The following is a 72,089-nucleotide window of genomic DNA, read 5'->3' as shown; positions in this document are numbered from 1 at the left end:
TAGCATAGGTTGATCTCAAAACCTGTCTCACATACAGTGTTACCTCTTGGCTTGACAATTCCAATCTTCAATAATTGCAGTAACTAATGCATGCCTTCTCCAGATTCTAAATCCCGATAACCTGGTATAACTGCTATAACTACCATAATAACGCTTAGATTAAGTGTTGTCTAGAAACACATCAAGAGGTGTTCCTTATCTTGGCCCCATGGATTTAGAGAGGAAAATATTGTTTCACTGCAGAGTCTTCTTACAAAGTTCGTCTGCCTGAAAACAGTTCCCCTTCTCTTTGGTTTTATTTATTTACTTATGCATTTCCTTTACAAAACTCATCCCTTAGTTGTTTTCTGCCAGTGGGAATGAAAGACCATCACAGATGGAGAAAAACCTGACTACACGTTTAATATCCATCAGCATAGTGCTGCCATGTATCTTATTGATCACACATAAGAAGATGGAGCAGCGACTTCTGAAATACACGCTAGACCCACTCAATAAAAATGGAATAAAAATGGAAGTTTCTACAGTATTTGAGGTTGTCCAGACAAATTATAATTAATTCCTGATCAATAATGAAATAGTTTGTTAGTCCATATAGTGAGTAGGCTTCCTGTTTGCTTCTGCAAAAATGTAGAATACCTTGACAGGCAGAAAAATCTTCTGAAGAGACGTTTTGGAATCGAAACAGGTGCTAACATCTGCCTTTAATGTGCATAGAAGGAAAGTGAATTCAAATTGATTGTCTTAGAATTTCTGATTGGGCAACCTAAAGTGTGCCTGAACTGATTTGGAAAGAGAACAACATATTCAGCAATTAAAAAGTGGATGGCTCTGTCAAGACCCAGCCAATTGCAAACAAACTTCGAAGTTCTCTTGTTTTCCACTATTTTCTTTCCAACTTGGAAAGCTCTTGGTACACCAGTGGACTTGTTGGAAGATAAGTAACATGAAGATTCTAAGGAGGAAAAGACCAAAGCCTAGCCATAATAGTGACTTGTTAAAAGCTAGATGCTTACTTAAAACATTCCACAGGTATGCGATGGGGACTGCTGCTACACCCCGCTCAAAGTTTAATGCTTAACCACACTACGGTCCAGTGCTTTCAGTTCTGTCCTGCCCTGCAGCATGTACCCAAGCCTCTTATAAGTTAATGGGTCATTCATCACACTGGGCTGTTCTTAACTCACTCGCCTCTCTAGAATTCAGGATTTGCTGCCAACATTTGCACTTTTCCATAAAACTAATATAGCATTATTAGAACTTGGTGTACTGAAAATATCCAGCAATCAAAATTCCTCATTTCAACCTTTCAATCCAAGAATTTATCCTTTTGGATTAGTATGCTGTGTGTAGTTCTATTCATCAATTTTAACTGTTTTCCACTACCAAAAATGTAGAGATGGTGACTCAAAATAAATCAAAGTATTAGATGAGTAAGGAAAAAAATGATCTTTGCATGAAGACTTGTTTAGTTCCAGTGATTTTTCATAACCTATCCAATTTAATTCTCTCAACAGCCCTGAGAGGTAGGCATTATTGTCCTCACTTTACAGATAATGAAACTGAGTATCAGAGAAGTTACTTGCCCCAATTTACATTTATTAAATAAATATATAAGCATTATACACTATGTATCACATCAGGATTCAAATCCAGGAACACCCAAACTGGAACTTGCCCACTAAAGGCATATTGCCTTCCTAAAACCAACTGATGCCATTATTGAAACCACTAATGAATATTTTTCCTGTCATATGAGTAATCTAGTTAAGTAGACATTACTGACAGTGCTCACTCTTAAGAAATTGTACAAGATGAGTGGTTCCAAACCTGGCTAATCACCAGAATGATCTGGAAAGCACTTAAAAAGAGATTTCAGGCTTTATTTCAAATCTACTGAATCAGAATCTCTGGGGATGGGCCCAGGAGTCTTTATAAATGCAGAGCTCTCAAGGCAATTATCATAATCCCCCACTTGGGTAACCATTGACACGAAAATAGTGATGAAAAATCAACACTGCGAATACACTATATTTTTTTCAGTGTATTGTGACATACTTTATTTTGTTCCAACTTGGTATACACCTGCTGGGCAGAATGTGGGGTAGATATTTTTATCCTCCTTAGATGAAAGTAGAAACCAAGTTCTATGGGGAAGGAAAATTCGAAATATCCTCTTTCACCTTCTTAGGTGAAAATGAACTACCTAGGGAAAACCAAACTGGGTTTAGATATACAGCATTAAGAATGTAAATGTCACTTGTTAGATTTCCCTCCTTCACTTGTTAGGTTTCCCTCCCTCCTCTTCTTTCTCTTGGAGAACTGGATGGACAGTGTTAGGAGCTGAATTGTATCCCCACAAAATTCATGTGTTGACAACCTTGCCTCCAGTATCTCAGAATGTGACCTTATTTGGAAATAGACTTGTTACAGATGTACTTAACACGAGATCATACTGGAATAGGGAGGGCCCCTAACCAAATATGAATGATGTTCTTATAAAAAGAGGAGATTTGGACAGACACACACAAGGAGAACACCATGTGTGGATGAAGACAGAGATGGGGTCATCTCTGTCTACAGGTCAGTTAATGCCAAGATTACCAGCAACCCACCAGAAACTAGGGGAGAGGCATGGAAAAGATTCTTCCTCACAGCCTCAGATGGAACCAAATCTGCTGACACCTTGAGCTCAGACTTTAACCTCCAGAAATGAGAGTCAATATGTTGCCATTCTTTAAACTATCCAGCTCATAGTAAAACAACTGCAGAAAATGGACACAGATAGGAGACACTTCCCCCTAGATGATCAGATTACTAGTTACGATTTATGTTAGAGGAAAAAGAATTAGCAAATAAGTTCATTTATCAACAGGTTTCTGAAAGGCAATAGTGATAGTCATAGGTCTTTGGAGTTACAAGCATCTCTACAGTAAATTAACTCAGAGAAACAGCTTGCTCAATGCAAGTTGTTTTTTTTTTTTTTTTTTGGTGTACTGGAACAAGAAATACTAACAAAAGAAAGAAAACATGGAAGAAAATCCTCACACATCTTACCCTTAGCTTTTTTCTACCTACTATTTAGTATAAATACATCATTTGTATGTCTCCAATTGTGATTAAGGGAGTTGTATAATATAGATAACCAGAACCAAAACTTTATTCCACCTATTCCAATGTTATGTCCTGGAATTCTCAGGCTTCTGAGATGAAGGTGCTTCCTATTTGTTCCCATCGTCTAATCTGAGATATAGAAGTAGCTACATCTCAACTGTATGGTAAACATCATATGATGGGTCCCAAAGTCCATGGAGACGTTTCCAAAAGAATGTTGCCTAGAGATGAAAATTATTTAATTAGTAAATTGACCCTAACATGTCTTCGTCTTTCAAACAAAAATATTTCTGGGTAAGAGCATGAGGGGTTTGTGAGGCATTTACTGAGTTCTCTCTCTCAGATAGCTCTGTATGGCCTCCTTGCAAACACATGCCCAGTTTTTCTTGACAAGTTCTTTGGACTGATTCCTCTCCAAATAATAAGCATACTTTCCAATATTTAATAAAAGAATTATAAAATTCTAAAATATAATTATAAAATTATAAAGCCAACATTTAATGCATATTTTGATCATTGACATTATGTAACCTGTCTTGGGGACACATCTCATGGGTGATTTTTATGATGCAATGATAAGCTATGTGACCAACAAAAAATACCTGCAGGCCAGGCATGGTGGTTGATGCCTGTGATCCCACACTTTGGGTGGCAAAGGCAAGAGGATTGCTTGAGCCCAGAAGTTCAAGACCAGCCTAGGCAACATGACGAGAGCCCAGCTCTACAAAAAATTTAAAAATTAGCCAGGTGTGTTAGCATTTGCCTGTGGTCCCAGCTACTTAGGAGGCTGAGTCAGGAGGATTGCTTAAGCCTGTGAAGTCGAGACTACAGTGAGCTGTGTTCACACCACAACATTGCAGCCTCGGCAACAGAGTGGGCCCCTGTCTCAGAAACAAAACAACAACAAATCTTCTTCAAGTACACAAAGATTATGTCAGCATATATATGTGTATCTTCTCTCAGTTTGAGATATAATAGCCAAGCTGTATTTTAAAAGAACCTAACATGTATTTCTTAATCAAAAAAACATAGCCCATCCAATTCAGTGTTTGGCTTCAAATAGTTGTACTAGGGAAGGTTGTATTGGGGCCTGAGAGCTTGGCTTGAAGTCTGAGGTTGTCTCCATTACACTACACTATGGTTACATTTGTCTCCACCCAAACTCATGTTGAAATTTGGTTTCCAATGTGGCAGAGTTGGGAGATGGGGCCTAGTAGGAAGTGTTTAGATCATGGCGGCAGATCCCTCACCAATAGCTTGGTGCTGTTCTGATGGCAGCAAGTGAGGTCTCAGTCTCCCAAGACTGGATTAGTTCTCATGGGAATGCTCCTGCAAGAGAGGGTTGTTATGAAGCCAGGATGCTCCTCTGGTTCTGCCTCTTCACTGATAACTGCTTCTCCTTTGACCTACCAGCAGGTTATGAGGAAGCCCAAAAGCCCTCAACAGAAGCCAAGCAGATGCCAGAACCATGCTTCTTGAATTTCCCAGTGTTCAGAAACGTGAACCAAATAATCCTCTTTGCTTTATAAAATATCCAGGTTTAAGTATTCCATTATAGCAACACTAAATGGATTAAGACATACAACTAGAACCCAAAGTACATTGACAGTATTTCATGCTTGATATTTATTTGTTTAATAAGCTCAACACTAAATTAGGAGAACATGTAGAGGAAAAATCCAAAGGAATAATTTGGAATTATGCCACAGATTTAACACACAGTTCACTGAACGTAGTAAAACTTTCCCATGGCGGAACATAGGCTGTGTGTATGCAAGTGCAGTTAAATCAAACAGAACTACATTTTTTGGACGTGGCTGATTCACTGCTGCTTATCTACAAAGCCACAGGATGGCAACAGAGAAATTCCTGTTGTGTAACTATTGTCCAAATGGTCTTATGGAAAAAAAATGTGACCAGATGTTTTGGTTCCAGTCCAATTTGCCTGTGATCTGGGCACATTTACGCATTAGGATAGCCCATATTCATGATGGCTACGAGTACATACACCTTTCATGACCTGAAAGGTGTATCTTTTCAGCCTCAGCTCCCACACTACTGTAACTCCTCCCCTCCTTCAGACTATGACCTTTAAAAAAAATAAAAATAGAAGCAAATAATCACTGGATACCTACCATGCACGAGAAGCTGTACTGTGTCCTACAGTTATAACAGGGATAGAAACAGATCACTTCTCCATAGAGCTTACATTCTAATGAAGGAACAGTTACTAGACAAGAAAAGGTATAGTGTGTATGGCAGGGATGACCTTCTGTCCACCAAATTTCCAGAGTGGGGTTGTCCCTGGCAGGCAGTGACCCCGACAGGGACTGAATTTTCCAGTTTCCACTGCAACCAGCTGTGTCCATATGACTAATTCTTACCAATGCAATGTGAGTAGAAGTGATGTGTCACTTACAGGACAGGGTTTTGTAAGAGCTTGATGTGTCTCCACCATTCACTATTCTTTCTCTGGTTTCTGCTAGACACAGAGTACACCAAAGCCCTGAAGGCAGAGCCTCAAGATGGAAGGACCTGAGTGTCTGATCCTTCAGGTTGGAAGGAAAACCAACTCCAATTAGGAACATTAGCATTGAACTGTAAGGAAGCATGTAAAATATCTACAATGTATTCAACTGCAAAAATGTTGGAGCTAATGTTTGCAAGTTCCATCACTAACCTAACACAGTATGTCACGTGGCCATAGGCACCATGGAGAAAAATAATGCATAGCTGAGTAATGGCAAATGTGATGGTGGGGAGAGCTGCTAATCTAAACGAAGTGGTCAAGGAAGACCTCACTGATCCATTAACATGAGTAGAGACTGGAAGGAAGGAAGAAAGCAGGCAATGTGAAACTCTTGGGTAAAACTTTGCAGAAAGAAGGAACAGTGAGCCTATGGGTCCCAAGAAGGAAACATACCCACTATGTTTAAGGAACCTCAAAGAGGCCAGGGCACCTGGAGTGCAGTGAACAATGAGAAGGCTGGTAGGAGATGAGGTCAGAGAGCAAACAGGGGTCCCATCGCCCAGTACCTTCTAGGCCATGGTAACATCTTTAGGTGTTGTTCTGAATGAGATGGAATTTTGGTGGGGGGTTTTGAGCAGAAGAGTGACAAAATATTCTTATTTACATTGTAAGATTACCATCATATTGAGTTGAGACTATGCTGTGCAGGTGTGGAGACGCAAGAGCAGAAGTAGTTAGGAGGCTGTTATAACGATCCAAGAAGCAGAACTGGTGGCTCGGACTAGGGTGTTGGTCATAGAGATGACAAAAATGGTCAGATTTGGGGCATTTACTGAGTATGAAGTTGACAGGATTTGGTGATGGATTAGAAGTGAGGGTGAGAAAATGTGAGAAACAGGCTTGAGGTAACAATAAGCAGTTCTAAGTTTGAGGTACCTTTCAGAGATCCAAATGGAAACATCGGGGAGGCAGATTGTTTAGCCTGGAGTTCAGTGAAGAGATCCAGGCTGGAAAAGGAAGGGGGGAAAGGAAGTAATCAGTGTATTACAACATTTAAATCCATGAGGCTAGGTAAGATCATCTAAGAAATAAATATGCACACAGAAAACAAAGGTCTAGGGACTAAGCGCTGAGGCCTCTGTCATCATTTAGAGGTTGGTGAGAAGAGGAGGATGGAGCAAAGGAAACTGAGGAAGAGCAGCCCATGAAAAAGAAGAAATGCTGGGAGAATTTTGGTCTCCAAAGGAAATAAAGTATTTCAAGGAAGGAGAATGATCAATATCAAACATTGTTTTAATAGGTAAGAAAATGTAGATTGGATCTCCTATGAGATTTAACAACATCCAGGTCTTGGTTAATGATAAGACAAATTTCAGGGAGGTGATTAAGGGAAATAACAGATTAGAATAGGTTTAAAAGAATGGAAATAAACGCAACTAAAATTGACAGACACATCTTTAATGAAGTTTTGCTATAAAGGAGAGTAAGGTAACAAAGATATCTATAGGTATGTGGGGTCAAGAGTGCTGATTTTTAAGATGGGAGATATTGCAATATATTTCAGGATGATGAAAACGATTTCATAGAGGGAGAAATTAACGATGGAAGAAAGAACCAGAAAAAAAAAAAAAAAAAAAAAAACTACTGGAGCCATGTCCTTGAAGAGGGGAAAGACAGCATGCACAGGTAAAGTAGTTTTTGATAGGAGCAGGGAGAGCTCATGCGTAGCAGTGGGAGGGAACGTAGAGTCTGCGGGCTCAGATACAGGCTTGTGGAAAGATGCAGTGTGAGGGAGTGCAGAGTCTCTTGGGGCTGCTTCTATTTTCTCATTGACATCAGAGGCTAAGTTTTCATATAAGAGTGAGGATGGTGTTTTGAGGAGAGAGTAGAAAGTGTCGAATGGTTTAGGAGCACAGGGGCTAGGAAAGTGTCGTAGGATGGCCTGGCTCCCCTGAGAGCTCTCTTGCGTCTACTGGTCCCAAATAAGACCAGGGCACTTGGATACGTCCCCTTGTCCAGCCAAAGGCAGCTGCTCAAGCATATGGTGGAGCAGACAAAGTTCCAGCAAATCAGAGTTGCGGGTTATTGAGTCTTTAAGATAAAGTTAGAGAAGGGTGGGGACATTGAGGGTCTTTACCAGAAAATGATGTTAATGATGACTCATGGGATTTAATTTGAGCAACTCAGGTTACAAAGGGAGTGAGACGCAGTGGAAGGCTGGAGGGTTTGAGGAATTCCTGGCCGTGGCATGGTAAAAGAATTATTCAAGTCAAGGTACTAGAGGCCATAATCTGGACGCATGTGATCTGGGCTGGAGGGAGGGTGGTCTGGCAGTGAGGCAGCCACATCAGATGACTGACTACTCCCTGAAGCTCAGGGCATTTCAAACTTACTTTGAAATTTGCTCTTGCTATTCCTTTCTTTGGAATAATTTTGAATCTCTTCTTTGGTTCTTACTCATTCCTCAAGCCCTAGGTCAGATGGTACCCTCTCGTGCAGCCTCCCCTGATCCTCCAAATCAAAATTAATTGCCTTCTCTACTGTGCTCACATAATGTGTTTTACTCACTTTTAGTATGAAACTCATCACATTGTATCACCATCTATTTACTAGTCCTGCTCTCCACAGCTCACGATCTTGAAGAGGATGAGAGAACATTCCACCCACCTCCCGGCACATTCCCAGTGCATGGCCGAGAGGCTGGCTCATAGCTGACTCATCACCACCCCTCCCCAGGGGTTGTAGCCTCTCCTGCCCCTCTTTAATCCATTTTCCAGACTGCAGTGAAAGTGATTTCCTGAAAAGTGTAAATTAGATCATGTTATCCCTCTGCGTTGAACTCTTAATAGACTTTCCAATTGCTCTTCTGATGAAGACCAAATTCTTTCCACGGGATACATGGCCCTGCATGATTCGGCTTGCACTTGCCTCTCTGGCTTCGCTGCATACCAGTCTCCCTCTGTGCTTTCCTCTCCAGCTACCCTGACCTCCTAGGACTTCCAAAGTGCAGTGCTTTCCCTGAAACCAGGTCTTGTCGAGTGTCCTCCCTGCAAACAGTTTTCTCAAGTGCATTTCCCTCTGTCTGGTGCTCTTCTTCCTCTTCAGATAGCAAATCAGATACTGCCTCCTCAGGGATGCTTTCGCTGCGCCCCACGCTGGGTGCAGATGCTTTATTACACAGGCGGGAAGGACCCCAGCCTTTGTCACACCTCTTAGTAGCTTGTATAATTACACGGTCGCGTGTGTGATTATTTAGATTCATGCTTGCTCCAATGCTAGTCTAGGAGCCCTGTGAGGACGATGACCACAGGGCTTTGGTCTTTACTGAATTCCCAGCATCCAACGCAGTGCCTGACTCATGAAAGCACTTCATAAATATTTTCTCACTGAATGTATTAAATTAATAAATAGATGGGTCTAATGTTTTACTTAATATTCTGTAAAATATAACAAATTTGGTTCCCCAAGTACTTACAGTTCCTGTACCAAAAAAGAATGCAATCAAACACACACACACACACACACACACACACACTCGCGGCTTAATGAGTTTTCACACAGGTCTTTAAAAAACATAACCAGACATGTCAGACTGTAATTTATAACTTACAAGGTAAGCCTAATTATTAAAATGAAGATGACATATTTGTGGCTAAACCAAGTGCCATCCCACGTGAATGTGACTTATCCGGAAACCTAGTTGCTCCACATATTTCAGAGCACACCTCAGGGCCTGAATCAATGCTTATTTGGCTGGTGCCATGGCTCATGCCTGCAATCCCAGCACTTTGGGAGGCCAAGGCGGGCAGATCACCTGAGGTCAGGAGGTCGAGACCAGCTTGGCCAACATGGTGAAACCCCATCTCTACTAAAAATACAAAAATTAGCTGGGCATAGTGGCAGGTGCCTGTAATCTCAGCTACTTCGGAGGCTGAGGCAGGAGAATCACCTGAGCCCAGGAGGCAGAGGTTGCAGTGAGTGGAGATCACGCCACTGCACTCCAGCCTGGGCAACAAGAGGGAGACTCCATCTCACAAAAAAAAAAAAAAAAAAAAAAAAAAAAATCTCATTAGAGTTCCTCAGCATAAAAGATGGCCAATAAAATGAATGGCAAGTCTATTTTGGGAGTGGAGTCAATGAACAGTCATTCCCGAAGCCTATCCCATAAAGTGAAAGGTGGGCTCTACTTGTCACTTTCCATATCTTAATAGAATTTTCCAGACTAAAAACACTAGCATGGTAAGAAAAAATATATTGTCTCTTTAGGGAAAATACTCATTTGGTCACTTTCTCTCTCCTATACACCAGAAGTATACATAGACATTTTAAGTGTGCAAAATAGTCAAAATAACAGTCTTACATAATATATTTATTTGTCAATTTTTAGTTGTTTTTTAATCAAGAAAGGCAATACAAATACAAAAATCCCATATTTTTTTCTATTTACAAAAACATTTTCTACCAACTACTTTGAAGAAATGTTCTAACTTTTATAATAGACATTTTTAACTAAAGTAAAAATAGTCTAATGAACCTCCTTTACCTGCCACTGTCAACATTCAGTAACTGTCAACATTCCGCCAGTATTCCTTCATTGGAAGAAATTTAAGAAGGGTGGAACACAGGTCAAATTCAAGGAGCTGGTCAGCAGAATTGCCCAAAACAATCTCCTCACCATTCTTCTTCATCTGTTCCGCTAGCCCTTCTCTGACCCAACTAGAGATCAACTGGTTTTTATGAACCAGATGGACTGCGCTTAGAACCATCATCATGGCAAATAGAAGAGGGCTTCTCATAACTTTGGTTAGGAATCTCCAAAGTCATCTTACTCTTTAGCACAAGACACATATCAGAAGCATCTTGGGATGACTCTGACATCAATACATTCAAGATCAATTTTAGTAATTGACGTACTACTCAGAGTCTGATACAGACATACTGGTGACTCATAATTTCTTTTTTTGCCCAGGCTACTTTATCCATACACATAAAATGTAGTTCAGTTGCAGCTGTTAAAATTTACAAATATACATCAATTTTGTGATGCTGTGTTTGAACTGATATTGGTAATGTTACTGTTTTTATGTTCATGGTCGGTCTAATCATTTTTATATTTTGGCTCATGTTAGAAATTACTCAACTTTGGCTAATATCCTGATTTTTCCATAATTTTTGGTCAAGCATATTAAACATTTGGCTTGACTAAGGGAAGACAGAAATGGACACAAGAAACACTAAGCCTTAGAGTAACGCAAGAAATAGACCTTCTGCATTGTTCCAGGAGAAAAGAGAAGACATTAGAACTTACATTGAATTTGGTCTAGTAACCTCAATAAAAGGGGTTACTCTGCTCTGAACTTGCAGTCTGCAGCACCCGTGGCTGGACTTTCCACCCTGAATTCAGCCCCTTAATGACTGAGCTTGCTGGCAGGCACCCAGTCTCTCAGCTGAAGGTTACACCTCAGACTCTACACTCTCCTAGCTCCCTAATTTCTCATTTTGGTTAAGTATACCTGCAGAGATGACTTGCACTGACTCCCACTTACACGTACCCTGATTCGGGGCTACATCCACTTTTCTTAATATACACACGATTATCCCTTAAACCACTTTAAGTTGCCAACCAAAATTTTTCTTATGTAAATTCCTACTCCTAACACAACTAAACCTTTATCACCTTTAAAGTCCTCCAGATAAGTCCATCTCGTAAACTCCTTAGTCTTAGATAACCTAGGAATGAGAATGTCCTGGGTCCTAATGAGAGTATCTCAACTTCTGCTCATTTGTTCATTCAACAAATGGTAACATGTTTAAGGCACTAGAAGTTGCTATCAACCCACATACTTACGGCCCTGCAGAAGGAGAGTCTTTGACACAGAAGGATGATACCTTGACAGGTGTTAGCTCTTTTCCACCTGACTTTCCATTAATGACATGCCATAAACCTCCCCTTGACACCTAGCTCCAGCATACGTCTTGCAACTGTCTGAGTGAATCTTTGATAACATTGCTTTGTCCGGGAAGGTAACCTCACAAATAGGCTGTTCTTATTTCCACACATCTCAAATTCATCAAGTATGAAGCTTCAGAAATGACACCTGATGTGGCAGATGTTCCTCTAAGCCTCCCCATGGATGGCATAAACCCTCACCCCCAACCCTTCAATCTCTCAGAGGTTCTAACACCTGCTTAATGCTAGTGAACTCAGGCATGTTCTTCATCTCTGAACCTCAAGAGGCAAATACGCTTTCCAATGCACATGGGAGAGGCAGGGGATGATGAATGAAGCAGCCAGCGCAGAGCTCCCACTGAGAGGCAGAGGTGCCCTGAGGCTGCTTTCCTGACAATAACCCCAGGTCTAGTGGGACTGGAGCCCCAACAAAAACCAAGGGCAGATCCCAGAAGAAAACCATTCTTTATCCTCTTCTCAAGATTGGGACGAACACTCTGTTCACACTAATTCTGCATCTGGAATTTGGGCCTAGACATGCCACAAAGCCTTCTCCTCTTTCATGGCTCTGCTTCTCTCCAGACAACAGCGGCAACTATCTCAGAAACTCTGGCAGTCCCTGTTAAGGGAGAGACCCAGGAAACAAGGCAAGTTTCTGGTTTTCTGGAGCTTCCAAGTACTTGCTGAAATCTTCTCTACCACCTTAAAAGCTTTAGCTGGCTTAGGAAAGCCTTACCAAGTACACAGAGATTTCTTGGATCATTTTCAATTACTAAGGGAAGGTACCAATTGTTAAAGAAAATGAAAAATGCCCACAATGACTGTTAAGTCTTTTCATTCCCTACTCTAGGTAATTTGCTCTGATTATTCCAAAAAGACAAGATGACACACTAGGGAAGCAGAAAGATAAAAGGGGAAAATCTGTTCCCTGCTGAGGCCATATCAGAGCTCAACTCGTGTTTGGAAGCAAAGGCAAATTTTTTTCCCCACACTAATGAAGTCTTGTTAACTATGAACCTGGGGCTGAACTGATCTAGTGAGAGGAGTTATTTCTGGGGTGCTGGAGGAGGTTTAGTGGGGGATTGGTACATTCAGAGATTATTATCATTCTTTTCTTCTTAAAGCAAGAGAACTTAAATATTTACTAAAAACTATTCTCACTGGGGTATAGAAAGGAACTGGAAGAACAAAATTGAAGTCCATCATGTCTTTCAGAGAGAAATATATATGACCCATATTTGTAAGAGAGAGAACTAAGCCTTGCTTCTTTTTCCCCCCGATTTTGCCAGTTCTCTTTGTCAGCAACTCTCTTGCCCTATTGGGATAACGTTTTAACTGTGGTATGTAGGTTAGAAGCATGCTATTTGTTTACAAGGAATAAATGGTTGTTACAATGACTGTCAAAAGCAGCAAACAAATCACCTTCAGGACTGGCCACGAAAAGCAGTAAGTCTTTCTATGTGTTGAAACAATCTGGGCTCCACTAACAGTAAACACAAGGCAGAGACATGGATCTGGGTGTGTCCTCTGGGTTGTGGGCAGGGATTGACACAGTTACAGAATTTGATCCACCCCATATTCTTGCCTTGGAGTTTAATTTCCATATAACTGAAAACATCTGAAGCAAACACAGAGAGAAGCACTGCTGGACAGACCCGTAATACAAGAGTAGGCAAAAAAAAAAAAAAAAAAAAAAGAGTAGCTCAAACTCAACAGCTAGGTGTTTGATGTCATTCAATGATTCAGTTATGATTTAAGCAAGCTTCGGTGTCAAATATGGTAACCTGCATGAGAGAATGCAGTGTAGAGCTGACCTCAAGCACAAGGACATAGTTCTAGAACTACAGACCCTGAAAAAAATTGATCATGGAAAAAAATAGAATTTTTCCCCTGGAGAAGCTTATGTTTAGATATCAGATACGTAAAAGACTGATCTATATGTATAGCCTCTAAGAGTCTTTCCAGCTCTACCATTTACTGTGTACATAAACAGGAAATGCTGAGGCCCAGCAGGCATACCAATGCATACAGGTGTACTGTTATTCATTTGATTCTTACTCCATATGCTTTACAGAGTCTAATTATCTAAATGAGATTTGGTCAAATAAAAATTGTCATTTCTGTACAAAGAGTATATGTTTACATAAAAGGCAATACATATATCTAAAGTTTTCATTAAAATGGAAAAATAAAAAAAGTAATTGGAGAGATTTTAGAAAGCACCTGGTCCAGGATTTCTTTGTTTTCCAAATAAGGAAACTCAGGGAATCTCAGAGGTCTGTTCCTTCCAGGCCTTATTCCAAGGAGGGGCAGATCTGGAACTAGAGCCCAGGCTTTCAGCTGTCGAGCCTCTGTGGTCCAGGGCTTGGGTTGAGGGGTAGGGGTAGGGCAATAAATCTCATTCGCCAAATAAGGAAACAGCGTCATCTAGTGGCAATTTATCAGAGTATTGCAGACATGCTGTTATTCCACAGACACAGGGGGATGAGAAACATCTCTCTCTCCTATCTCTGCTGTCCCTAATTTCCCAAGACAACATTTCTGGACCATTTTCTCTTCCCCGTGTTTCCAAAGCCCAAGACTCTCCCAGTGGGGACCCCTCCTACAACCCATCACCCCACAGCCTATTTCCGTCTCTTCTCTGCCAAACTTTCCAACACATCCCCAGGAATCAATCATCTGCCTTAATCAACAGCCATTGGGGCTGTTGGCCGTTGAGTGTTTCTCGGTTCACATTTTCAGCAAAATAACCCTGTTAACCATGGCTTCAGGCCTTTACCCATTGGTGTAGCAAATCAATTCCATCATCTCTAATGAAGATCCAGATACTGCTTTTCATTCAGCCACACTGAGATGATCCTTGTTTTTCCCCTGCTACCATCAAGTTAGGACACTTGGGTTGCTTTTGAAATAATTCATCAGGGTATTTCCCAGGACAGTTCCGTGACCAATCATGTGGACAAGCTTCAGTCAAATATATCTATTTACTCACCTTTCTCCTTCTCAATCATGTGCCAATCCCACTATGTTCAAAGGGCCAGACATTCCCCCACCCTCAGGACCTTAACTTAGGAGGTATTAAATAGAAAACAAAATATGTTTTATTAAATATTAAATATATTTTTTATTAAACATATGTTTTACTAAATATTAAACTTAGGAGGTATTAAATAGAAAACAAAATATGTAACAAGTAATTGTCCCATATGATAAACATTCCATTATAAGAAAGCACAAAGGGAAGGGGGAAATTCATTCTGCTGAGGTTAGAAAAAGCTGCACACAAGAGGAAATACTAGATTTGAGTTTTGAAGGAGATAGATGGGCCTTTGGTTTCTAAAGAAATGGGTGTGGCATGCTAGGCGGGGAGAATAGCAAGGGCGAAGGTCAGGAGTCCGGAGAGCACAGCTTGTGATAAAGGATGAGGGCCCAAGAAGATGGGTGGGAAGTGATGTGGAAGGCAGTTCAGGACTGGAACAAAAAGATGCTTAGATGCCATCCCAGAAAACTTGCATATTAGATGCAATTAGACACCGTCAAATTTCGGGCCACAGCAAAAAGACTCTGTCTGAAGTCTCCAGGTAGTAAACTACTTTATTCTTCTCAGTCATTTTGAAGCTACTTTCTACATAAAATTGTCCCCTCCTTTCACGGCTTGTGAAACAGAGGCCCTGAAAATGAATTATTTGTCAATGCAGGGAAAAGAACTTAGATCTGTTGCCTCCCAGCTCATTTCTTTGTAGTGAAGAGTTAGCTAAGAGCATGAAATGCTTATTAGAAGAATTAAAAAATTTTAAATTAGAAAACCTTGTAGGTCTTCCTCTGAATTTTGTTCCTGTAAAAATCCTTTGAAAGTATTAAATATATGTAATTGTCTTTTAATCATATTCCCCTCATCCAATCTGGGCCTGCTATACAAATGAGAAAATAATCCAACAGGCATTCTATTTGAAAGCACTGCTATAAGAAAAAATTTTCAGACTAAAAGAGATAAAAGAGGCAAATGTAAACCACCATTGGCTGAAGAATAAAACATCAGAAAAGAGAAAGATTTGTAAAGATGTCTAGGAAATTGATTCCATTGGTTTCATGAGGACATCAGTCACACTGATTCACATTTTCAGCAAAATAACCCTGTTAACCATGGCTTACCGAAACTCCAAGGGTTCAGTCTAGGTCTTGCTGCTGGCTGCACAGAAAGCCAATTACTGAGACAATGAGTACTGCCAAGGAAGAAGGCTTTAATTGGGTGCTACATCCTAGAAGATGGGGGTTCAGTCTCAAATCCATTTCCCTGGCCAGGCATGGTGCCTCATGCCTGTAATCTCAACTTTCAGGGGCTGAGGCAGGTGGATCACCTGAGGTCAGGAGTTCAAGACCAGTCTGGCCAACATGGTAAACCCCACCTCTACTAAAACTGCAGAAATTAACAGTTTTAGTAGAGCAAACCTCTGTAGTCCCAGCTACTCGGAAGGCTGAGGCAGGAGAATCGCTTGAACCTGGGAGGCAGAAGTTGTAGTAAGCTGACATCGTGACACTGCACTCCAGCCTGGGTGACAGAGCAACACTCCACCTCAAAAAAAAAAAAAAAAATCCATCTCCCTCACCAACTAAAACAAGGGCTTATATAGCAGGGAAGAAATGTAGCAATGTGTAAGAAAACAGGAACTAGGAAGGGGCAAAGAAGAAATCATGATGTATGGGGGTCAGGCATCTCATTGTCTGGATCTGGTGACCTGGTGAGTTTCAGTTCTTTGATACTTTTTTGGGGGGAGGTCTGAAGGTCCTTTCCTAAGGATGGAACTCAGATAAAACAAATATTAGTTTCAAGCTTTAAGACTAGAAGGCCCAATTTCTATGTTTATCGAAAATAACTGTCTATGAGACCACTGGGTCAGTTTTGATGCCAGAAAAAGTTAGTAAGTAAATGTCATTAAAAGACAATCATGGCAACCAATTCTAACTTGGCCATTTAGAAGCCAGCTTTCTAAGTCAGGTGCAGGGGCTCATACTTGTAATCCCAACACTTTGGGAAGCCAAGGCAAGGGGGATTACTTGAAGCTAGATTTCAAGACCAGCCTGGGCAACAAAAGGAGACCCCATCTCCACAAAAGTAAAAAATAAAAATAAATCATCCAGGCATGGTGGCACACGCCTGTATCCCCAGTTACTCAGGAGGCTGAGGTGGGAGGATGGCCTGAGCCCAGAAGTTCAAGGCTACAGTGAACTATGATCATGCCACTATATTCCAGCCTGGACGACAGAACCAGGCTCAGTCTCTAAAAAATGAAAGAGGGGAAAAAAAGAAAACAAAAGAAGGAGAGGTGAGAGGGGAAAGACGAGGGGAGGGGAAAATCTTTCTGTTTCTGAAATTGGTCAGTGTTTTATTCCTGCTTTGCTTATACAAGCAGATTATCTACTTGCTAAAATCTTGACTCAAAAGGCAACCCTGCCACTCCAGCTCTTGTTTCTCTTATTAGCTATATTTATTCAAGTGTCAGGTCTTGCAGAGCTCTACTCCATTTTTCAGGTCTTGGCAATAGATAATACAATATATGTGTCTGGGATGACATTTTTCTCCAAATGAATGCCAGATATTTCACACAGAGCTAAAACTAAAATCATATGATGTGGTGCACTGGCCAATGCGGCTACTGTAGTATTTTATGTCAAGGCTAGCATTCCGTTCATCATTCATCACGTGAACACCCAGTGGGATAGGGAACAAAATGAACTGTCATGCTTCTGAAGCTGCCAGGCCACCAAGGACAACCAAACTTACACAGCTTCTCCTTGGCCCAGCTCAGGAGTCAAATCGTAGCTATGGGCATGTCCTTTCCAAATTCTCCTCCCAGAAAAGTAGTAGCCCAGGCTGACCACAGGGAGGTGGGAATGACCTGAGGTTCGGCTGCCTCCCCAGCTTTCTGCTCCCATGTAGCCAGCTCCCCTGGCACTCTGCCCTCCTCTGAGTCACCCCTGGAGGCTCTACTGCTCTCAGAAGCCCGCATTATATATCCAACATCCACACTGGACCTCCATCTGTTGTCAACAGAGCCAGATGACCATGGAACCCACAATCTGGAGAACCTGGTCTCCATACCTGGGCTTCTGAGAGAGAGTGTTGGTTCTATGGTTTCAACTGCTCAACAAATAAAAAATGAAAACTCTACACATTCAGAAAAGAGGGTGGGTCTGAGTGAACTGAGATTGTGGGTCTGCTAAGAGCCCTGGCCCAGATGCAAGTACATTACATGGCAGAGCTGCTGGCCCTCAGGTGGGCTGTGACAAGGTGGGAGCCGTTACCAGGGAAGATTGTTTCACATTCATCAGAGCCACCTTTGGGGAGAAACATGCATGGGAAACAAGTTTAACTGAACAATTGTAAGAAGTCAGAACATAAATGGAGACCTACCATGAGCCTGGCACTGTGCTAGGCAATGATCATGGTCCCACTCTTATAAAACTTGCAGGTGACACAGCAAAAAAAAAAAAAAATTAGAATAATGAACCAGTCTAGAGTCCAGCTCAGAAAGGCGCTCTTAGAGGAAGCAGTATTTAAATAGAGACTAAGAAAAAAAGAGGTAGAAGGAACCACAATTCTGAAGGCACAAGAACAAAGGGATGAATCCCAGAAAGCATTGGACATCTTTGACTGACCTAGGCAGGGCTGCTGTTATTGAAGAGCTGAGATTCCATCTGCCATTATGCCATTATACAGGCTGCTGAACTGTACAAAATATGGTACCAAAACCTCATTCAAGTTTGGCCAGTACATGTCTCAGGAGCATCTTAGAAGGGGTATTATGATATCTTAGGTATCTGCAAACTATGGCTCACCACCAGAATTTGTAAATAAGTTTTATGGAAACACAGACATGGTCATTCATTTACATATTCTCTATGGCTGCTTTTATACTACAATGTCAGAATTGAGTAGCTGAGAGAGAGAAAGTATGGCCCGTAAGGCCTATAATATTTACTATCTGGCTCTGTATAGAAAAAGTTTGCCATCTGTATTAGTCCATTTTTACATTGCTATAAAGATACTACCCAAGACTGGGTAATTCATAAACAATGGAGTTTTAACTGACTCACAGTTCCACATGGCTTGGAGAGGCCTCAGGAAACTTACAATTGTGGCGGAAAGGGAAGCAGGCACCTTCCTCACCAAGTGGCAGGAGAGAGAGAGACAATGTGTGAAAGAGGAACTGTCAAACACTTAAACCATGAGATCTCATGAAAATTCATGCACTGTCATGAGAACAGCATGGGAAAGCCATCAGATCTCATGAAAATTCATGCACTGTCATGAGAACAGCATGGGAAAACCATCAGATCTCATGAAAATTCATGCACTGTCATGAGAACAGCATGGGAAAACCACTCCCATGATCCAATCACCTCCCACCTGCTCCCTCCCTCAAAATGGGGGATTATGAGGATTACAATTTGAAATGAGATTTGGGTGGGGACACAGAGCCAAACTGTATCACCATCCCCTGCCGCAGCTGATAGAGCCTGTAGGAACTGAGTTCATGAAATGTCAGGATAGGGTTCTTGAGTAGATCGCAGCCAGGCCAACTAGTAGTCCTCATGCCAAACATTAGATACTTAAGACAGTCAAGGACAAGAAACTTCACAGGGTCACATGCTAGCTCTTGAGAGATGGAGAGCCTGATGAACCCTTCCATCAGGTGGCATCCACATATTTCTGGAGAGCACCAATATCAGGCTCAGAAAATTATATCCACCTATCAGGGAAGAACCCACTGCTCTAGCATGATTTCACAACAGCACTCCAATAAATGGGTCCATTTTTCTTTCTCTACAACTGAAAATGCCTTCCTACAATGGACAAGCTTGACTGGCGTCTGTGGCATGATGGCTACAGTGAAGGTGGAAGCTAGTGGAGACAGAGGCATTGCTTCCAACAGAGGCTGAGGGAATGGCTCTCCAGAAGATAGCTGCATGGTAGGATAATTCAGCCTGCAGCAGGGGCAGCTGGAGATAAAACACAGTGACATGGTTTTCCTCAAGCGGGAGGTAATGAGGTCCATGCCCCCCAGGAAATAGAAGTGGAGTCCGACTGACCACACTTTGGTCCATGATGCAACCCAACATCTCCAAGTCTAGCATTTCAGCACAATGGCAACCAACTCTTCATGAGACTGAGAGCTGGGGTGCCACGCAGGCAGGAGCAATGAGGTAGGAGAGCATCCCAAAACTAGGCACTGATAACGGGAACTTTACCCAGTAGAGGCTGGCCACCCAACATGGCAATGGGCCCATATTGTGGGTGTCAGAAGGTTGTGGGCACTTACAGGCAAAAAGAGAATCCCCCTGTGAGAGGAGAAAAAACAGAAAATCATCATGTCTGGAGAGGGCAGGAATGAATGGTAAAGAGGAGTTTTATTCGCATACTATGAGCTTTAGGAAGGCTGGACCATTCAGGGCATTGGGGCACTCTCAGGAGACCTTTCCAGGGCTTTCCCTGTAGTGCCAGTTTACATTGTATTTTTGTTTCGAGGTTTGATGCTTTGGCAATGCATCCATCCTCCCCATCCCACCTTGTAACCATGCAGCCTGTGGCTTGTATTGTTGGCCATCTCTTGCCAGGGGGAGCCATGGTGTTCTGTGATGCTAGAGCAGCTGGCTGCCCTATAACTAGAAGGTTCCTGTAAGCCACAGGCAGAATGTCTTCCCTCCTCATGTCCAGCCAGCAGTGGTCACTATCCAGGGAGGAGGGTACGAAGCACACCCCTCGTGTTCCCTAGAACTTAGAACACTCCGCTCTGTGAAACCAGCCAGGATTGAAGGTGAACTCCCCGAGCAAGGACCATGTTCCAGCCACAGACACAGCACCCGACAAGAAGTTAATGATAAATTCACACCACTGGCAATGAAGGGATTGAATGTCTGAACTCCTCTCCCAGACAAACGAGAGCTTGGGTTGTCACACACAGGCCAGGTAGGACCAGGAGTGATTGGGTGCTGGCCCATGGACCATGGAACTGAGAATGAGCAAGGCCAGACTGATCACCAAGCAGGGAGCCCACATGAAATAGACACTGCCAAGGGCAAGGCGGAAATGTGATCCATAAATATTGTAGGCAGGAAGTTAGAAATCGGAAATGCTAGGTGAGTGCTAGAAGCTAGAACTCAGAAAGAACCTCCAGGGCTGCTGGTGCACAGCTGTGGCCTTCTCCATAGGTCAGTGGACAGGCTGTCAGGCAGGGCAAGCCAGGCATCTGGTGAGTCATGGCCTGTTAACACTACCAGAAATCCTGGGTATTAATGAAGAGCAGAAACTGTAGATTCCAGTTCAGTGTTATGCAAGGTTGGACAGAGTTCTGGCTTGTGAATTGAGCCACCTAAGACCATTTCTTTTTTTTCTTTTAGTTTCCCCCCTCCCCCTTTCCCCCCTCCCCTTTCCCCCCTCCCCCCTCCCCCCCACCAAGATGGAGTCTTGCCCTGTAGCCCAGGCTGCAATGCAGTGGCGTGATCTCGGCTCACTGCAACCTTCCCCTCCCAGGTCCTGGTTCAAGCAATTCTACCTTGGCCTCCCATGTAGCTGGGATTACAGGCACAAGCCACCATGCCCAGCTAATTTTTTTATTTTTTTGGTAGACACGGGGTTTCACCATGTTGGCCAGTCTGGTCTTGAACTCCTGACCTCGTGATCCAATCACTGCAGCCTCCCAAAGTGCTGGGATTACAGGCGTGAGCCACCACACCCAGCTTCCATTTCTTACTTACCAGGGAGAAGCAATTTCCAACCCCAATTTTCATGATCTCTGACATAGAGATTCAGCCTCAAGGGGAGGATGAGATGAAGTCAAGAGTGTCTGCAGGTCACCTATAGTGAGCTGCTTGGAGAAATATTTTATATTATTGAGCTGTCAGATTTTTAAAATCTGCAGCCAACGTTCAGGTTGCTGATGAAAAAGTCCACATATATTTAGTGTAAAAGGCTTTGCAAAAGGAGTCAGAAAATCTGACTCTGGCTCTGCCACTGATTAAATCCTCCATTTTCCAGTCTGTGGTGTCTTCCAGAACTAATATCCTACAATTATTCATAAATCAAGCTGTATATTGTGATGAAGCATGCTGGCAAAAGACGGGTCCATATGGGCTCGTATAATCCCCCTAAAATCAATTATTAATGAAGTCTTCAGCTGGCAGATGATGCATGCAAGGACTGATCTGGTGCCAACAATGTGATCTTCTGTTCCCATTTACAAATCAAGGCTATTGTAATCAATAAGGCTTTGTTCAACATTACTAAGGGAGTGGGCAAATGGTACAGAGTTAATAACCTATTACACATGCTTTTTTTTCTTGATGTAAAATTTCCCCTTCTCTCTGCTGAATCTTTTTTCTGCCACAATAGATGCCTATACTAAACATACTCTAATTTACTTATCTCTAATATTAGGCATTATTTATTTTTTATTATTTATGCTACAACTCAGAGAAAGTCATTTCATATTGATTCCTGGAACTGGCCCCAGTTTTGTTGCTAGAATAGTAAGTAGGGGTTTAGCCAGCATAAGTGAATTGGAAAGTTTTTGATATTTCAGAAAAGACCAAGAAATGTTAACTAAATTATTTATTGGCTCATGGTGAAAGCTACTCATTGAACAACTGTATGATACATTTTGGTATTTGAGTCAGAAAAATTATCATCTACTAATGATACAAAAAATTTAGGTTGGGGTCAGACATGGTGGCTCATGCCTGTAATCCCAGCACTTTCAGAGGCCAAGGCAGATGGATCATTTGAGGTCAGGAGAGGTCAGCCTGGCCAACATGGCAAAACCACATCTCTACTAAAAATACAGAAATTAGCCGGGCATGATGGCACGTGCCTATAATCCTTGCTACTTGGGAGACTGAGGCAGGAGAATCACTTGAACCTGGAAGACAGAGGCTGCAGTGAGCCGAGATTGTGCCACTGTACTCCAGCCCAGGCGACTGAGTGAGACTCCATCTCAAAAAAAAAAAATAAATAAAAATTCTCTAGATTGGTGTTCTGTGTTCAGTTGCAGAAGCAGAGGATCAACTTGGACCAGAGTGCCCAGTGAAATCTCACTCATTGGGTCTCCACTACCTGAATGTGTGATTACTTTGATTTCTGAAGATTCAACACTAACTTAGTACTTTCATGCAAAAAGTGCCCAGGTAATGACAGTAACAGCTAACCCATCCAGAGAGCTTCTTTGTGCCTTCCCACATCTAACATCTTTACATATTCCTTACAACAGCCTTGAGGGACACATTCTACTATCACTTCTAGTTTATGCATGGGAAAATTGAGAGAGTAACAATATTGTCTCAAAAATGGTAAACCCAGGCAGCCTCCTTCCAGGACCCCAGAACTTAGCACTTGTCCCTAATGTCCACTTGCATTTTGTTTTTGTAGAGAGCCTGTCATAGGCTGAAACTTCACATATTTAGAAACAGAGAATTCATGTTTCCTTTTTTTTTTAATTGCACTTTAGGTTCTGGAGTACATGTGCAGATCATTCAAGGTGTTGCTTGGGTAAATACACGGCAAGGTGGTTTGCTGCCTCCATCCCCCCATCATCTATATCTGACATTTCTCCCCATGTTATCCCTCCCCACCTTCCCCACTGCCCGCTGTCCCTCCCCTAGTCCCCACCAACAGACCCCAGTGTGTGATGCTCCCCTCCCTGTGTCCACGTGTTCTCATTGTTCAACACCTGCCTGTGAGTGAAAACATGCAGTGTTTGATTTTCTGTTCTTGTGTCAGTTTGCTGAGAATGAAGGCTTCCAGATTCATCCAAGTCCCTACAAAGGACATGAACTCATCATTTTTTATGTAGTACTCCATGGTGTATATGTGCCACATTTTCTTTGTCCAGTCTATCACTGATGGGCATTTGGGTTGGTTCCAGGTCTTTGCTATTGTAAACAGTACCACAATGAACATACGTGCATATGTGTCTTTATAGTAGAATGATGTATAATCCTTTAGGTATATACCCAGTAATACCAGCACCAGAGGATCTTGGCATTGACAGAATCCACAGAGATGCCCAGTCCAATCCCTGCCATGTACCCTTAAGGGGAGCGGCCATCCTCACTCTGCTCACCCCAGGGACAGGCACTCACTATATCCTGTAGCACTCTTCTCCCATCTCAGAGAACTGGGACAATTGAAAACGCATTTCTTTCCTTAAGCTGAAATACGCTTTTTCTTTTTCATTTTTCTTAGAGACAGGGTCTCACCGTCACCCAGGCTGGAGTGCAGTGGCCAATCTTGGCTCACTGCAGCCTTGAACTCTTGGGCTCAAACAATTGTCTTGCCCCAGCCCTCCTAGGTAGCTCAGACTAATACTCTGGCTAATTTTTAAATTTTTTGTAAAGATGGGGATCTCGTGATGGCTGGTCTCAAACATCTGATCTCAAGGGATTCTCCCACCTCGGCCTCACCAAGTGATGGGATTACAGGCATAAGCCATGGCACCCAGCCTGATATATTATTTTCTATAATTTCACCTGCTGGCCAGAATTTTGCTCTTTGAAGCCACATGAAGACATGGATTCATCTTCCTCTTAACACCTTTCAAACATCTGGAAGAATATTTATGTACCACCCAAAATCACATTTTTCCTGGCTCGTGGCTCATCACTCAAATGCCCCTCTTTCAAGATCCCATGAGACTGATTACCCCTGACCGGGTGAACTTTGTGGAAAATTTCATTTTAAATTTGAGGCTTGGAGACAAGGACAGTGTCAGAGGTCTCAAGGATTGCTTCACAACTGTGGACCCTTCTCTGGTGCTGACCTAGATCTAAAAGCCTTCGGCAGGGCTCATGGCCATGCCACACTGCCCACTCATAGCCAACTCGCCACCCACCCCTGCTCCAGGGGATGTTTTAAATACAATCCTCATTAAATCAAAGCTTCCCCATTATATATACATTTTCAGGTGTTTTTTGTTTTGGTTTGGTTTTTGGTTTTTTTTTTCACTGAGATGGAGTTTTACTCTTGTTGCCCAGGCTGGAGTGCAGTGGTGTGATCTCAGCTCACTGCCACCTCCGCCTCCCAGGTTCAAGTGATTCTCCTGCCTCAGTCTCCCACGTAGCTGGGATTACAGGCACCCACCACCATGCTGGCTAATTTTTGTATTTTTAGTAGAGACAGGGGTTTCACCATGTTGGCCAGGCTGGTCTCAAATTCCTGACCTCAGGTGATCCACCCACTTCGGCCTCCCAGAGTGCTGGGATTACAGGTATGAGCCACCACACCCAGACTAGTTATCCTTTTAAACGCAAGTGTAGAATTTAGTATTTATCACTAATGGAGGGATCCCTCCTCAAGCCCAGAGACAGAAATATTAGGGTGGGCAGTGGTAGGGAGGGAGGAAGAGAAAAATAGATTACTCTGTACTAATTTCACCCCAGGAAGCTTTTCTATGTACAGTAAAAAAATTCAAAGGACCTTTAATTAGCTCACAGATGTAAGGAGTTATTTGATAAGGGAAAAACAAAACAAAAAAGAGTTAGTATTTGCAGAGAGCTAAGCTGGACCCTAAAATAAAGTTAACCAAAGCTAAAGGTCTAACGACGCTCAGAGCCCAGGGCTATTTTCCTAGACTGTTTCCCTTGCGGAAAAGCAATCAATTAGATGCTATAATTTTAGACATTTTTTGAAACAGGAGTCAACCTGAATGTCACAGATGCCAACCTGAAATTTGTGGTATGTGGGTCATTTTTTTGTCACATCAGACACTGTTTCCACACGCAACAGGTTGAATTTAGAGAAACTTGTTAATAGACTGGCAGTCCAAGCCAGAAGCAAGTCTGAAAGCTAGGCCGGTAGAAAACAAAATATCCCTTTATGACATTGGCAGAACCAATGAACACACAACCTCAAAAGTAAGGAAATGATTATTCATAGTTTTAGACAATAGTTCTCTATGTTGCATAAGCCGTGTTTAAATATTTCATAGCTACGCAATCAAGATCCCACAGGCAAACTACAGATTTTATGTGTACATACCAAAGGGGTTTAAAATATTAGTGTGTTTGAAGATGTTTTCCATTTTCCTCCCAAACATGTTCATATTCTTTAAAATCACACAACAGATTTCAAGTTTAAAAATCAGCAGGAAGAAATGGAACACAGTTTAAAATAATAAGAAAGAAAATGGACTAACATTTAGAACAGCAGCTTCTCCCTGTTTGTTGCAGGGTGGAACTAATTGGCTTGTTACGAAGCGGAAAGCTGACTTTAAATTATAAGGTAAAGAAGTGGTCATTATTCGACATTTTGAAACTTAGTGAGACAATATGAGATGCAAAAGGAACATCATAGAAAAGACCTTACTATTCTGCTGACTGCAATAAGTATCAAAAGCAATAGACCTAGGATGCCTATAACACCTACCATCCCCAAGTGAGAGAGAAACTGAGTCAGATAACACTTTCCAAGGAAATGGAGGAATTAAAATGAGAACGTATTCTTTTCTGACACTTCCTTATCTTTCTTCAAGGGCATTGTGTACAGGGAATTACTAAAGCTTGATATTCTCTGGCCATAATAATAGAAGGAATGAGAGCAGGACCCCTGGTGAGCTGAAAATCAGGAAGGAGTTGTAGGGAGAAGAGAGGCCAGTTTTCCCAGGTGTCCCACAGTGATATTTACTAAGACATCAATCTCCTTGACAAAGATGGATAACCTCTGTTTTCTGTCTCCCTAGGGCATAAAGGCACCCATGCCCATCCTATAACATTGGCCATGGGAATAAAAGAAAGAAAATGAGATTAGTACTTAACACGCATGATTTATTTTAATTGATTTTTATACAGTTCCCATAAACATAGGTAGAAAGAAGTAAAACTCTCTTGCTATTATTTAGAGAATTTAATGATGGTTGCAGGGGAAAGGTCATACTGAAAATTCTAAGTATCTAACAAAAAAGATATAAGCAGATTTTTTCCAAGAATAATCTATCCATGGGCAGTAAAATATATATATCAGAAAAAGAAAAATGTGGATGTGATGTGCTTTGTGATTAAGTCACCCAGCTTTCTGTCTTCTCTTGTTCTATCCATCCTTTCTTCAATTTCTATGCCTACTAACTCCAGGAGGGTGTGATTTTCATTTTAGATACATTTTGAGCTTCACTCAATTGAAAACCATCCCTCAAATGCAAATCAAACGTAGATTATGTAAATTCAGTTTGCATATAAATTCAGTTTGCAAAGGTCTCATTTTTTTTTTAAATGAATCTGTGGATCCAAAGGTAATAAAAATATGTATTCTAGTCATCTCAGTTTTAACAAATATAAATATATCCATGAGATTAATGACCTATGAGCTTTGTTTGTTCTCCAAATGACTTAGGAATCTGGGAAGGAATGCTGTTGGAGGAGGTTTTGGCAAGGGTTTTGAGTGCAAAACACAAAAACACAATGGGAGTTGGAAAATATTTGGAAAACTCAAAAAACAACAGCTTGTGCTAATTCTCAGCTGATTTGTGGCTAGCTTTCACTTTCCACCTCAGTGGGACTAATGGCAAAAGAACACCAAGGGCCCTGTAGCCTGCTCTGGTGACAGATGTTTTATTCTAATGCCATTATTAAGAGAAACATGCACCATTGTGGCCTGAGATAGCCTTGTGTTTACTAGGAAACAGAAAATGCGGCAAGTAAGACAACCTTTATCTGCCATTAAAGACAATCAGACACAATATACCAACTTGTGAATATAGCTCCTCTGATGTGAGCCACATTTTCCGAGATAGAAACAAACAATAAACAAACAAAACAAAGAAACATTCCATAACACTGAACTACAGCCAAACACTTTAATAAAACATATTGCATGAGTAACTGATATTTAGACTAGTGATTTTCAAGATCTGATGGCCCCAGAACTATCTCTGAAATTCCACATATAAGCTCAAGGTTAAAACAAATAAGGGTGGTGCTGTGGTTGCCGCAGCCTGGAAGTGGCCTTGAGCTCTGCCTGCCCAGGTCCTTCCTGTTCCCAGGGGCCTAAAGAACCTTAGCTGAAGAGCCACTACTACAGAGAGATTGACTATCAAAGGATTTTTGGAACATAGCCCTAACACAGAAGTACTTAAATATTTAAAGGCAGTATATGGCCCTCCATTCAAAAAAAAGTTTTTAAGGGAATACTTTTATTCAATTAAGTGAATGTTTTAAGAAAACTCTTTAGCCTCCTATTGTTTCTGGATCATTCTTTCTCTTAAAGAGATAGAACCATATACCTCAAGTTCACTTAGTGGCACCAACCTTCACCCCTATTCTTCCACATCTCCCTGCAGGGCTTACCCATATTTCTTCAGTTGTTAAGTTCTGTTTGTTCTAGATCTCAAACATCTCTCAATTTCATCCCTCCTTCTTCATTCCCACAGTAGCTGTCCTAACTTAGGACCTTATCAATTCTCCATGTAGGTCCCAGGGTGATCATTCTAAAAGCCAAAAAAAAAAAAAAAAAAAAAAAAAAAAAAAAAGGATCACTTCCCTCACATGCTTGAACTCCTCCACTGGTGCTCCTATGTTTACAATCAAGTCTGCACTCCTTCCTGGGGCACCAAAAATCTGTGTGGACCTGGATCCCAGCTACCTCTCAGTTTCAAGTTCCCATAGGGGGAAACCACCCTCAGCATCCCATGAACCTCTATGCCTCTGTGTCTTTGTACTTTTCTTGCTGTTTCCAATGTCCTTCATTTTAAGCATTTCTACAACCCTGAAATCATTTCACCTCCTACCTTTTCCACTTAACCTCTACAGATCATTTAAGACTCAGCTCCTAGGCTGGACACCGTGACTCACACCTGTAATCCCAGCAGTCTGGGAGGCCAAGGCGGGTAGATTTTATGCAGTCAGGAGTTCAGGACCAGCCTGACCAACATGGTGAGACCCCATCTCTACTAAAAATACAAAAATTAGCTGGGTGTAATGCCTGAAATCCCAGCTACTCGGGAGGCTGAGGCAGGAGAATCATTTGAACCTGGGAGATGGAGGCTGCAGTGAGCCAAGATTGTGCCACTGCACCACTTCAGCCTGGTCGACAGAGCAAGACTCTGTCTCCAAAAAAGAAACCAAAGACTTAGCTCCTATGTTATCTTGTAAATCCCTTCTTCTTTCCTTAAATGAAGTAGAAACTTCCTTCTTTATGCAAGCTCAATATATTACACAATACTTCTTTTAAGTGTGTCTCATTGTATTATAATCATCTACTGACTAGTTTTCATTTTTTACATTATGAGCTCTTTGAGGACAGAGATTCTTCTTATTCATATTTGCATCACAGGGTTTAGTTGAAATTTAGTAGCACTGAATACATGCTTAAGGAATGAATGAATGAGGAAATGAACCCATGTATGTTCAACTTAGAATACAGATGCTAGGAAAATCCAGGGAGGGAGTTTAACAGATAAAAGGTAAAGACTTACATCACTCACTTTAGTAAAGAGGATGGGTAAGCTCAGACTTGATCTTGTTCCCAGACTTAATTATTCATTCATATACTCATTCATTTATTTAATAAATATTTGTTGAGTGCCTGCCATGTTTCTTTTTTAATTATTTTTAAGTTCAGGGATATATGTATAGGTTTGTTACATAGGTAAAGTTGTTTGAAGGGGGTTTGTTGTACAGATTATTTCATCACCCAGTATTAGCCTAGTGCCCATTAGTTATTTCTCCTGATCCTCTCCCTCCTCCCATCCTCCATCCTCCACTCTGATAGGCCCCAGTGTATATTGTTCCCCTCTGTGTGTCCATGTGTTCTCATAATTTAGCCTTCACTTATAAGTGAAAACATGCAGTATTTGGTTTTCTCTTCCTGTGCTAGTTTGCTAAGGATAATGGCTTCCAGCTCCATCCATGTCCCTGCAAAGGACATGATCTCATTCTTTTTTATGGATGTATAGTATTCCAAAGTGTATATATACCACATTTTCTTTATGCCATATTTCAGGTACTGTACTAAGCACTAGAGTTTCATAAATATAACACTTTCTGCTCTCAAGGAATATATAGCCCAGAGTGGGGTGTCAGAACTTTTATTAGTCCATTCTCACACTGCTATGAAGAAATACCTGAGACTGGGTAATTTATAAAGAAAAGAGGTTTAATTGGCCCACAGTTCCACATCTCCGGGGAAGCCTCAGGATACTTACAATCATGGCAGAAGTGGAAGCAGAGTAAATGCCAGACACTTGTAAAACCATCAGATCCTGTGAGAACTCAGTTACTATCACAAGAACAGCATGGGAGAAACTGTCCTGATGATTCTGTTACCTCCCACCTGGTCCCTCTCACAACAGTGGGGATTATGGGGATTACAATTCAAGATGAGATTTAGGCGGAGACACAGCCAAACCGTATTAGACATGCAGAGCATAAATGCTGTTCAGAGCCATGGGAGCCACAAGAGAGGAGGGGGGGATGATGGAAGTTGAAGGACGGTGTGGTGTATCCCACTGCCCTATGGAAGTACTGTCTAAAGAGTACCCTAGAAGGTGACAGTGATGACAAGGTGGTAGAAAGCATGTTGACCAAGGGAGATGGTAGGTGCAAATGCCATGGAGCTAAGGAAGCGTGCCACAAGTAAGAGAAATGGGCATAATGTAAGGCAAAATTGTCACAAGCCCCAATTTGAGAAGGCAGACCTGTAATGAAAATTCAGTTCTCCACATGTGTAACCTTGGGAATGTTATACCTGCTATAAAATGGAGGTAAGAATAGTACCTACCCGATAAGAGTGTTGTGAAAATTAAGGGCAAAGTAAGTGAAATCCCACCCAGGAGGCCCTTGACACAACATCTATGACACAATGATGACAGGGATGGTTGTGAACTACAGCAACAAGAAACAGAACAAGACGAGTCTAAATGAGGTTGGCGTGACCCCAGTGAGGGAGGGTCTTCCGCACCGTGCCAAGGAGTTTTCATCTGTAGTCACTGACGGAAACCTTGGAGGAATTTTAAGTAGCACGGTGCTAAATAATCAGATTTGCGCCTTAAGATCTCTCAGTTAACTGTGTGAAGGATGAATTTAAAACTAGCATAAAAGGTTAAATGAGAGCTGAACTGAGACAACATTTGGGGCATGGTGAGGAGAGGACAGATTTTTGCTGCTGCTGCTGCTGTTGTTGTTGTTGTTGAGACAGAGACCTGCTCTGTCACCCAGGCTGAAATGCTGTCATACCATCTTGGCTCACTGTCACCTCCACCTCCTGGGTTCAAGAGATTCTCCTATCTCAGCCTCCCAAGTTGCTGGGACTACAGGCACACAACACCACACCCAGCTAATTTTTTTGTATTTTTAGTAGAGACAGGGTTTCACCATATTGGTCAGGCTGGTCTCAAACTCCTGACTTTGGGTTATCCACCTTGCCTCCCAAAGTCCTGAGATTACAGATGTAAGCCACTGCGCCCAGCTGAGAGGACCGATCTTATAGACATTAAGGAGTAGGAACAATAAGACTCACCCACCAGCAGTTGTTGGGGGGATGGTTAAAAGAAAGACAATGACCTTTAGATTTCTGGCTGATGTGACTGAAGTGGGAAATCATTAACCAAGAGCAGAAACACAGGAGGTAGAACCAATTTGAGGGAAAATAAGAGTTTCATTTTAGATGGTAAGTTTCTCAGCCCACAGGATATCTAGGCAGAGCTGCCAGTGAGTTATTGATAAGTGCATCTGGTGCATGCTGAACTTACACAAAGGAAAGCAATAGCATATTATTTATCGTCACTTCAAGCTATAGAAATAGATGTGTTTACCTGGAAAAGCAGTTAAAGTCTGAGGGGAGCAGATTACTACGTCTTTAGGTAACTAAGTCATGGGAACAAAATAACTTAGGAATGAACTCTCTAAAGACGAGACTTTGACTCAATTTCAAAACGGCTGGAAGGAATCCATCCTGCAGTTCTCCAGCCAGTCCTGTTGAAAAAAGACCTCATAAGGCTTTTTGTGTGGGATCAATTCACAAATGCTTTATACTACTCTCTCCCAGTAAGAGAGAGTAGATCTGAAAAAGCCAACTTGAAGCCTTCACTTTGGGAGGTAAAGGTAGTGATATTGGGCTGTGTAAAGATCTCCAGATTATTCTAGAATTAACCAGAGTGCCTTAAACTACAATATTAAGCATACTTCATTTGGATAGAGATGTCAGCACATGGTGGATATGCTGAGATGGTTTAAATAAGTGAAGTGTATGAAGAATGCTAGCCTCTCCTTTGAAATACTAAAGTCATGGGGGGCCATAAAGAGGGTAAAATCAGGTTCATCAATAGGGAGATGGTTAAAAAGAAGAAAAATTGTGGGGGGATATATACAATATCCCAGCAATTTTTTTCATACTCCCATACATAGAACTTAATTGTGACCAAATTCTTATTAACATGTTCTGATGTAATAAAGATGTTCTAGGACTACAAATACACATATTACGTGTAAAAAAAAACAAGTTACAATTTTTTTTTTGAGACAGGGTCTGGCTGTTGTCCAGGCTGGAATGCAGTGGCACTGGTGTGCCCAACAAAATTATTCTTCCAAGTCCTCAGTCCTGCTCTGCAGAGAAGGTAAGTCAGATCTGACCAGGTTATTTCTGGAGGAAAACCCTAATAAGGGTCAATCCTCAAACAAGTCAAGCAATTCTCCAGAACACCGGGAATGACTCCTGTATTGTGAATGGTTTAAGAAATTGTAAGCCTGTATTCTGAAAATTGTAAAAACTGTCATAACCTCTGAGTGTATGTGTGAGTGCATGGGGACCTTGGAGGCTTGTTTCTAAAGATCCAGTTTGTGGCTCCACAGAGAAAGTTATGGAGTCCAAATGGGCCCTAAACTGCCCTGCGGTTCTGTGGTGACCTCATACCACTTAAAGGCAGCAATGGGCTAGACCTGATCCTAGTCATGGCTTTGTACCGACCTGTTTATGCCAAGAGGTACCTAAAGTCCCCACAAAGGGCATGGCCAGGCAGATCTCTGAGTGTTCCCATACAGGACCCCCTCCCCTTTTCTGTCTGTCTCTAAATTATCATGGGTTCGTCACAGTCTCGACCCTCCTCTCCTCTTCAATGTATGTTGAAAAATTTTTCCACAGGTTTTTTGGATGACTAGAGTCCGCCTTACAAAAGGTAGACTCCGGACTCTCTGTGAAGTGGAATGGCCAAACTTCGGAACTGGATGGCCCTCGACAGGGTCCTCGGATCCCTTGACAGTCCAAGCTGTTTGGCAGGTCATTACCAAAATGCCAAGACACCCTGATCAATTTCCCTATCTTGACCAATGGCTGGACTTGGTCCCGAACCCTTTGCCTTGGCTCTGGTCTTGCGCCAGTCACAGTCCTTCATCCAAGGTCCTTCTGAGCCAGACCTCTCCTTTGCCCTGACCCTCTGCTCCCTTTGCTCCTCCTGTTCTGCCCCCTTCTGAGGAGAAGGAGAACTCTCCTCACCCCTTGCCCCCACCCTATAATCCTCCTGCTCCCCTAGGATACCCCTCTGTCCCCTCATTCTCATTCCCTGTGGCCTCCCTGCCTGTCGCCTCCCAACTATGGCCTCAGCTGGAGGCAGCTGCCCCACTTCTCCCCATAAGGGAGGCACCACCCCCATCCAGTAGTAACCACTCAGTCCCATTTCTAGTCTACATTCCCTTTTCTACTTCAGACCTATACAACTGGAAGGCTCAGAACCCACTCTTCTCTGAGAAATCCCAAGTTCTAACCTCACTGGTTGGGTCCATACTCTGGACTCACTGGCCCACCTGGAATGACTGTCAGCAGCTTCTCCTGACCCTTCTTATAGCTGAGGAAGGGGACTGAATTAGGAGAAAAGCTAAAAAGTCCCTTTTGGCCTCATTAAACAGGTTGGAAGATGAGGCCCAAGACCTCTTAGAGGAAACCTTTCCCTCCACCCAGCTTGACTGGGACCCCAATACCTCAGCTGGGAGAGGGGACTCTGGACAACTTTTACTGGTATCTCCTCACAGGTATTAAAGGGGCCACATGGAAGCCCATCAATTTGTCTAAAATGACCAAGGTCATCCAGGGGACTAATGAATCTCCTGGAGTGTTCTTAGAACACATCTGGGAAGCATTCCAAGTTTACACCCCATTTAACCCGACAACCCCTGAAAATAGCCAGGCTGTTAATTTGGCATTCATGGCCCAGGCACCTCCGGACATCTGAAAAAAATTACAAAAACTTATTTGCTGGAATGAATATCACTCAGCTTTTAGAAATAGCCCAGGAAGTTTTTGACAATCAAGATCTCGAAAAGCAAAAACAGGCTGCCCAGGTGGCTGATGGGGCATCAAAAAGACAGGCAAAAATCCTAGTTGCTGCTCTCCACGGGACCAAAAAGGAGGGGACCCCATCATGAAAAACTAACCAAAAGGCCCCTGATTCCCACCAAAAAGGGGAGTGGCCTCACTACAAAAGGACCAGTGCACCTATTGCAAATAAGCTGGACACTGGAAAAATGAATGCCCATTAAGGCCAAAAAAGAAACCAGAAAAGAAAAAGGCCCTAACCAACGCTCCTGCTTTAGCTCTCCCTAACATACCTAAACCGTTCCACCTGTTTGTCCTTGAAAACCAGGGCATAGCAAAGGGAGTACTTACCCAAACTCTGGGACCATGGCAGTGTCCAGTGGCCTACCTGTCCAAAAGACTGGACCCTGTAGCTTCTGGATGGCCTAGTTGTTTGCGGGCTATAGTGGCCACTGCCAGTCTGGTCCAAGAAGCTGACAAACTAACTCTGGGCCAGGACCTGACCCTTATGGCCCTCCATGCTGTAGAGTCCCTGCTGCAAGGAGCTCCGGAAAAATGGATGTCCAATGCCCACATACTTCAGTACCAGAGATTGTTGCTAAACCAGCCTTGCCTAACCTTTTACCCTACCAAGTGTTTAAACCCAGCCACCCTCTTGCCTGACCCTGACCCGGCCACCCTACTTCATGATTGTAATGAACTTTTGGAAGCTACAGAAAGCGGTCAACCTGATCTACAAGGCACTCCTTTAAAGGAAACAGATGCCACTGTGTTTACAGACGGTAGCAGCTTCATGGAACAGGGGATAAAAAAGGCCAGGGCAGCCATCACCACAGAAATGGACACCCTTTGGGCCCAGGGTCTACCTGCTGGAACATCTGCCCAAAAAGCTGAATTAATAGCCCTCACCCAAGCCCTCAGATGGGGAAAGGACAAGCGTATCAACATCTACACTGACAGCTGATACGCCTTTGCCACCGTACATGTCCATGGTGTCATCTGTTGAGAGAGAGGAACTTTACTGCCAGCCATCTCCTTCCACCTCTCAGCCTGCTGGACTGCCCTGTCTACCCACCAGAGGAAGAAGAGCAAGCAGCAAATCTCCAGGCCAACGAAGATCAGAATGGATGGTGTATCCTCCCAGACTCAAGAATTTTCCTGCCTGATTCTCTCGGACAGGCCCTAGTCAGCTGACTCCATTCCACTACCCACTCGGGAGGAATCAAATTGGCTCAACTCTTACAGGGCTGTCTCAAAATCCCTCACCTCCAAGACTTAACTACTATGCACAGATAAATGCCAAGCAAGGGCCCAGGCCCAACCCAGGCTACCACCTCCAAGGATGCTTACCAGGAGAAAGATGGGATATAGACTTCACAGAAATAAACTGCACCAGGCAGGATATAAATATCTCCTGGTGGATATTTTCTCCAGATGGACTGAGGCATTTGCCACCAGAAACAAAACCATCTCCATGGTAGTTAAATTCTTACTCAATGAAATCATCCCTCAACATGGGCTGCTGACAATGAGCCAGCCTTCACCTCATCCATAGCTCAATCAGTCAGCAAGCCTTTAAATATTCAATAGAAACTCCATTGTGCCTATGATGCCAGAGCTCTGGACAGGTACAATGCATGAATCACACCTTAAAAAGTACTCTTACAAAATTAATCTTAGACACAAGTGAAGGTTGGACAAACCTCCTTCCCTTAGCCCTTCTTAGAGTTAGATGCACCCCTTACAAGGCAGGGTTCTCTCCTTTTGAAATCATGTATGGAAGGGCTCCACCTACCTTGCCTAAACTAAGAGATGCTCAGCTAGCAGAAATATCCCTAGCTAATTTGTTACAGTACCTGCAGTCTCTCCAATAGGTTCAAGATGTCATGCAGCCACTCGTCCAGGGAGTGCACCCTAATCCAGTTCCTGACCAGACCAGGCCCTGCCACCCCTTCCATCCTGGTGACCTGGTGTATGTCAAAAAGTTCCAGAAGGAAGGAATTACTCCTGCCTGGAAAGGACCCCACACCATCATCCTCACCACAGCAATGGCCCTAAAGGTTGACGGTATCCCTGCTTGGATCCACCACTCCTGCATCAAGAAAGCCAGCCAAACCCAATAGGAAACATGAGTCCCCAAGCCTGGACCAGGTCCCTTAAAGTAGCACCTAAGTCAGGTGAAATCCTCAGAATGATTCTCATTATCTATCTCTTTTTTTGTCTGTGTTCTCCAGCTATATCCTCTGCCCCTATCTACTCTTTTCTCCTCACTTCTTTCAAAACAGGACATATGCTTGCAAATACCACCTGGAAGGCAGGTACCTCTAATAAGGTCTCTCTTGTGTTCGATTATGTGCTCTCTTCCTAGGATCCTACTCCCCACAAAAAGAATTGCGAGGTGTTCACCCTGAAGCGGGTGCTGCCGATCCTACCAGTGGATTTGGACACACCACAGGCCAAGTCAGATGTGGAGAATCAACAGCTGCTAAAGAGAGACAACTTTTACCTATGTCCAGGAGATCACTCCAATACTAGCTGTCCGCAAGTTTATGCATGGTTCTGTCCTTACTGGACTTGTGCAACCTTAGCCACTTACTCTGGAGGACCAACCCTGTCCTCAACTCTTTCCAAATCTCACATTTCCTGCCCTGGAACATGTAATAAGGGAACTTGCAATCCTCTTGCCATAAGCGTCTATAACCCTAGTTTTGCTCATTGGTGCCACCGTATGACATGGGATTTAGACTTTATGTCATAGGGTTTGATCCTGGGACTGCAATCACAATCCAAAAGAGAGTTCTGGTCCCATGGAGCCCTCCTAAACAAATCGGACCTTTAACTCCTTTAGGCAACCCCATGTTCTGCCCATACCCAGACAGGGTCAGCTCAACTGTCCCATTGCCAATCCCAGCTCCTCCATCTCGGTTTCAGCATGAATACCTCCAACCCAGCCTAATGTCCATTCTGAATGGAGTACATCACCTTCTTAGTGATACTCAGCCTAAACCGGCTCAGGATTGTTGGCTGTGCCTAAAGGCCAAATCCCCATACTACTTTGGACTGGGAGTTGAAGTCCCTCTCAACATCAGTCCTCTTTCTTGACAAACGCACCCCCATTCCCTTACACTAGAGGATGTTGCAGGAAATGCCACCTGCTTAATTAGCAATGGGTATAATCTATCTGCTTCTCCTTTTCAGGCTACCTGCAACTGGTCCCTACTCACTTCCCTAAACCCCTCAGTCTCCTACCAGGCACCCAACAATACTTGGTTGGCCTGCACCTCAGGCCTCACTGCTGCATTAATGGAACTGAACCGGGACCTGTCCTGTGCATGTTGGTTCACGTCCTTCCTCAGGTCTATGTGTACAGCGGACCAAAAGGATGACTTGTCATCGCTCCCCCTGAGCTCACTCCGGGTTCCGCCGAGCTGTTCCTCTCCTTGTGCCCCTCCTGGCTGGCCTTAGTGTAGATGGGTCGGCCGCTATCAGCACTGCTGCTCTGGTCCAAGGAGAAACTGGGCTGTTGTCCTTATCTCAACAAGTAGATGCTGACTTAGAAAATCTTTAGTCAGCCATAAATATGTTACATACCCAGGTAGAATCCCTTGCTGAAGTTGCTCTCCAAAACCGCTGAAGCCTAGATCTAGTGTTCCTCTCCCAAGGGGGTTTATGTGCTGCTTTGGGAGAAAGCTGTTGTTTTTATGCTAACAAATCCAGACTCGTAAAAGACACTCTTCAAAGGGTTCGGGAAAATTTAGATAAACACCAACAGGAGCAGGTAAATAATACCCCATGGTATCAAAACATGTTTAACTGGAGTCCATGGCTAACTACTTTAATAACTGGGTTAGCGGGACCCCCTTCTTCTCCTGTTAGGCTTGGTCTTTGGACTTTGTATACTAAATTGGTTGCTAAATTTCATAAGACAGTGCATAGCATGTGTCAAACTTATGTATCTCAGAATGCACTCTAACCCCCTTGTTATAACTGAAGAGTCAACGATTTGACTCCCTAAAAACATAAGTGAGGAATGTAATAGCCTAAGTTGTGTTAGCCTAACTGACTCCATCTTAGCTGTGAGCCAGACAGACTCCATCTTAGCCTCTTCCTGCCATGTCTCCTGCCATGTCTCCCACTAGTGCAAAACTGGGCCATGCTCACGCTGTGCGTAATGACGCTGTTTTTATTCTACCATAAACCATTGTAAATACATCCTGCTTGGCAAGCACACCTGCTATTGTGAATACTCCTCCTTGGACCCCCCTTGGTGATTGTATGGAAATACCCTGGCTTGCAACTACTTCCCTCTAATCTGCTCATTCTGATTCTGTAAAATTCCACTTCAGCTAGGCTCCCCCTCCCCTACCTTAATCAAGGTATAAAAAGGAATCAAGCCCCTTCCTCGGGTCCGAGAGAAATTTGAGCATTAGCCGTCTCTTGGTCACTGGCAATAAAGGACTCCTGTTTCTATCTCAGCATGTGGCGCTTTCTCTATGACTCGCTTGGTTACAACAACCTCTCCATTTCCAAGGGAATTGACAACTATTTTGAGTAACTATGTACTCCCTGCATTACAGCCAACACATAATTCAATCTTCATTACAGCCCTCATGAGTAGTCTATTAACACTACCCCTCATTATAAGCAAGAAAACAAACCCTAAACTTGAAGAACTTGTAAACATAATACAATTTGGTTGATAAAGGCCCAGCTTTAAGCTTTGATGTTTGTGGTGTTATAAATTGCTTTTCATCTGCTGTTCCTGGATCATAACTCCCAAAGCCTTTTGTTATCATTCTGGGTGTGTTGGGCCTCAGGGGCAGGTCTCAGGACACAGAATCTCTCTCCTGCCCTCCTTCCATTGGCCCCAAGGCAGGACTCTAATCTTCCCCCACTTTTCCATGAAAGACAATTTTTCCATGAAAGTAGGGTCGGGGAGGATATGGTTTTGGGATGAAACCGATCTACTTCAGATCATCAAGCATTAGATTCTCATAAGGAACTGGCAACCTAGACCCCTCGCATGCTCAGTTCACAACAGGGTTCATGCTCCTGTGAGAATCTAATGCCTGATGATCTGACAGGAGGCGCAGCTCAGGCAGTAACGCTGGCTCACCTGCCTGCTGTGTGGCCCGGGGTTGGGACCCCTGTCAAAGACAACCCAAGGGGGGCTGTTGCTGAGAATAGCTGAGTGCACACTTTCTCTTAGGGTAAGGGAGTGGTATGGGGAGGAAAATTTCCATTTTAGTGTGGTATTGCCTGAGACCTAATACTTCAGTACAAAGGAGAGTATCTCAATTGTGGGGCTTATGGGCACTTAGGCAGATTTGTACAAGACACAGTCTTGATCAAGACACTTCAAGGCAGCTTCCTTTTAATCTCACTATGTAAAAAACCACCTTACATGCATGCTGCCAAGCCTGGTAGAAATTAGAGCAGAAAGTGTTTAACGTGTTGCTTGACCTCCCCAGCTGAACCAAATTATCCTCCAAGATCATTAGAGCCCAGCTGGAATTAACTGGTTAATATGAGCACTGAGCGCTTCCTAACTTATGAAATACTTCTATTGCTTTTTATATGTGTTAACTATTTTTTTTCCTACTTAACTATTTTCGCCATAAGATGTAGAATTCTAAATTTCAGAGACAGGCCTGAAATTTAGAGGCCTGAATGAGATCTGGCCCAACACTCTCAAGTCACCAGTTCTATTTTCACTGTAGTCATGGAAGGCATTTTTGATTGAAATTTTCCAGTAAAGACTTATCAAGGACTCAAGGAACCACTGAAATATTAGTGATTTCTTAGGCCGGGCGCACTGGCTCACCTATAATCCCAGCACTTTGGCTGGGAGTTTGGGACCAGTCTGGCCAACATGGTGAAACCCCTTTCCCATTAAAAAACACAAAAATTAGACGGACGTGGTGGCACATGCCTGTAATCCCAGCTACTTGGGAGGCTGAGGCAGCAAAATCGCTTGAACCTAGGAGGCAGAAGTTGCCATGGGCCGAGATCACACCACTGCACTCCAGCCTGGGTGACAGAGCAAGACTCTGTCTCAAAAAGAAAAGAAATATTAGTGGGTTCCTGACCTGTTTGTTTCTTCCTCAAATTGAGGCTGTTTCTGTACAATCATTACCTGAAGTGTCCACTCTTAACCAGCTCTTTTATGTCCTATAGATACAAACTTCTTGAAAAGCTAAATAAAACTTCTGGGATGGATCACCCTGTGTATCACACATTATGCAAGCACTATGTAGTCAGTAGCTCTCTTAAGCCTCAGAACATACTTAGGAGGTATATTCTTATTCTTACACATGGGGAGCTTAGTCCCCGAGAGGTTAAGTAACTTGCCCAAGGTCACGCAGCAACTGAATTTGAACCCAGGTAGTCTGATGACATTAGGGCTCCAAATCATAACCATTATATTAAATACTATAAACACATAATTAATTAATGCTAATTACATTAATTAAGAATTTGCCCTGTTTCCATATTTTACAGCTTTTATTTGTAACAGAACTGTGTGTGGATTTTCTGCATTTATTTGAGACAGAATTTTACTCTATCATTCAGGCTTGGAGTGCAGATTTGAGACCTCTGCTTACTGCAGCCTCTGCCTCCCAGACTCAACTGATCCTCCCGCCTTAGCCTCCCAAATAGCTGGGACTACAGGTGTGCACCCAGCTAATTTTTGAGTTTTTTTTTTTTTTTTTTTAAGGCAGGATTTCACCATGTTGCCCAAGCTGGTCTCAAATTCCTGGGTTCAAGCAATTGGCCTGCCTCAGCCTCCCAAAGTGCTGGGATTACATACATAAGTTACCATACCCAGCCAGGATTTTATTTATTGATGGGATTACTAGGAGGATGGGAAGGGAGAAGATAGTATATAAAGTAATTAAGAAGATATAGTATATGAAGTAATTACTTGATAGTATATTAAGTAATTTTCCAGCTTGCCATCTCCCAGACTTCAAATAAGTACTTACACAATGTTGTATGTGTCAACATTTGGAGTGTTTTACCGGCTGAGTTGCTGGCTTTCCCTATAATCAACTGACCTACTTTAAAAATGTGTTTAAGTGGCCATTAAAGATTAAATCTCCTGAATGAGTCAAAGATGAAACTCAAGGTTATTCAGATCTAAAGAGACATAGGGCACCTGCACCAGGGAATAGCTTCAGGCTAAACCAGTCAGATGCATTCAACACACATTGAATGAGAAGAATGTTCGAGCAGTGAGAGAAGGAACAGTCAGCTTTCTTCCCTCGAGAAGGCCTGAAGGACATCCTCATCTCTGCCTTTTCCTGGCGGCAGAGAAGGCGGCATCTATATCTGGAGCCATAGGAGACGAGTGTCTCAGATGGCTCAGGCTGGTTGCCATTGACTCGTGTGATCGGCCAGGCAGTTGCTTAGGACATCTTTGCTGAGCTTCTCTGCACCAAGTGCTATGCTCTGAGTTAGAGACTCACGGTGAGCAAAACCAGACATGAGCTTGCCCTCTTATAGCTAACCATTTTGTGTTGGAGACAGAATGTAATCAAATCATGTCACCCATGAATATATCATTATAAATCCTCATGAGCGCTATAAGCAGAGAAATAGGGTTCTGCAACAAGATGGAATAAAGACCTCACAGAAGAAGTGACACTTTAGGGCTGGGCACGGTGGCTCATGCCTATAATCTCAACACTTTGAGAGGCCGCGGTGGGCAAATCACAAGGTGAGGAATTTGAAACCAGCCTGGCCAGCATGGTGAAACCCCATCTCTACTAACAGTACAAAAATTAGCCAGGCAAGGTGGAGCGTGCCTGTAGTCCCAGCTACTTGGGAAGCTGAGGCAGAAGAATCGCTTGAACCTGGGAGGTGGAGGTTGTGGTGAGCTAAGATCGTGCCATTGCACTCCAGCCTGGGTGAGAAAGCGAGACTTCGTCTCAAAAAGGAAAAAAAAAAAAAAAAAAAAAAAAAAAACAAAACACGTTAACAGAAGAAACCCCAGCAGACATTAAGCAAAGGGGAGGGGGCAGGAGGAGTGGGCTTCCAGGCAGAGGGAACAGCATGTGCAAAAGCCACCGGTAGCAAGGCCACTGGTCCAGACATCTGTGTCCAGATTAGAAAACAGTTACCACACCACCTCAATCCCTTTGCCTCTACTGGAAAATTATCATAGTTTACTAATTTTGTGTTAGAGCAAGACTTTTTACTGCAGGCTTCCAGAAAACTGTTGTTTAGACAATTCTATAAAACATCATGTGGTGTGTCCATGGCAGAGCCCTATGCCACCTGATACCATAGCGACCAGACGCCTGTGGTGACTGAGCACTTAAAATGTGACCAGTTGAGATGTGCTATGGTACAAAATACACATTAGATTTTAAATATTTAGTGTAAAAAAATATAAACTATCTCAATTATTTTTATATTGATTGTATGTTGAAATTATACTATTCGGATATATTGGGTTAAATAAAACGTAGTCTTAATTTTACTTGGTTTTTGGTTAGTTTTATTTTTGCTTTTTTTTTTTTTCTGAAACTGAGTCTTGCTCTGTCGCTCAGGCTGGAGGACAGTGGCATGATCTCGGCTCACTGCAACCTCCGCCTCCCTCAAGCAGTTCTCTGCCTCAGCCTCCCAAGCATCTGGGATTACAGGAGCCCACCACCATGCCCAGCTACTTTCTGTATTTCAGTAGAGACAGGGTTTCACCATCAGCCAGGCTGATCTCGAACTCCTGACTTCATGATCTACCCACCTCGACCTCCCAAAATGTTGGGGGATTATAGGAGTGAGCCACAGCACTCTGCCTATTTTTACTTTTTTAATAGTGCTACAAGAAAATTTAATTTAAAATTACATTCAGTCCAGGCATGGTGATTCACGCCTGTATTCCCAGCACTTTGGGAGGCCAAGGCGGGTTGATTGCCTGAGCTCAGGAGTTCAAGACCAGCCTGGGCAACATGGTGAAACCCTATCTCTACCAAAATAAAACAAATTAGCTGGGCATGGTGGCGGGCGCCTATAGTCCCAGCTACTTGGGAGGCTGAGGCAGAATTGCTCGAACTTGGGAGGCGGAGGTTGCAGTGAGCCGAGATCATGCCACTGCAATCCACCCTGGGTGACAGAGCAAGACTCCACCTCAAAAATAAAAATAAAATTACTTTCATGGTTGGTGGCTTGAATGACATTTGTATTCAACAGCATCAGTGCACCCTTTGCTGAGGTAGCCCTGGGTACCGCACAATCTGTCAGACAGTACCACGCACCCTGCATGGCAAGGATGAGCATGACAAGCAAGGTAAATGAAAGGAGGCCACAGTGATGGTCACACTGAGGGCAAAGGAGAGAGTGGGGCAAGGTGAGGCAAGGCCAGGTCATGACAAGTCCCCGTCTTCTTAGCCTCTAGAGTTCAGTAAGTTACATCTGTTTTCCCTGTTCATGGATGTTTCCCTTGGTTTAAAGTTTGTCCAGTCAGTGATCTATTTGAAAAGGATGGATGAACAAGATAATCTCTACTGTTAAGAGGTACACACTTGAGCAGGAGATCCAGGCAAGCAAGTGGGTCTCCAGTTGGGTATGAAAAGTCTGTGCTAGGCAAAGTACCCATCTCTAAATAATTGTGTGCTATGATTGATAGCATGCCACCAAGTCTGGCTAATTTTTTTATTTTTAGTAGAGACAGTGCTTCATCATGTTGGTCAGGCTGGTCCTGAACTCCTGACCTCAAGTGAGCCACTCGCCTCAGCCTCCCAAACTGCTGGGATTACAGAGGCATGAGCCACCGCGCCCATCCCACACTTCCATTTTCTAATGGAAGCAGGGAGAGCCTACATAAACCTGCCCAAGGGTACACAGGTGGTGAGTAGCCACTCAGGGCTTCAAATCCATGCAATGGGTTTGTGCTAGTCCTTGTACTCTTCTTACCCACCACCCTGTCTCACCTCTCAGTTCACAGGGCTTAGAGCACCAGGTGCCAAGAATATACCTATGTTTCACAGGAAGGAAGGAAGGAGGGAGGGAGGGAAAGAAAAGAAAAAAGAAAACAGAAGAAGGAAAGAAGGAAGGAAGGAAAGAAAGAGAATCTAAGGATAAATCAGAACACTGGATATTATTTTGAAGTATTCAATGAAATAGAAAGCAGATCATTATTTCTATGTATCATTGACTTAAAGTGAAGGTCATTTTGAGATCCTTAAAGTGACTCATTTTTCTTGCACCCAGAGATCAGATGTCTGATTTTAAAGCATAAAACAATTTGCAAAATTGCTTTACAGTGTATTTCTCACAGAGGACCTAAATTGGATGGTATTATGTGCTCACGATAACCTTCAAGGTCAGCATGTATTGAGACAGCTGCCAATATTGCATCAGAAGTGACTGCCAAGCTTGTCCGTCCCTCCCTCCCACCGGAATGTCTCCTGGAGAGGTAGAGGCTTATGGGTACAGATGAATCTGTAGCAAGAAGCACCTGTGTGCCCCAGCACTGAACAAATAGGGTGAACTGACATTGACGTCAGCCACTGCGATGGCACAACAGTTACGTGGGCTAATCTGTTTGTGCAAATAACCTTTGTGCAGACGAAGCCTATGCTAACACTCAGAATGGGTCACCTTAAGCTCCCACATTCGTGTGCACTCTCTGATAGCCTTTGCTATCCTGCCTGCAGTGACCTTGCTAGAATCCGGAAGGGGCGCTACACCACAGGCCAGAAGCAGACCTCGGAACCAGACTGCCCAGTGAGAAGCCTGACTCTGCCATCCCCCAGCTGTGCACTTTGAAGGAGTCACAAGACTGTTCTGTGCCTTGGTTCCCTCATCTGTAAAATAGGAGTAGTGATAGTATCCACCTCCAGGGCTGCTGTCAGGGTTAAATGCGTGAGCATAGGTCAAGCTCTTAAAATTGATGGTTGGTACACAATAAGCATGAGCTGCCACTATTGTCACCCAGAGCATTGCACAGCCATCACTTTTCACCAGTTCACATCTTAAGATGGTACACTGGCTGGGCGCCGTGGCTCATGACTGTAATCTAAGCACTTTGGGAGCCCGAGGCGGGTGGATCATGAGGTCAAGAACTGGAGGCCAGCCCAGCCAACAAGGTGAAACCCTGTCTCTACTAAAAATACAAAAAAAAAAAAAAAAATTAGCTGGGCATGGTGGTGCACGCCTGTACTCCCAGCTACTCAGGATCCTGAGGCAGAAGAATCGCTTAAACCCAAGAGGTAGAGATTACAGTGAGCCAAGATCATGCTACTGCACTCCAGGCTGGGAGACAGAGCAAGGCTCCATCTCAAAAAAAAAATTTGATATAACTGTATATTAATTTTTTTATTGAGGTATAATTCACAAAACACGAAGTTCACCATCTAAAAGTCAACAGTTCATTGTTTTTTAGCCTATTTTCTATGTTGTGCAGCTACCATCACTATCTAATTCAGGACGTTTCATATTACTCCAAAAAGCGGCCGTACCCGATAGGAGTCCCTCCTTGCCTCCCTTCCTCCATCCTTTCTCACCCACACATCTGCTTTCTGTCTCTGTGGATGTGCCTATTCAGGACGCTTCATATACATGGCATCATACAAATATATGTGGGCTTTCATGAGGATAACACAACCATAAAAGAAAGCTTTACACTTTAGAAGCAAAATAACAAGATCCCTCCACCCCTTCCCCGCAAATAAAGCGCCAGCTACATCTGCTTGTGGTGACAGCCTCTCCGTGGGCTGACAGGTGGAGGCACAGCTTGATTCGGGTTTTGAAACATGTTAGGCTTTGAAGCTCGTTTTCCATCCCACGTAACACAAGAGAGAGGCAGACGAGCAGGCCAATTGTTTCAGCCTCCCCCTTCCATGTTTTCCACAAAGGTCGGCAGAGTACCCCTGACAACAAAGTCTCATTACTGATGACCAGTTGCCCCTGCTAGGACACTCACGCCATCAGACCTGACCTATAGAAAGAGATTTATGGTAGAAGCTTCATGAAATGATAAACCCTTTTTAAAACTCATGACGGTCCCAGGTTAAGAATCCCCATGGGCTTAAATCACACTAACAGTGGTTCTGTAATTATTTTGTATTTTTAGTAGAGACGGGGTTTCGTCAAGTTGGCCAGGCTGGTCTTGAACTCCTGGCTTCAAGTGATCCATCCACCTTGGCCTCCCAAAGTGCTGGGATTATAGTAATGAGCCACTGTGTCCAGCCAGTGGTTCTTACTTTAGAATACCCTGGGACCATCCATTAGCCTGAGGGATGCTATTTAATTGCTTTTAAGGAGGTAAACCCCAATATTGCTTTTAGAAACAAATAATATAGACTAAAAGATATCTCAAATTCATTCTTAATTTAGAAGAAAACAAAAGTATGTTTTATTGGTTTCTCAAATCCCTGAGATCTTGTGGAGAATCACAGCATGGAAGGGAGGAGGTTATAGCCAGAAGTAGGGTAACACGTCCAGCCGTTTGTTAACAGAAGCAGGTGGGGTCAACCTCTGGGTCCTCAAGACACTTCCTACAAGTTTAGCCAATGAGCCACAGTGTGCTGATGGGGAGCAGTCCACCCAGCTGGGCAGCACAGTCAATTAGAGGTCTAGTTTCAGGAAAGCCTATTGAAGATATACGTTCACGAAAACCATGCTAAATAAATTTGTACTTTGTAGCTGAGTCTTCTGGGCATCTGAATATAATTCACTGTGAATATTTGTTTCATTATGATGTTTTCTTGCATTGCCCAAACATAAGACTACATAATTTTGTTCAGACAGCATAGTAAAAAGACTGGTAGTCTAGGCATGGTGGCTCATGCCTGTAATCCCAGCACTTTGGGAGGCCAAGGCAGGCAGATCATGAGGTCAGGAGCTCGAGACCAGTCTGGCCAACATAGTGAAACCCTGTCTCTACTAAAAATACAAAAAATTAGCCAGGTGTGGTAGTGTGCACCTGAATCCCAGCTACTCGGGAGGCCAAGGCAGGAGAATAGCATGAACCCGGGAGGCGGAGGTTGCAGTGAGCCAAGATCACACCACTGCACTCCAGCCTGGGTGACAGTGCAAGACTTCGTCTCAAAAACAAAACTGGTAAACTGGGACCCAAAATACCTGAAGTAAACCTTGCATCATTCAATGTCCTTGTGACTTTAGACAACCACCTTTGTTTATTTGTCCTGAACTTCTTCAAATGTAAAACAGCAGTGATCCCCCAGACTCCTCCAGCTCTAAGAATCTATCAAAATTTCTGTTACTGATGAATTTATGTGAGAATGTAACATTGAAATCAAGTCTCTCCAGGATAAATTTCCACATTCAAACTGAAGTCCAGGCAGGGAAAAGCAAGTGGTGACTTCTGGCCCATTGAGCTTCCATTCATCGATAAGTGGTCTGAAAATTGAATAAAAATTCCAGAAAGCCACTGGTCTTCAGTCAAGCAGAGATAGGATTAAATATGAAAAGTAAAAGTCGTGTGCAGTGGCTCACACCTGTAATCCCGGCACTTTGAGAGGCCAAAGCGGGCAGATCACTTGTGGTCAGGAGTTCAAGACTAGCCTGGCCAACATAGTGAAACCCCATCACCACTAAAAATACAAAAAATTAGCTGGGCATAGTGGCACACACCTGTAGTCCCAGCTACTTGGGAGGCTAAGGTGGGGAACCCTTGAACCAGGGAGGTGGAAGTTTCAGTGAGACGAGATCGTGCTACTGCACTTCAGCCTGGGCAACAGAGCAAGACTCCATCTCTAAATAAATATATAAAAATAAATATGAAAAGTATTCTTTTACATAGCAATTAGGATTAAAGAACAAAGGTGTACTTATCACCCTTGCTTTTTAATTGTCACAGTGGCAGAACATTCTATCATCTCTCCAGGAAAACCACCATGCTTCTAAAGGCATTAAGCTCCAAACTGGCTAAGAGTCAAGCCACAGGAAGAAGGCAGAAGAACATGAAACATAAACTATGTGACTGGGAACTGAGTAAGAGCAAGGTAATTATAAAACCTGGTGTTCGCCGCCCCCCCTTTTTTTTTTTTTGAGATGGAGTTTTGCTCTTGTTTCCCAGGCTGGAGTGCAATGGTGCAATCTCGGCTCACCACAACCTCTTTCTCCTGGGTTCAAGCAATTCTCCTGCCTTAGCCTTCCAAGTAGCTAGGATTACGGGCTTGCACCACCACATCCAGCTATTTTTAGTAGAGACAGGGTTTTTCCATGTTGGTCAGGCTGGTCTCGAACCCCTGCCCTCAGGTGATCCTCTGGCCTCGGCCTCCCAAAGTGCTGGGATTACAGGCGTGAGCAACCACGCCCGGCCAGGCCTCTCTTTTATGGGTCATTTGCTGCGCTTCCTTATTTGAGGATCTAGAAAACGTCATGTTGTCATCCAAGTGGACTTTGCTTCTCATGCCAGTGGCTAAGAGTTCCCTCTCCTTGCCCAGATGGTGTCTCTGGTTACATGATTACTCAGGCTGACTGGGATTTCTTTATCCTAAATCAGCGCTCTTTATCAAAGGACCCAGTGATGATCTCTAGACATTCATTCTTTTACGGTACTGAGGTTACCGATAGCAGTGAGGTCACATTCCACCCCAGCACAGTCTAAAAGGGAAAAGAGGCCTACTGTACATACTGTACCTCCTCTTAAAGCTGGGTGCCACCCCATTTTATAACCTCTCAAGCACTGAAACTCCAAAGCACACTGTAAAAGCTCAGAAACAGCTCTGTGAATCAGAGTGTGCCTATAAACATGATTAAACTACCTTTTGGGATTAAATAAATGTAGCTTGCATTTCCAGTTTATAAACAGTGACCCAAACTGATAGAACTCATGAATTAAAAACAAATGTTAATCCATTTCGGCTTCAGTCCTATCCCCAAGATTTTCTAATGGTTCTGTTTCCCAATCTGTTTGAACAAAACAAGATAGATCAGCTTTCATTGTAGTCAAAATACTTTTCAGGAGCTGATGAAAAAATTATGAGGCAGATAAGAGCACACACATGATGTCAAAACAAGGTCAAGCGAACTTGAAGTTAAGCAAACTGTTCTCAGTGGGCTGTTTTTGATATCTCTTCTCTTGTAAGAACTGTAACTTTTAATTTCTTAAGCATGCTCTTACTGCAAATGCTCAGAGATGAAAATCTCACCACCTTCACTTACGCTCATGAGCTTATATCCGTTGGAGCATCCCAGGTAGCCAGGGAGAAAATGCTGATCATTGCTACAATTAAGGAAACTATTTTTAAAATTTTATTAATACCTAATTTGTACATGTTTATGAGGTACATGCGATATTTTGATGTATGTATACAATATATAATGATCAAATCAGGGTAATCAGAATAGCTATCACCTCAAACATTTATGATTTCTTTGTGTTGGGAACATTCCCAATCTTTTTTTTTTTTAAATGTTTGAGTTGATAGCTATTCTGAGAGACGGAGTTTCCCTCTTGTTACCCAGGCTGGAGTGCAATGGCACGATCTCGGCTCACCGCAACCCCCGCCTCCTGGGTTCAGGCAATTCTCCTGCCTCAGCCTCCTGAGTAGCTGGGATTACAGGCACGCACCACCATGCCCAGCTAATTTTTTGTATTTTTGGTAGAGACGGGGTTTCACCATGTTGACCAGAATGGTCTCGATCTCTTGACCTCGTGATCCAGCCGCCTTGGCCTCCCAAAGTGGTGGGATTACAGGCTTGAGCCACCGCGCCCGGCCTACATTCCCAATCTTCTAGCTATTTTGAAATATACAATATATTGTTAACTATAGTCACTCTACTGCACAATAGACCCCTAAAACTTATTCCTTCTAACTGTATGATTGTACCCATTAACCAACCAACCTTTATTCTCATCCTGCCCGTCACCCACCCCACACACATCCTTCCCAGCCTCTGGTAATAATCATTCTACTCTCTACACTATGCAATCAACATTTTTTTTAGCTCCCACACTGGAGTGAAAACATGTAATACTTGCCTTTTTATGCCTGGCTTAACATAATGACATGTAGTGTTGCTGCAAATGACAGGATTGCATTCTTTTTATGGCTGAGTGCTATTCTATTGTGTATAGGTACCACATCTTCCTTATCCGTGTATCCGCTGATGGACACTTAGGTTGATTTCATATCATGGCTGCTGTGAATAGTGCTGCAATAAACATGGGGGTGCAGGTATCCCTCTGACATACTGCTAGGGACGCAATTCATCCAAGTCAGATGTCATTAAGCACCCACTGACACACTGACACTAATTTGCTGCCTTTAGGGAGGCTGTTGCTGCCACTTGGAGGCCAAAACACAAACGTTCTCCTTGAATCCAGTAAGGATAAGGCTTGTGGGTGGGTATTATCATTTACACTGGCGACACTAAGAGCAGGTGGGGGAGTTTTATATAAACTGCTCTCTGCTTTTCAAAGAATTAGAATGATTTTTTTTTTTTTTTTTTTTTTTACTGAGTATCAGATGAGAATTGTCAACAATCCCACACTAAAGGTCAGTAAAGGAAAGGTGTATTAAGCACCAAAGTGCTTTTTAAATGCGGAATTCATGAATCTGCTATGCTCACTACTTAGAAGTTCCTTCATCAGGATTTTCTCTCTTGGGGGAAAGAAGGCCTCTGTTAATGTTACTTACAATCAGGGGAGTGATTTGATTTCAATATTTTAAGGGTGAAAAAGAAGCATGGCATTCATAATTCGAAAATAGGCTAAATACTTGCATGCATTTTTTTTTCTGCTGAGCTTGCAGATGCTGCCTTTTGTTTTTTTACAGCAAAGAATGCATTGAAAAATGGACAACAAATCAGACACCTAATACAAAATGGAACATGGTAGATCTACTTAGACCAAAACTCCCCAACCTTAGCATTCAGTCGGATAATTTGTTGTCAGGGGCTCTTCTGTGCATTGTAGGCTATTTAGCGGCATCCCTGCCTCTTCCCACCAGATCCCAGTAGCACTGCTGTATTGGTCCATTCTCACACTGCTGTACAGATACCACCTGAGACTGGGTAACTTATAAACAAAAGAAGTTTAATTGACTCACAGCCCTGCATGGCTGGAGAAGCCTCAGGAAACTTATATTCATTGTAAAAGGCAAAGGGAAAGAAATGCACATCTTACATGGTGGCGGGGGAAAGCATGAGTGAGGCAGGAACTGCCAAACACTTTTCAACCATCGGATCTCATGAGAACTCACTATCATCAGAAGTGCAATCATGATCCAATCACCTCCCACTAGGTCCCTCCCTCGACACATGGGAATTATGATTGGAGATGAGATTTGCGTGGGGACACAGAATCAGACCATGATCAGCTCCCTCAATTGTAACAAGCAAAAATGCCCCCAGCTGCCAAATATTTCCTGTGGAGCAAAACCACCCCTGATTGACAACCACTGTCTAGATAAAGGAAAGTTTTGTGGGGAGAAGAGGAGTTAGAAATATAATCAGCCACAGTATCTGAAATGGATTTCTAATCATCAAAATAATATTTTAAATTATAGGAACAAAAAGATAGTGACATTTGGCCAGAAAGTTAGGAGTTTCCAGCCTAGGGTCTCTGTTAACACATCACAACCTTATTTTGCAAGCTCCCAAAGGAGTAACCGGCTTATGTGAAATAATGAAATAAATTATTCTTTTTATGATGCAGTGTCTTCTAAACTAAACCATCGACTACATAATAATCAAAACTATTATTTCAGACTAAATAATGTTAAAGCTGGTCCAATTTTTGCTTTTTGAACATATTGCTAATAGAAATCATAAAAATTAAAACATTAACTTCTTAGGTTTTCACCCTAACCCCTCCAAATTGATGGCTAGTTTGTGCTTTTCTGGGTATCTTTACTACTTGTAAAAATGTACAGCTGTGTTTCCTTTTGTGTTTTATAGATATGCTAGATAAGATTCTCTAGCCAAATGTTCTGGTAAATCAAATATCTCTATCACTTTTCTCTCCTTTCCTCTCTCCTCACCCCTCAACACATGCATGCACAAATTTTCTGAGCATTATTAAGTTGATTATTTCCTCTATAAGTATTAATTTGAACCTATGGTCATTTTTTAAAAATCAGAGATCCCTTTCTCCAAACAATGCTTTAGGTCGACCTATGTGAAATAATGAAATAAATTATTCTTTTTAAGATACAGTGTCTTCTAGACTAAACCATCAACTAAATAATAATCAAAACTAAATTTCAGACTAAATAATGTTAAAGCTGGTCCATTTTTTGCTTTTTGATAGAAGCCCCATTTTAGATAGAAGCCCAACTGGTGAAACAGAAGGACTCTTCCCCACCCCAGAGGTATTCTTGAAGAAATTTGGAACCGCTGACATAAGGGAATTAAGCACGTTATTATAGACAACATGAGGCATAATATAACCATTTAAGGTTAAAATGATTACCTTTATATGTGGCAGATTCTCAATTAGCCTCAGGAAATAAATTTATAGCTTTCAAAGACAGACATAGGCTAACATTACAAGGAAGAACAGCTCTTAGGGCTTTAAAAGACGAAAAGCTACTGCAGTAAGAATGCTGTTTATTGGACACAGCTGCTCTCCCCTTTAGTTCAATTAAAAGTCTTCACTGAATGTCAGTCTCTACTGTGAGAAGCCCCCTCTCAATTTAAAACCTCTCTGCAACTGTACTAAATTCCTGTCTTGCTGGCTCATAGCCCACCTTGCTTGTTTCTCAGCAACTTCTCCACCCCAAGACAGCCCCACCTGTTCCATCAACCAGGCCTCCACACTGCGCTTTGGACATCTCTACAGATATTGCTCATGTATGGCAGGAATACCCACCTCCTGTTCTGCATCAAGTCACTTGCTACAGGGTTGATTTTATTTTTTACTTTAGCCTCAAAACTCACCTGAAGTTTTTCCTGAGGATTTCTTACTGCCCTGTTTTAAGACCCCTTAGAATCTATATATAGAGTGGACCTAAATCACTGCCTTGCCTTTGAATTCCCTTCGAGGTGTTTCAGTGAGTTTAATCACAGGATTATACCTAGATGACAAATTTCTCAAAGATAAAACCATATTTTCCCCTTTATTCCCTACCTTCTGTTCATAAGACACACAATAACTTTTTAAATAATGCTTGCTAAAATTGAATTGCATGTGTATATTTTAAAATAACAACAATGGGTTCTTATGAGCCTAGATATAAGTAAGCCAATCATGGAAATAACAGTTAATTCAGTTAGTAGAGTGTGATGATTAATATTGTGTGTGTATTTGTCTATTCTCATGCTGCTGTGAAGAAATACCAAAGACTGGGTAATTTATAAAGGAAATAGGTTTAATTGACTCACAGTTCTGCAGGGCTGGGAGGCCTCAAGAAATTTACAATCATAGACGAAGGGGAAGCAAACACATCCCTCTTCATGGTGGCAGCAAAGAGAAATGTGGAGCAAAGTGAGGTGGGAAGCCCCTTATAAAACCATCAGATCTCATGAGAACTCACTCATTCTCACGAGAACACCAAGCTTCAATTACCTCCCATCGGGTCCCTCCCATGACACATGAGGATTATGGGAGATACAATTCAAGATGAGATTTCAATGGGGACACTGTCAAACCATATCATTGTGTCAACCTGACTGGACCACAGGGTGCCCATATATTTGGTTAAACATTATTCTGGGTGTTTCTATGAGGATATTTTGGATGAGATTAACATTTAAATCAGTACACTGAGGCTGGGCGTGATGGCTGACACCTGTAATCCCAGCACTTTGGGAGGCCTAGGCAGGCGGATCACCTGAGGTCAAGAGATTGAGACCATTCTGGCCAACACGATGAAACTCCAACTCTACTAAACACAAAAATTAGCCAGCATGGTGGTGCGCACCTGTAGTCCCAGCTACTTGGGGGGTTGAGGCTGAACAACCACTTGAACCTGGGAGGCAGAGGTTGCAGTGAGCCAAGGTCACACCATTCAACTCCAGCCAGGGCGACAGAGTGAGACTCCATCTCAACAAACAAACTGAGTAAAGTAAATTGCCATCCATAATGTGAGTGTTCTATTCGGTCAAAAATCTGAATAGAACAAAAAGCAGATCCTCCCCCAATTAAGACAGAATTCTCCTCCCTGATGAGTCTTTAAATCGGAACATCTGCTCTTCCTGTGTCTACAACAGCCTACAGACTTCAGGCTTGAATTGAGACGGCCTTATCTTCTGACACCAGGAAATGCTGCCTGCATTATGGTGGAAAAGGACAGACAGGTCTAGGGACCACCCACCCACATAGCCACAGGGGCAGAGATGGACCCAGCTTCGGAGGGGCCTAAGGCTTACACCATTGTGGAGAGGCAGGAGTGCAGGGGGAAAACTTTTTAAGAAAAAGAATATGAAATTACAAAATTCTGGTTCAGTGCTTACCTACCTTTAAGAGTGTTGGGGGAGAGAGAGAAACAGAAGGGAGAATGAGAGATGCTGACAAATTTTGACAACTAACTTTCGAAATTATTTCCAGACTTAAATGAAGTAGCAGATGCCCTCCTAAAATAAAAGTAAGTCACAAGTAAAAAAGATACATGCATTTTTACAAAGACACAAAAATGTCCTCAGTAAATAAAATATGGTTAGTAGATACAAATGAAATGGCAGCTGCTTACAGTCCTGGCACATTGTCAATTTCTAGTCAAATGACAACTAACGATATATAACATGAATACATCTAACCCTGGAGAAGGGCATTACATTAGCCGCATTCAAAGCTGCTCAAGCAAATGTAACCATTTATACCAGGTGGGTGTTGATAAACACGGGGCGTGGGGTAAAGAATGAGGGTGTCTTGTTTTTAATGCTTGCAATCAAGAGAATGGGTTATGTTTCTAGAAAGTCTCCTGGCTAATACATTTTATGTTTATATAAATAAAAGACAGATTTAAAGTTTGGTTTACCTGAGACTGGGAGTTAATTTGGTTAAAATGGATTAATTTGCTTAAAAAGCATCACTTGTACTTCTTCAAGAAGCAGCAAGCTTATGTCCAGATATCTTTTGGGTGTCACACAGGTTACTTAACACTGAAGTGGGAGAATAGCTATTTTGTTCTCTGCTACAGCCCTATAGTTTGAGATTCCATTTCTTCATTTCAATCCTCAGAATCTTAACTTATGGCTGAAGGATTCACAACTACTAAAGCTCTTGCCCCTACTCCTGTCAAAGATGAGGTGTTCTGGGGCAGATAAAATGACAACATGCCTTATTCAAGGGGACATAGTGTCCCTGCCCTTGCTGCCAAACTAGCACAGACTGAAAGTTACAGGACCCTTATGTCATCTGCTATTGACCAGCACAACTATAATTACTGAAATAGGAGCAAGTAAGACCAGGCGTGGCGGCTCGCACCTGTCATCCCAGAACTTTGTGAGGTCAAGGTGGGAGAATTACTCGAGCCCAGGAGTTTGAGATCAGCCTGGGCAAGATGATGAGACCCTGCCTCTACAAAAAAAAAATTTAAAATTTAAAAATTAACCAGATGTGGTAGTGTGAGCCTGTGATCTTAGCTACTTGGGAAGGTGAGATGAGAGGATGGCTTTTGCCCAGAAGATCAAGGCTGCAGTGAGCCATGATCACACCACCACACTATAGCCTGAATGACAGAGTGAGACCCTGTCTCAAAAAAAAAAAAAGTGCAAGTAAGGCCTCCTTCCTCCCCTTACCCAAAGAATAGACATTATATTGGGAAAGGTGATACCACTGAAGAGTGACATTTTTCCCTTTGTTACATACCTCATTAGAATGAACCTAAACTCTGGAAGGTTGGCCTTGCTTCTGTATTTAGTGCCCGCTATCAAGTGTTCTTTCAACTTATTCCCCATTTCAACTATTTCCCCTCTGGTGAAAAAACACGCAGAGCTGGAGTCCAAGGAATGAGAAGAAAGATACAAATGAAAATTATGACAGTGATCACAGGCCACCAGAAATAGTAACCCTGGCTTCCATCAGAACCTCCCCTCTCATCCGGGTCATTACAAATCACCTACTACAGGCTGGGCACTCCCAGCACTTTGGGAGGCCAAGGCATGTAGATCACCTGAGGTTAGGAGTTCAAGATCAGCCTGGCCAGCATGGCAAAATCCCCTTTCTACTAAAAATACAAAAATTAGCCAGGCGTGGTGGCCGGTACCTGTAATCCCAGCTATTCGGGAGGCTGAAGCAGAAGAATTGTTTGAACCCAGGAGGCAGAGGTTGCAGTGAGCCGAGATCATGCCACTGCACTCCAGCCTGGGTGACAGAGAGAGACTCCATCTCAAAAAAAAAAAAAAAAATCATCTACTACAATCAGTCTTTCACTAGCCTCAGAAAAATGTGCATGGTGGGCTTATAAAGTAATGCACTCGTTCCACACACCCCAGATTTTGTGTGTGTATGTTTATATATAAGTTATAAACTCCCGCTGATGGTATGTATGGTCTGCAAAGTCTTTGCAAACACTGAATTAAGGAATACTAAAGTATTGCTTCCAAGGAGAAATATAAGGTTAGATTCCTGCAACCCTCTGGTCACAATGTCTGTTAACCAATCAATGCATAACCTTGTTTTATGTGTGTATCTGTTTAAAGACAGCTTATGTTATATGTACATTGCTGTTGCATTACCATTGAACTCACAGCTGGTAGCACCATATCACCAAAGTGATTGAAGTTTACTTAACACACGGATTTTCTCCGTAAGGTACCTCACAGCCTTCATGGGCTTCTTAACACTAGGCAGCTCTTCAGCACTATGCTTGGGGCTATTTTAAACACTGAAGTCACCAGAAAGCACAAAAATGTGGAAAATGTCACACAAAGTAGACATGTGTTTACATATGAGAAGTGAAGCAAGAAGACAGAGTGTCACCTTGCTGGACCTCAGCTGGGAGCAGGCGCAATGAGTATCTCTACTTCATTACTGTTGTGCACATGTCCATAAAGAACAATAAAAGCAACGTGAGTGTTGATTTGGAGGTTAGAAATAAATTTTTGTGAGTAGACAAGTACACAATTATCTGCAAATAATGAGTATCAAGTACATATATATAAATATATAAAATCAATGTCACTTGATAGTCACATTATGATTCAGTCAATATTTCTTGCAGACTACTATTGGCTACAGGGTTCTAGGGTAGATGCTCAGAGGGTAGATAGAATTCACAATAGCTTTCCTCAAGGAATGCATAGATGATCGAGGCGTCAAAGCATTTGTATAAAACGATAACAGTAAAGCCAGGAGAAAGCTAACATTGACTAAGTCATGAAGATAATGCATGTTTTACACAAAAGTTACAGTTTTATACAGTAAGAGTTTTATAAAAGTTCTTAAAAGTTACAGCTTTATTTTATTTTAATATTTTATTTTATTTTATTTTATTTTATTTGAGATGGAGTCTCACTCTGTCACCCAGGCCAAAACTGCAATGGCACGATCTTGGCTAACTGCAACGCCCGCCTCCCAGGTTCAAGCAATTTTCCTGGCATGCGCCACCACACACAGCTAATTTTTTGTATTTTTTAGTAGAGACAGGGTTTTGCCATGTGAGCCAAGCTGGTTTCGAACCCCTGACCTCAGGTGATTCACCAGCCTTGGCCTCCCACAGTGCAAGGATTACAGGCACAAGCCACCACACACTGCCAAAAGTTACAGTTTTATAGAAGTTAGTTTACTCCCGTTATAGCTATTTCATGAATTGTTTTACATAGACTTTGGAGGGAAAATAAGAGAGTTTAAATCTGCACTATCTAGTTATGATAGACATTAGCCACCTATGGCTATTAAAATTAAAGCCTGGCTCCGTGGTTCACTTCTATAACCATAGCCAAGGTAGGAGGATCACTTGAGCCCAGGGGTGTGAGACTGTAGTGAGCTATGATTGTACCACTGTACTACAGCCTGGACAACAGAGCAAGACCCTGTCTATAAAAAAAAATTAAAATTAAAATTAATTGACCTAAAAGTTCAGTCCCACTAGTCACATTTCAAGTGCTTCATAGCAACTTGTGGCTTGCGGTCACTGATTGGGCAGTGTAGATATATTTCCATCAACCCAGGAAGCTCTATTGGACAGTACTGATTGAGATTCTATATTATTATGTGTGGAAGCCAATTAGGAAAAAATCACAAATGCCAAAATGTTTCCGATTTGGAATTATTAAAACTGCAAATGACACAGACAATTTTAAGTTTTACTTTACACACTTGAAAAGGGGAATTTCAAGCTCATCATTTCCTCCCCACCAGCAATATTGACAGCAACAGCCCAGAAACACCATGAACTTTTCACAAGGTCCTCAGACATGACAAATAAACAGCAATCTCCTGACACTGTGTGCTCAGTGAGGACTCATTACACATCAAAAACAAACATACTCCACTTTTCTGACTACTTGTCTATCATGGGTGTTAGTTAATTCTCTCAGAGGCAGTACATGTTTACGTGTACTATATGAGCCCTGGAGAATGAATCTGAAGACAAGACTGTCTGATAATCAGATTAATCACAGTTTCATTGATCACCTAATTATGTTAACTGGATAGCGCAAGGATCAAGAACTTGGGCTTGAACTGTGCTCCCACTCACTTCTATGGAGCTGACCGAGTGCCCCAGAAACTTCCAGATATCATCCCACCTACTTGGGAGCGCCGAACCTTGGGTAGCTTCTCCAGCTTCAGTTCCCTTTGCTATCAGCTTTACATACAGCAGCCAATTTGTGAGGAATTGGGGGTGGGGAGGGTGATTCTCCATAAAGCCAGCAGTGTTCAGGCCCTGATCAGGAAGTAAGGCACAGGTCTACTTGTTTTATCAGATCCTTGAATAGAAAAAAGTATTCCACGATATGTCAATTTCGATCCCACCCTTTCATTGCCAAACTCTCTTCTCACTCCCACCCCAGGGAATGAAACCACTCCAGAAGTAGACACACTTCGGAACTCTTTCTGTCTTGCACTTGGACCTGTAACTCTTAAGCTTGGACTATTAAGAACTTGCTGTCTTTTCCCCAAGTACAGTTCTGATAACTTCCCCAAATCTCCCACCCAACTGAGGTATAGTCACACAAAGAAGAAAAGAACATGCAGTTGATATCTCAAATTTCTGACCCTACCACAGATACCAACCTGTAGAGCCAATGCTTTAAACATTCAGATTAGTCACCAGTCTTACTTGAACTAGTATATCAGGTTGTTCCAATACCTGAACAGTTTTCTATCGCATTATGATTAGGAGCCTAAAGGGTATAAAGAAGTAACTAACTTGAAGCTAAAAAGGTAGATTTGGGCTGGGCACAGTGGCTCACACCTGTAATCCCAGCACTTGGAGATACCGAGGTGGGCAGATTGCTTTGGGCTCAGAAGTTCAAGACCAGCTTGGACTACATCTCTACAAAATCCAAAAATTAGCCAGGCATAGAGACATACACCTGTAATCCTAGGTGGAGAATTTCTTCAGCCTGGGAAAGCAGAGGCTGAGATGAGCTGAGATTGTGCCGCTATACTCCAGCCTGGGTGACAAAATGTCTCAAAAAACAAAACAAAAAAAAAGGTAGATTTGATCAGATCAACAGATCAGGATGAATATATCTGCGGTCAAGTAATTTGGCTTTGGCTTAAAAAATGGGCACATTTCTCACGCCCTGGTCTACAGCATACCTCTTTTAAAAATTTATTTAATTTACTCCTGAACTTCTAAACCTGACACATCAAGGAGTTAACTTTTTTTTACACTTCATCATCCAAGAGATGCTGCCAAACTCTAACAGATTTAGTTTGTAGAAAGACATAATCGATTCTATATGTGATTAAATTAAAGCACAATAAGTAGGAGCTCAGGAAACCTACCTTCACTAGTAACTGGGAGTTCAACATAGTGCCCTCAGCACACATGCTCTTCAAAAGAAAGGACACATACAATTTTTCAAGTTAAGTCCCAATTGTAAACTTTTCGGAATTTGCAATTTCTTATTAGCTATGCAAACTTCTTTTGAGAAAACTAACTTTTTTTCCAGTAACTGAACACAGTTGCACTATTGCCTGCCACCACCTAGGACATAAAAAGTGATTTTTATTCAAAACTATAAGGTAGCAGATTAAGTAGGAAATTTGAAATTTAAAATATAATAGTAGCAACATTTTTATTTTATTGGTTACTGGTAAGAAACTCCAAGAACGAGTTCCATCTCCAGGTATTATATTTTGCAAGAAACAATATGGGGGGTGGGTTGTGATCAGAGTTTTTGGTGATTAAACAGATTGCTCATATCACTCATATGTCAATTACAGATGGGCAGAGTTGACATAGGTGACAATATTGCCAAAGAAGAAGAGACGCTGGCTTACTAGAGTGTGTGCATGTGTGTGTGTGTGTGTGTGTGTGTGTGCATATGTGTGTGTGTCTGCGTGCTCTTCAGCAGCCAGTCTAGAAGGATATTTTCCTGTACTTCTTGGTCTCTTGGCCTCTGACGATTTAGCATTGGTTTGCAGTTTTCCAGCCTCTGAGCCTGCAGCGACCATCGTGCGAGGATGCGGTCGCTCAGATGTGCATCGCTTCTTCCTCCACAGGCTGTCGTGGACATGTATCATTTCTATTTCTGTGTCACTGAGTCTATTTATACCTGACATCCTTTAAGGTAGGATTTTGATGATTTTCTGTTAAGGAATGTGTAAAACATTATAATGCCAAAACATGGGACATTAGGGGTGATTATATAAAAGCATTCATCTTAGATCCCTCAAATAACCAGTACGTAGTCCATTTGACTTTAAGTATTTACCTAGCGCACATACTCACACCATTTTTTCACCTCATCCGTACGACAAAATTGCTTTTAGTAAAAATATCAAATGAAACAAATAGTAATAGGAAAATAAATGCAGACAATTAAACATGTATTGAATTTTATATCTATAACCATGCCAGTAAAAATTAAAAAGAAGTGTTTTTAATAAATCCAAAACATCTACAAAAGTTAAAATTTCAACAACTTCTAAATAATACCGTCGATGTTACAGTGTTTTCTTTTCTTGAATATTATACCTTGCAGCTAGCACAGTTTCACTGTTTTTAATCTAAACACAACAGCAAAATGCTCACTATAAAATAAAGAAGAGACAGAACTTAAGTTCTGTCTCTTCATCTTTGTTATCTCTATACTGTCATGTTTATTTCAAATCTGGAATTTAAATGCAGGTATATGTGGTTTCCCAGGAGTTGGAATCACTAAATTTGTCAGATGTGAGCTTGAATTCTACACTGTTATGAACTTACTCTAGAAACAACACGTATAGCTAATTTCACATGTACTGGGGGCTAACTGGATAATTGAGAATTTTCTGAATTAACTACCAGTGAGAATACAATGTTTATCAAACTACAAGCCATAAATATATGTAAATTTGGAGATAACATACACATTATTAAAACAGTAGTAGCCATAAAAGTTGTTTGGAACTTAAACCAACAACAGATTTTCTTTAAGGAGTATTTTATCACAGACATTTTTAAAGAAATGCTGGTTCATGGTAATAATCATAAGTAATAATAAAAAGCATTTGACTTGCAGTCAGTTTCCTTATGGTTTTTAAATCTCTAGAGGTTTTTTGCTGCACAGAACACTGACCACTCCTAGCTCCCTGCTGGTACACCACCAAATTCTACTGATGGATTTAATGTAATACCTGGTTGCAGAAACTCAATGTCCATGCAAGTTTTAAAACAGTAGAATAGATTCCTGATGGTCTATCCAGGTCTCCACTGGACTTTAGACAGTTTCATTTAAAGATATAATATATTAGCTTTAACCCAACAAGTCCAATACTAAAATTCTACGTTATAGATGTGTTTTTCAAAGATGTGTTTTTATCAACCAGATGCCATGGCTCACGAATCCCAGCACTTTGGGAAACCAACGTGGATGGATCATCTGAGGTCAGGAGTTTGAGACCAGCCTGGCCAACAAGGCGAAACCCCACCTCTACTAGAAACACAAAAATCAGCCAGATGTGGTGGCACATGTAAAAAAACTTAGTGCGGCGTGGTGGTGCATGCCTGTAATCCCAGATACTCAGGAGACTGAGGCAGGAGAATCACTTGAACCTGGGAGGCAGAAGTTGCAGTGAGCTGAGATTGTACCACGGCACTCTGGCCTGGGGAAAAAAACGAAACACCTCCCAAAAAAAAAAAAAAAAAAAAAAAAAGAAAGAAAGAAAATAAGAAACCATGTTAGTTGTTCTGTTATTTTTAGTTAATTTTTTCATTCTCACCTTATGTTGCTAATCCGACATAAAAATAATTCTTGAAAGGATAAAATAAGCTTTAAGCTATAACTGAAGCTTTATTTGCAAATAATAAGCCAACATATCCAATAGTTCAGAAGCTGTGACAATGTTATCAGGATTCTAGGATCACAAGGCTGCCTTCGCTTTGCTTTTGAAACCTGGAGTGACTGAATGGCAGTGGGGCCTCCACTGAGAACACAAACACACCTGTGCTTCCTGTTTATGTTCACCTGCTGACTAACATACTCCCACAATGACTTTCCCGACAAACTTCTTTACTGTAGTGTCTTAGCCTATGAAATTCCCACTGTAACATAAATGTGTTTATCCCAATCTGCCTATAACTGGGTATAAACTGGGAGGTGCCGATCAGCTTGCAAGAGCTGGGTAGCATCTCTTCCCAAGGTGTGTTTAATAATGTTACACTTGCGGTTTAAAATCAGCATGGTAAAAATATTTACACCACAGAAAATGGCAAATGCCACACATTGGGGCCTCCTAGACCCCTTCCTTCCCTCCCCAGCTCCACCAGAACTGAGCTTTAAACGTTGGCCAGCACAGCATTGGATATATACATCTGTTATTGCTTAACACAAGCAACATCGTCCACACTCCTTCCAGGTAGGACTGGGTCGCACGGCAATGTCCTTCTTCCCCCTTGGGCATTTCTGGAACTGCTTCTCTGGAAACAACAGTCTCCACAAAATTAAGAGTACTTCATCGGGCTGCTTATCAATTTTCTGTTGGTCAACCGCGGCCAAAATCAAATCTATCCACATCTGTGAGTGTGATGGACACAGGCCTGCATTCACAGCAGCCTCTAATTCCTTTCCCAAGCTCTGTAGCCGGTCCTCCAGGCACCCTACCCACACCTGGCGGTCCCCATTCACAGCAGCTTCTAACTCCTTTTTTATCTTTTTTGAGATGGAGTCTTGCTCTATCGCCCAGGCTGGGGTGCAATGGTGTGATGTTGGCTCACTGCAACGTCTGCTTCCCAGGTTCAAGTGATTCTCCATCTCAGCCTCCCAAGTAGCTGGGATTACAGACACCCACCACCACGCCAAGCTATTTTTGTGTTTTTAGGGGAGACGGGTTTTTACCATGGTGGTCAGGCTGGTCTCAAACTCCTGACCTCAGGCGATCCACCCACCTTGGCCTCTCAAAGTGCTGGGATTACAGGTGTGAGCCACTGCGCCTAGCCTTCTAACTCTTTTTCTGAGCTATTTAGCTGGGCCCTCAGGTACCATGCCTGTGTCTGGAAGGCCCTGGAGGGATGCCCTGTGTGCCTCGGGGACTGGGCATGTGCTTCTCGTAGCACAGTCAAAAATGCCCAACCAAATCTGCCAGCGAAAGCTCACTCCTCAGTTCTCTGCGCCTCCAGCTGCTTCAGTACCTTGCCATGCTCATGGGGGACCCATTCACCACCAATCAGTTTTCCATTAGAGCCCATTTGAGAAGCACAGCTCAGGATCTTGTTTGTAACACCAATTGTCACGTACTAACAGAGGTCCGAGGGAAGTTGGTGGGTGAGGGGTGGGTAGCTGGAAAAACACTTGAGGAATCGTAGACAATTTCAGCATAGCTTTCCTCTCTCTCTCCGGGTGCAAGCCATATATACAGCATCAGCAGGGTAATTATACCTTTTACAGACAATAGTGGCTCCAAGCCAAGCAAGAGCTCACATGGGTGATCCCCTAATGCGCCTCAGGTGGCAGGGTTACATAATGTGCAGGGCTGTGGCCTGTGCTCCAAACTCACTGAGTCCTGCTGGACTGGTGTCTGCCTTGGCCTGTTCTTGACCACAGCACATCCATTTTCCTTACAGTCAGAATCCCACATTGGCACACTCGAAGCTTTAACTGAGAACAGTTTAATGAAGACTATTTGCAGAGCTGTGGGCAGAGTTGAGGAAAACAGCAAGGAATGGTGAAGCTTCCAAGAACTAGCAGCAGAGGAGACAGGAGCCATTACTGCCCCCAGGCCTGCAGGGTCGAAGGAAAAGGATGCTGTTCGTGGAACCAACCAATGGGAGTGCGAGCCACAGGAAGAGGATTTTCCAAAACTGTGGCAAGGCCTGCAAGGACAGGGGAGAAAAATACTCACACCTCTCTCCATGCCTACCCCCCTCCTCTACCAACACCTCCCTTTGGCCAAACGAACCAGAAAGCAGAGGACAGAGCTTGAGGACCCCCACCGGGGTGCAGAGCAAGACACCCCAGGGTGCCAGACAGAGCTGGGAACCAAGGCAAAGGAGAAGAACCCACCCAGGCTCGTGTTCTTTTCTTTCTCTTTATTCTGCATTCTTTCTACCTCCATGTAACCTCTTCTACTAAGAAAAGGTGGAAACCTGAGTTCTTTAGCCATGCACTCTGTTTTGAAAAAAATTAAGATTTTTGTTTTTTAAATCTGATGAAAATGGGACTATGAGAGAGAAAGAAGGGATTTGGAGGAAGTTAGCTTCCTATGGCTATCATTTCAAGCAGAACTCAAATTGCAAAGTATTTTTCATATTTGACTTAGATGGACCATACAGATTTAAAAATACACAGGAGAAGAATGCTGTAAATGGACTCTGGAATAATCTTTAACAGGTAAAATGAAGCTCAGACATATCTTGCTTTTGACACAGAACAGTAGTGTCACTCCAATGTCATAGAGCCTGGCAAATGGACAGCTCTACCATTCAATTCTGAATCACTTAGGTTGAATGTGGTAAGGATGTTCTCTTTAGTTTGATACCCCACGGCACTCACTGAAGAGAGATACTCCAGCCTCCACTTTCCCCTTACAGGCGTAGAGATAAAGAAGATGCATCTTAAGATCATAAATGTTGTTGCAATGTCCTAGCCCTGACATACTCACAAAAACCATAATAACAATCAAATCTAGGCCAGGCATAGTGGATCATGCCTGTAATCCCAGCAGTTTGGGAGGCTGAGGCAGGAGGATCACTTGAGTTCAGGAGTTCAAGATCAGCGTGGGCAACATAGTGAGACCTCATCTGAAAAAGAAAGAAAGGAGAGAGAGAGAGAGAAAGAAAGAGAGAGAAAAGAAAGAAAGAAAGAAAGAAAGAAAGAAAGAAAGAAAGAAAGAAAGAAAGAGAAAGAAAGAGAGAAGAAAGAAAGAGAAACTAGCCAGGCATGGTGGCACATGCCTGTAGTCCCAGCTATTTAAGAGGCTGAGGTAGGAGGATCTCTTGAGCCTGGGAGGTTGAGGCTGCAGTGCAGTGAGGTGCTGTGATTGCACCACTGCACAGAACGAGACCCTGTCTTAAAAAACAAACAAACGTAACAACAAACTCTGGCTCGAAAAATCTCTACATAAGAGTAAGCAGCATCTCTAGACATGCCCTTGGCTCATGTACTAGTGTGCTTGGGCCGCCATAAGAAAATACCACAGACTGGGTGGCTTAAACAACAGGAATGTACTTCCTCAAAGTTCTGGAGGCCAGAAGTCCAAGATCAAGGTATTGGCTTTTCCTAACGTCTCCCTACTTGACTGGTAGATGGCTGCCTTCTCCCTGTGTCTTCACATGGGCTTCCCTCTGTGTATATCTGTGTCCTCATCTCCTCTTTTTAAAAATTTTTTATTATTTGTTTTCAGACAAGAGTCTTGCTCTGTTGCTCAGGCTGGAGTGCAGTGGCACAATCTCATTTCACTGCAACATCTGCCTCCTGGATTCAAGCAATTCTCCTGCCTCAGCCTCCTGAGTAGCTGGGATTACAGGCGCATGCCACCATGCCCAGCTAATTTTTGTATTTTTTGTAGAGACAGGGTTTCACCATGTTGCCCAGGCTGGTCTTGAACTCCTGACCTCAGGTGATCCACCCACCTCAGCCTCCCCCAGTGCTCGGATTACAGATGTGAGCCATCACACCCAGCCGCTAATCTCCTCTTATAAGGACACCAATCACATAGGATTAAGGCCTACCCTAAAGACGTCATTTTAACTTAATCATTTCTTTAAAGATCTTATCTCCAAATAATTACTTTCTGAGTTACTGGAAATTCAGACTTCAACAGACGAATTTTGGGGGAACACAATTCAACCCGTAACAGTCCATGTTTATTTCTTTCCTCCTGTACCACCCATGCCATAGCTTCTGAAAAAAGGGACGCTTTTGGTTCTGATATTCCCTTCGTTCACCCACTCAAAATGCATCATTCCTTGGTTCCTTTCAGGCCGTGCTATCGATTCTCCAGTATTAAAGCCAAATTACTTGACAAATTACAGATGACAAAAACTTGCTTCTTTCAGTTCATGAGTATATCAATCTCCTAGGTGGCAACAGCTTTCTGGGGACAATGCTCCTTACAGAAATATGGGACTAGCAAGGCAAGAATTTCAGGCATCTAGAAAGCTGAAAATAGGAATGTTTGAAAGAATGTGGAGATTTGCACTTGGCTTCAAATAAAGACGAGCTATGTAGAAAGACCCAGCACCGGATCTGAGGCAGGGTGGGATCTGAGCCCTTGTTAGCTCTCTCTCTCTGCAGGGCGGCACTTGCCCAGCGGGGCTCCATGGATCCCACCAAACCCTCACCTAGCCGCTCGGACCACCGCTCCAGACTCCTAAGGTGCCTCTCTGTTTTCACATTCCTCTTCCATGTAGTCTTCAAAGTCATTCTGGAAAACAATTTTATAGGGTGCTAGGGTCACTTATACCCCAAACCTCAACATCATGCAGTATCCCAGGTGGCAAACCTGCACATGTAACCCCGGAATCCAAAATAAAAATTGAAATTATTTAAAAAAAAGAATTGTGTAAGTAATTCTTGTCACAAATCTCCCCCAAGACCTCCTCAAATCCCTTTAACAAACTTCTATTGCTGTTGGAAAACATGTTGCTTCTCATCACGGTCTTATAGCAGGGCTCAGCAGACTGTATAGTCCATGAACCAGATCTGGCCCGCTGTTTTCGTATTTTCACCCATGACTCAAGAATGAATATTCCATTATTAAATGGTTAAAATAAATAAAAAGAAAGTTTCATGACATGTGAAAATTGCATGAGATTCAAATTATACGTATGCACAGTTGTCCTTATGGTTCTTATCTGTATAGTTTTTCTTAGTTATAAGAGCTTGAATTGAAAGAGCTATGCACATTTGACCTCATAGAGAGGGGACAAAAAACCAAGCTAGCCTTTTAATGATTGAAATTGCAAGACTACATTAAAAAGTGTGATATGTACTGTGTTCCTGGTGGTACCAACGAGGTGTCTTGAGGCTTGCCTTTCTTTAGGCTTAAAGTTATTGGTCTTCTAATCTGAAAATATGCGACTCCGTTCCCCAACATATTCACATTTTCACACACACACGCACACACACACACACACACACACTTTTGTGCAACTATGATTTCCCCTATAGCTACAATTGATTCTACCCAGCTGGTTTCCTAAATAAAACTGGAAGTCATCTTTAATTCTGTCCTCTCCCTCTACATTGGCATTGGGCAGCCACCATTTGCTGCAATCTACCTCTTTAAAAACCCTGACATCCATCCTTTTCTCCCCTAAGGCAGCCACCCCATCTCAGCCCTGGATACTCTGCAGTAAAAAGTCTGTCTCTTCCCTCGAGGAGCAGACCTATTTTTGCTTGGTCTTTGTGCCTCAGCCCCTGACAACACAGTGCCTGGCACCTAGTAGGTTCTCAATCTTGCTTAGCAAAATGAACAATTTTTCTTATGCAACCTCTTCCTTCATTTGCAAGACCATATGGGTGCCCAGGTGGTATGACTGGCAGGAAACCAAATGGAGTACAGAAGTGATTCGAAGATGCTTCCCTTAGAAATCTCCACTGGTGAAATGGATTTAACTCCTGAGCTAAAGCGTTATGTTTCCAGGGGGCCTGTGCTAATAATCAAATAGGTTCTCTAAGATAAGAATTATCACATCAGTTCGGGTTAATGTATTTCACCAATTCTTGAGATCTCGAGAGAATGGGACATAGGACAGGTGAGTTTGGGTAGCTATAAGGTCGGGTGAGATCCACAGCATAAGACATGGCCCCACGGAGGAACTGGGTCTCAAGGAAAATCACAGAAATAAAACTCAGGGCATTTAGGCTTTCCCTGTAGAATAAGATGTGTCATAAGAAAGAAAAGCCAATAATTCATGTTTGAGGCAGAAATAGGAGAGGCCATACCTCCTGTCTGGGGCCACGCCTCTTAGGCTCTGTTTCCACTTACAGTGATAATTCTCATTCTAGACATGAATCTAATAAAACCATGTGTTTGGATTTCCTGGATTTTTTCCGACTGTGAATATGGGCTTGTTCCCAAAATCTTCCATGCTCCATCCGCCCTCCTGAATGGGCAGTTTCCACGATGTCAGCAAAGGAAACGCAGGGAGCTGCCGTGATGTCTGCCCACTGCTGCTGATCTCACCCAAGTGGCAGGTGAAGATTTATTCACACCCAGATACGCAAGCCACTGAATTCACTTTCTAATTTACTGTTTCAGTTGAAATAGGATGAAATAAGAGCTAATGAAATAATTCAGTTGACCAGAAAGTGTTTTATATCTTATTTATGAGTGTTCTAAACCAAGCTGTGTCACCTCCAGACCTGCCAGATGTCACTGGTTATTAGGAGTCACTGGTTACAAGTCACCAGTCTGTGGTATTTTATTATTTTCTAAAATGGAGTCTCACTCTGTCACCCAGGCTGGAGTGCAGTGGTGCAGTCTCAGTTCATTGCAGCCTCTGCTTCCTGAGTTCAAGTGATTCTTCCTCTTTTGCTCTTGTTCTCTTTTATATTTTCCTCCCTTCTTTTTCTTTCCTTCTTTCCTTTCTTCTTTCCCTCCCCTCCTTCCTTCCTCCCTTCCCCTCCTCTCCCTTACTCTCCCCTCCGCTCCCCTCCGCTCCCCTCCTCTCCCCTCCGCTCCCCTCCGCTCCCCTCTGCTCCCTTACTCTCCCCTCCGCTCCCCTCCGCTCCCTTACTCTCCTCTCCGCTCCCCTCCTCTCCCCTCCTCCCCCCTTTCCTTTCTTCTCTCCCTCCTGTATTAGTTTGCTTGGGCTGCCATAAACAATACCACAGGCTGGGCACAGTAGCTCACACCTGTAATCCCAGCACTTTGGGAGGCTGAGAAGGGCAGATCACTTGAGTCAAGAGTTTGAGACCAGCCTGGCCAACATGGTGAAACCCTATCTCTACTAAAAATACAAAAATTAGCTGGGCATGGTGGCACGCACCTGTAATCCCAGCTACTTGGGAGACTGAGGCAGAAGAATCACTTGAACCCAGGAAGCAGAGGCTGCAGTGAGCTGAGATCACACCACTGCACTCCAACCTAGGCGACAGAGTGAGACTCCATCTCAGAAAAGAATAAAATGTAATAAAATACCACAGACAGAGTGGCTAAAACAACAGAAGTATATTTTCTCATAGTTCTGGAGGCTGGAAGTCCACAGTGACGGTGCCAGCAGGGTTGGCTTCCTCTGAGGCCTTTCCTTGGCTTGCAGACACCCACCCTCTTGCTAACTGCACAGGGTCTTGCCTCTGTGAAGATCCGTGTCTCTCCGTGTCCTGATCTCCCCTCTCATTAGGATGCCAGTCAGACTGGATGAGGACCCACCTTAAAAGCCCCATGCTAACTGAATCCCCTCTTTAAAGATTACATTCTGAGATACAGTGACTGACGTTAACCTATGAATTTGTAGGGGGCACAGTTCAGCCCATAGTACTCCTTCTTCCTTCTTTTCTTCCTTGTTGAGGGCTTACCAGAGGCCAGATGCTACAGAGAGGAATGAGACAAAGAGAATTCCACACAATCCCTATTAGACACACACACACACACACACACACACACACGTTACCAAAGCTCTCCTGTTTTCAGAGAGCAGCTTCTTGGATTGAGACCAGTGTTGGCTTTTGTCACATTTCAGTTAATGGTGCAGCATCCCCCATTCTGTTGAGTAAGGTAAGGGCCAAGACAGGATGGGACAGTGACAATCAGGGGAGTCTGACCGCTGGCCCTGCCTTTGACTTTATGCATGACCTTGACAGGGAAGCTGGGCTTCGAGTTGCTCACCTGTAGAAAGGAGGGGTGGGATTCGATGCCTACTCAAGCCCTCTCCGTCTCAGCTGACGACAGTACCTGAAAGACCTTCTGGATGTGGGAAGGGCTTGGGAAAGAACCGAACCTTCCAAGGTCAGAAATGTTCAAAGGAAAACAAAACAAAACTCAGACTGGCTCTTTGAAACGCATCGCTACCAAGGAATGTATACTAAATATAAGCGATTCCTATTTCTACTAAATTAAAAGATTAAAATTGCATTTCTGGGTCAAGCCTTTGCAGGAGCAGAGCTTGTGAGAATGGGAAAGGCCGTTGAGCACCCGGAAAAATATTCTGCAGGGAAGCAGCATCACCTGCTGGCCTGCGGTGGCGTTGTATGTGGTGAGTGAAATCATGACCAATCGCCTGCCTAGGTTTCTACTGAATATGAAATCAGGAGCATTAATCTTAATCAGAAGCTGAGTTTTCAAGACCACCAGAATGTGGAAAGATTTCTCCACAGGTTAATTTTAGCCATGTTTTAGATTTATTTTTGCTTCAGACTATTCATCCATGCTGTACATCTTTCTTTATAAATCAGACTCAATGATATGTACTAGTACAAGCCGTCTAGTCAAATCTGCTATTTAGAGGACACAGGTAGGCTCACAGGTCTAAGTCTCCCTTAGTTCAGGCTCCATTAAGCAACCACCCAACTCGTCAGCCTCCCAGACCTCCAAGTCTCCTTCCAGCACTAGAATTTAACCACATGTACTTACCAAGTTCTGTTAAACATGGGACATTTTATACACTGAAAGATACATGGAGAAGTCTAAGATATGTTCCTGATCTCTTGTTCTGGAGACTCGGCATGAAAATATACAAAGATAAATAGCAATTATAAAAGTAAATAATCAGGCCATTCAACAAATAAAGTATGTTCAAGAGTAGTATAGACCAATGGCTACACTGAAAGCCGGAGTTTCTGGCTGGGGGCAGAGAGAGTTTTACAGAGGAAGGGTTTCTTGAGCCACTTGTGAAAAAATAACAAGAATTTTGATGAAATTCATGGATAAGAAGAAAAAATGAAGTAAGCACTAAAAAATGGGGCCAGAAAACATATTAAGCATTTTTGATAAGAAAAAAATGAAATGTGCTTGAGAAACCCCAGGAAGATCAATTTAACCTGAGTAGGAATTTTTAAGAGAATAGTTTGAGATAAGGCAGGAAAAGGAAGCTGAGACATGATGATTCTGTAAATGCAAGCATACGAAAGTTTGAGCTTATTCTTGTAAGCAATTGAAAAGCATTGAAGATTTCTGGGAAGGAAAATAAAGTGTTAAGAACTGTATCTTAAGAAGACTCACCTGGCAATCACATGGAGGAGGGAATGATTCTAAGATGTGAAAAGATGCCTTGAATGTGTAAAAGGCAGAGTGATAGAAGGAGGGTTTTCAAGGTCACAAATGTGCGTGTCAAATCGGAAAAGAAATCTGGCTCTTAGATACCTTTTTGTATCAAGGAATATACTCTAACTTAAAATAATTCTAAAGGTATGAATGTAAGACTTAAAACTATGAAACTGCTGGAGGTAAACATTGGGGAAATGCTTCAGGACATTGACCTGGACAAAGGGCTTTTGGGTAAGACCTCAAAAGTTCAGGCAACAAAAGTTAAAAAAGGCAGACGGGATTACCTCAAACTAAAAAGCTTCTGCACAGCAAATGAAATCATTTTAAAAAGTGAAGAGACAGCCTACAGAATGGTAGAAAATATTTGCAAGCTGTCCATTCAACAAGGATAAATAACCAGAAAATACAAGGAACTCAAATAAGTCAATAGCAAAAAAAAAAATAAACAAACAAAAAACCAAATGATCCTATTAAAAAATAAACAAAAGACCTGAATAGACATTTCTCAAAAGAAGGCATGTAAATGACCTACAGGTATATGAAAAAATGCTCAACACTACTAATCATCAGGAAACTGCAAATCAAAAACCACAATGAGAGAACA

The sequence above is a fragment of the Sapajus apella genome, unplaced genomic scaffold (assembly GCF_009761245.1).
Source record: "Sapajus apella isolate SASKATOON/1434 unplaced genomic scaffold, GSC_monkey_1.0 scaffold6, whole genome shotgun sequence".
Classification (NCBI taxonomy): domain Eukaryota; kingdom Metazoa; phylum Chordata; class Mammalia; order Primates; family Cebidae; genus Sapajus; species Sapajus apella.
Note: the sequence above shows the minus strand (reverse complement) of the source record.